The sequence below is a fragment of the Delphinus delphis genome, chromosome 6 (assembly GCF_949987515.2).
Source record: "Delphinus delphis chromosome 6, mDelDel1.2, whole genome shotgun sequence".
NCBI classification, from domain to species: Eukaryota; Metazoa; Chordata; class Mammalia; order Artiodactyla; family Delphinidae; genus Delphinus; species Delphinus delphis.
The window spans coordinates 62,162,632-62,234,720 of record NC_082688.1 but is presented as its reverse complement, the minus strand read 5'-3'; the positions used below and the strand labels follow the sequence as shown (position 1 = coordinate 62,234,720).

General features: G+C 37.0%; 1 protein-coding gene across 1 annotated transcript; it reads right to left on the bottom strand.

Moving 5' to 3' along the window:
• Window positions 1-23,850: 23,850 nt before the first annotated feature.
• On the bottom strand, window positions 23,851-69,393 carry LURAP1L (leucine rich adaptor protein 1 like). Its single transcript, XM_060014747.1, has 2 exons — window positions 68,214-69,393; window positions 23,851-24,947 (listed from the first exon to the last, which is right to left on the bottom strand). The coding sequence occupies exons 1-2, from the start codon at window positions 68,517-68,519 to the stop codon at window positions 24,573-24,575; spliced, it is 681 nt and encodes a 226-aa protein (XP_059870730.1). The 5' UTR covers window positions 68,520-69,393; the 3' UTR covers window positions 23,851-24,572.
• Window positions 69,394-72,089: the final 2,696 nt, after the last annotated feature.

Below are 72,089 nucleotides of genomic sequence, written 5' to 3'. Positions count from 1 at the left end.
TAATGGTAGCATTTAAAAATTATTACTATTATTTTATTTATAGAGAATGGGATTTAAAACTGATCCATGTCATATAGAGAAAGTGCAGAAAAAAATGTTAACAACAATGTATGTTGTAGCAAGTCTGTAGTTACTATATGTTAACTAAGTGTTCTTCAGATTTTATATATGTGTAATATATATATTTCATTCTGTGTATCCACAAGCCATGTTTTTAAAGCTGTGTTTCTTTTCAGAGGTAAACAATTTTGTTTTTATTCATTTATTTTTAAAGCTACATGCTAAAGCCTATTTTAAGGAAAAGTTAGTGAGAACAATATTCATCTCATTTCTTTTTTTAGCCCTAGCCATTTGTGGAATGGCTGTTTGTTTCATGGGAGAATGTTTGCAGCCCACTTTTGTTATAGTAAATCCAAAACTACCTTGAGAAATCCATACTTGTAATATCTCAGTAACGTTTAGTTTTATTTTTTAAAAGAGCAAAATTTCTTTCTAATAAATGGCAATTTATCTTCAGGCTCATTATTGATAGGTCCATTATGTTAGGGGTGCATTTTTTTCTCTGTGCTGGCTTAAAAATATAAACATGGATCATGAAGAAATAACCCGTTTTTACAAAAATTTACAAATTACTTTGGATATAAATTTCACTCTTTTTTATTGAGATATAATTGGCATACAACATATTAGTTTTAGCTATACAACATAGTGGTGTGATATTTGTATACATTGTGAAATGATCACCACAAGACTGTTTCTATTTTAGAAAAAATATATCACGTCATTTTTTCGGCTTCTTCAGATCTTCTCCCAATGAACTCTAGTTATTATTTGAGTAGCTTTCCCATTGCCTATGGGGATTCCTTTCTTTTCTATCTATAGGAAAAATTTCAAATACCTTAGCATATTACATGAAGCTCATCAAGGTTTGATATGAACCCATTTTATCGAATTCATCTTAAGCTACTTTGCAACATCCCCACCCACTAATCCATGTATTAGTAACTCTAGAATATGGAATGTATTATTATTTTTAGCACTAATATAATATTTGTAACAAATGAGAACTCTGTAATATTTTCTTTTCTTCCCACATCCTTTCTTCACCACTACAATGATATTTTCATTTATTATATTATCTTAGTTCTTCTAAAGTTATTCTTATACCTTTTAATATTCTTTTTTTTTAGAAGGACAGTACCATTTATAACAGCTCCAAGGAAATAAATACTTAGCTATAAATCTAACAAAACTTACACAGGATCTGCATGCTGAAACTACAAAATGCTGGTAAAAGAAACCAAAGATGTAAATAAATGGAGAAATATGTCATGTTCATGGATTAGCAAACTCACTATCATAAACATGTGAATTCTTTCCAAACTTATAATATATAGATTTAATGTAATTTCAGTCAAAATCTCAGCAGTGTTTTTGTATAGATAAGCTGATTCTAAAATTTATACAGAAAGGCAAAATTGATAGAAAAGCCAAAATAATTTTGAAAAGAATAAAGATGGAGAAATCACACTGCCAGATTTTTAAGACTTATACAAGCTACAGTAATTGTGACCATGTGGTATTGGTAAAAGGAAGAGACCATAGATCAACGAAAGACAATACGAAGTCTGGAAATAGACCCATACAAATATGGCTGATTGACTCTTATATCCTTGCCTCCTTTGTCATAAATTAGTTGACCATAGGCACATGGGTTTATCTCTGGGTTTTCTGTCCTGTTCCATTGATCTATATTTCCGTTTTTGTGCAGGTACCATATTTTCTTGATTACTGTTGCTTTGTAATATAGCCTGAAGTCAGGGAGTCTGATTCCTCCAGCTCAGTTTTTTTCCCTCAAGATTGCTTTGGCTATTTGGGATCTTTAGTGTCTCCATACAAATTTTAAGATTTTTTGTTCTAGTTCTGTAAAAAATGCCATTGGTAATTTGATAGGGATTGCATTGAATCTGTAGATTGCTTTGGGTAGTATAGTCATTTTCACAATATTGTTTCTTCCAATCGAAGAACACGGCATATCTCTCCATCTGTTTGTATCATCTTTGATTTCTTTTATAAGCGTCTCACAGTTTTCTGAGTACAGTCTTTTACCTCCTTAGGTGGTTTTATACCTAGGTATTTTATTCTTTTTGTTGCAGTGGTGAATGGGATTGTTTCCTTAATTTCTATCTCTGATCTTTCACTGTTAGTGTATAGGAATGCAAGAGTTTTCCGTGCATTAATTTTTGTATTCTGCAACATTACCAAATTCATTGATTAGCTCTAGTAATTTTCTGGTGGTGTCTTTAGGATTATCTATGTATAGTATCATGTCATCTGCAAACAGTGACAGTTTTACTTCTTTTCCAATTTGTGTTCATTTTATTTCTATTTCTTCTCTGATTGCTATAGCTAGGACTTCCAAAACTATGTTGAATAATAGTGGTGAGAGTGGACAACCTTGTCTTGTTCCTGATCTTAGAGGAAATTCTTTCAGTTTTTCACCATTGAGAATGATGTTTGCTGTGGGTTTGTTGTATATGGCCTTTATTATGTTGAGGTAGGTTCCCTCTAGGCCCACTTTCTGGAGAGTTTTTATCATAAATGGGTGTTGAATTTTGTCAAAAGCTTTTTCTGCATCTATTGAGATGATCATATGGTTTTTATCCTTCAATTTGTTAATATGGTGTGTCACAGTGATTGATTTGCGTATATTGAAGAATCCTTGCATCCTTGGGATAAATCCCACTTGATCATGGTGTATGATCCTTTTAATGTGTTGCTGTTTTCTGTTTACTCATATTTTGTGGAGGATTTTCGCATCTATATTCATCAGTGATATTGGTCTGTAATTTTCTTTTTTTGTAGTATCTCTGTCTGGTTTTGGTATCAGTGTGATGGTGGCTTTGTAGAATGAGTTTGGGAGTGTTTCTTCCTCTGCAATTTTTTGGAAGAGTTTGAGGAGAATGGTGTTAGCTCTTCTCAAAATGTTTGATAGAATTTGCCTGTGAAGCCAGCTGGTCCTGGACTTCTGTTTGCTGGAAGATTTTTAATCACAGTTTCAATTTCATTACTTGTGATTAGTCTGTTCATATTTTCTATTTCATCCTGTTTCAGTCTTAGAAGGTTATACCTTTTAAAGAATTTGTCCATTTCTTCCAGTTGTCCATTTTATTGGCAGAGAGTTGCTTGTAGTAGTCTCTATGATGCTTTGTATTTCTGCAGTGTCCATTGTAAGTTCTCCTTTTTCATTTCTGATTTTATTGATTTGAGTTCTTTCCCTACTTTTCTTGATGAGTCTGGCTAAGGGTTTATCAATTTTGTTTATCTTCTCAAAGAACCAGCTTTTAGTTTTATTGATCTTTGCTATTGTTTCTATTTCATTTATTTCTGCTCTGATTTTTATGATTTCTTTCCTTCTATTAACTTTGGGTTTTGTCTGTTCTTCTTTCTCTAGTTCTTTTGGGTGTAAGGTAAGATTGTTTATTTGAGATTTTTCTTATTTCTTGAGGTAGGATTGTATTGCTATAAACTTCTCTCTTAGAACTGCTTTTGCTGTGTCTCATAGGTTTTGGATCATCATGTTTTTGTTGTCATTTGTCTCTAGGTATTTTTTGATTGCCTTTTTGATTTCTTCAGTGATCTCTTGGTCATTTAGTAACATATTGTTTAGCCTCCATGTGTTTGTTTTTTACAGTGTTTTTTCCTTGTAATTTATTTCTAATCTCATAGAATTGTGGTTGGAAAAGATGCTTGATATGATTTCAGTTTTCTTAAATTTACTGAGGCTTGATTTGTGACCCAAGATGTGATCTATCCTGGAGAATGTTCCATGTGCACTTGAGAAGAAAGTATAATCTGCTGTTTTCAGATGGAATGTCCTATAAATATCAATTAAATTTATCTGGTCTGTTGTGTCATTTAAAGCTTGTGTTTCCTTATTAATTTTCTGTCTGGATGATCTGTCCATTGGTATAAGTGAGGTGTTAAAGTCCCCCACTATTACTGTGTTACTGTCGATTTCCTCTTTTATAGCTGTTAGCATTTACCTTATGTATTGCGGTGCTCCTGTGTTGGGGTGCATAAATATTTACAATTTTTATATCTTCTTGGATTGATCCCTTGATCATTATGTAGTGTCCTTCCTTGTCTCTTGTAACATTATTTATTTAAAAGTCTATTTTATCTAATATGAGTATTGCTACTCCAGTTTTCGTTTTATTTCCATTTGCATGAAATATCTTTTTCCATCCCCTCATTTTCTATCTGTATATGTCCCTAGGTCTGAAGTGGGTCTCTTATAGACAGCATATATATGGGTCTTGTTTTTGTATCCATTCAGCGAGCCTGTGTCTTTTGGCTGGAGCATTTAGTCCATTCACCTTTAAGGTAATTATCGTTATGTATATTCCTATTACCATTTTCTTAATTGTTTTTTTTTTTTTTTTTTGTAGGTCCTTTGCTTCTCTTGTATTTCCCACTTAGAGTGGTTCCTTTAGCATTTGTTGTAGAGCTGGTTTGCTGGTGCTGAATTCTCTTAGCTTTTACTTGTCTGTAAAGCTTTTTATTTCTCCGTCAAATCTGAATGAGATCCTTGCCGAGTACAGTAATCTTGGTTGTACGTTCTTCCCTTTCAACACTTTAAATATATCGTGCCACTCCCTTCTGGCTTGTAGAGTTTCTGCTAAGAAATCAACTGTTAACCTTATGGGAGTTCCCTTGTGTGTTATTTATCATTTTTCCCTTTTTGCTTTTAATAAGTTTTCTTTGTCCTTAATTTTTGTCAGTTTGATTACTATGGGTCTTGGCATGTTTCTCCTCGGGTTTATCCTGCCTGGGACTCTCTGTGCTTCCTGGACTTGGGTGGCTATTTCCTTTCCCATGTTAGGAAAGTTTTCGACTATAACCTCTTCAAATATTTTCTCGGGTCCTTTCTCTCTCTCTTCTCCTCCTGGGACCTCTATAATGTGAATGTTGTTGCATTTAATGCTGTCCCAGAGGTCTCTTAGGCTGTCTTCATTTCTTTTCATTCTTATTTTCTTTATTCCGTTCTGTGGCAGTGAATTCCACCATTCTGTCTTCAAGGTCACTTATCCGTTCTTCTTCTTCAGTCGTTCTGCTATTGATTCCTTCTAGTGTAGTTTTCATTTCATTTATTGTATTGTTCATCTCTGTTTGTTCTTTAATTCTTATAGGTGTTTGCTCTTTAATTCTTCTAAGTCTTTGTTAAACATTTCTTGCATCTTCTCGATCTTTGCCTCTATTTTTTTCCCGAGGTCCTGGATCATTTTCACTATCATTATTCTGAATTCTTTTTCTGGAAGGTTGCCTATCTCCACTTCGTTTAATTGTTTTTCTGGGGTTTTATCTTGTTCCTTCATCTGGTACATGGTCCTCTGCCTTTTCATCTTATCTATCTTTCTGTGAATGTGGATTTTGTTCCACAGGCTGCAGGATTGTAGTAGTTCTTGCTTCTGCTCTTCCCCTCTGGTGGAGGAGGCTGTCTAAGAGGCTTGTGCAAGCTTCCTGGTGGGAAGGACTCCTTTTAATATTCTTATAATCTCACTACTTGACTTCAGCCTTAAGTAATAATGTATGTGTGCATATGTGCGTGTGCATGCGCGTGTATGTCTATGTGTGTGTAGTATGCCTAGTAAAGCTCCAAGCAAATCCAGCTCTCCCATGGATAACAGCAATTAATGAATACATTTTTTTTTTTTTTTTTTTTTTTGCAGTACGCGGGCCTCTCACTGTTGTGGCCTCTCCCATTGCAGAGCACAGGCCCCGGACGTGCAGGCTCAGAGGCCATGGCTCATGGGCCCAGCCGCTCCATGGCATGTGGGGTCCTCCCACACCGGGGCACGAACCCGTGTCCTCTGCATCGGCAGGGGGACTCTCAACCTCTGCGCCACCAGGGAAGCCCATACATTTTTTTTTTTAAATGATGGGAAGCCCTGGACAGAAAATAAAAATAGGTAGATTTTAGAGTTAATTTGACCTTTGGAAGAAGGGAATGTCAACAAAGAGATATTTTTTCCATTTTAATGACTTTTAGCCTGAATACTGGCTGAAATTGATTATTTGTGAGGTGACTAATACTCTAATAAGAACCGTGAAGGCTTTGAGTACTGAAAAACCAGAATACAGAGTTCAATGCAACCAAAGTCACTAAAATTTGAGGGAGGATCCTATAAAGGAGAGAGTTGGCGAGGAGGATTCCCAAGTACCATGTAAAACTATGCCCATGTTTTTGTCTGGCGCAGGACAAAATCCAGCTAATGATAAAAGGCTGACATAAGATATGAGCAACTCAGAAAACAAAATTTACTTTTTGAATCCAAATAAATTGTGGTTACTAAAATTAACAAATGGATTATTCAGAAGACTATAACAGAATCTAGAATCTCTACAATTTAATGTTGACAAAGCCTAACATAAAATTCAAAATTATCTGACATACAAAGAATTAGAAAATGTGACCCATTCTCAAGAGAAATAAACCAAAATGGTGGAGACCAATCAACAGATAACCCAGATGTGGCACCTGTCAAACAAGAATTTTAAATCAGCAATTCCGTTGGTAATCAAAGATATAAAGAATCATATGTTCATAGTGAATGTGATGGTGCACAATATTAGCAGAGAAATACAAAATATTAAAAAAAAAAGAGGAAGTTCTGGAACTGTGATTCTAGAGAGTTAGAAAAGAGCAGAGAAACCTTTCTTCTACTATATTTACTTTATTTTTTACTTTTTATTATGAAAAATTTGAAAACTATATAAAAGGTAAAGAATATTTAATGAGCATCCATGTACCCATCACCTAATTTCAAAATTAGATCACAGTATCTAATTTTTAATCTATTTCTGCCTTCTACATTTTTTCTCCCAGTTTTATTGAGATATAATTGACATCAGCACTATATAACTTTGAGATATACAGCATAATGATTTGATTTACATGTATCACGAAGTAGTTAGCCTCCTACACTTTTAACTATTGTAAATGTAGTCACCATGCCATTTCATTCGTAAGTACTTCTGATGAAGAATTTTTAAAATATATTTGTTTACATCTAAAAGAATTATCATTAATTTTTCATATTCTCTCACATGCAAATTTCCTTAATTTTCTCAAATAAAACTTTTTTTCCCATTGGTTTGTATCAGCTTAGCTTTAACAAGGTCCATATATTGTATTTGACTCTTATTTTTCTTAAATCTTTTTTTTTTTTTCTTTGACAGTTCTCCCTCTTTCTTTCTTTTGTTTTAGAGAAGCCTGGCCTTTTGTTTTATAGACTGTCCATATCCTGGTTTTGGGTGACTTCACTTTCATGTGCCTTAACGTGCTCTTCATAGATTTCCTTTAATCTGGCTATTAAATCTAGAGATTCTTATCAGAATACAGTGGTTCCTGCTTTTTTAGGTACTGAAATTTAGATGATGTTATTTACTGCCTATTGCATGCCATCATTAGTCTTGTCATGTCTGACTTCCCAAATTTCACCCATTACATTTAAACTGGAAATTCATCAGCCTTCCTTTACACATGTTCTCCTTTTTTGACATCTTTAAGTTTTTGTTCAAAGACTACATTTATGAAGTCTTTTCCATACATCACTCATCTATTTTCAGAATAAGGCGGCTTTTTCTTCTCTTATCCCATAACTTCCAAGCAAATGCTGTAGGCCATCTTGAACTACTCAGCTAACCTTAGGTCCAATCTCAAATGTAGATGCTCCCGGAGAAGCACTCAAATCCTTCTAAAAAATCCTTCTAAAAAAGGATTGAAGAGTAACCTTCATTGTTATGGAAAGAGTTTTGATATCACAGAGGAGGAATTGTGTTACTGACAGAATGACAATTTCCTTGGTTCTTGCCCTCTCAAGGGAAAGAATTCAGTTGAGAGGCAGAGAGTAGTTTTAAGTAGCAAGAGTTTTATTAAGCAGAAGTGTAACTACACTCTGGAGAAAGGATGAGAGCAGGCTGTCTGGAAACCAGAAGCAGCCCTGCAATGGGGTAGGGTTGGGTTTTTTAGAGTGGCGGTCCCTCCCTGTGTCTTGCATCATTTGACTGACAAGTTGATGGACAGCTTAGGTTATGTAACGTTTCTTCTAGTGCACAGGTGCTAACACATAAGCAGCCAAGTGAAACCTGTAGGGATGGGTGTGGGGAAAGCAAAAGCCACAATGCTAATTTATTACAAATATGGCATAATGAACCCCAGGTTACCTTGAGTCACCTTGTAGGTCTTGGTGTGCCTGCATCAACCTGTGCTGGCAGTTTTGTCTTGCTCGGTCCTCATATGGCTGGAAATCTAGCAGTGGTCCTTGACCACAAGAGGGAGAATCTCTGGGTGTGTTCTGATCACGTGTCCAAGTGGGGGATAACCCATCCAGGGTGGGGCAGGACCTGCTCATGTCTGACTAGCTACGTAACAGCACCACATAGAACCCAGTAGTACTTCCTAAAATAGATTTCCTCTTTCTTTACCAATTAATGATCTACCCTTTATGACAGCTTCTTCCTTTCTTAGTTTTTCTCTAATTCTCTGTTGCATCGCAAGTTGACTGTTGTTCTCTAGTGTCTCCCTTCCATCATTGTCACCAGTCCTCCAGTCTTCTCACCAATTCTTAAATTTTTTTTCCCAGATACTTGTATCTTAACCTCAAAGGTAGTCAGTGCCTCCTTGGGCTCACCAGTGTTGCCGCTCCAGCCATGACTCTTCTTAGAAAAACAATAGCCATGTAATCAGGCCTTACTTACAAATGATAATCCTTAGAAGGTGGAGAGAAAGACAGATACCTGTGTTTTTTATTATTGTGATTTCTGTCACATTCTTACAGCACTCATCATACTTTATCATTGTTGTGTGACTGTGAACTGTTCAGAATCAAATTATACCTTTTCCTTGTTAGCTTAACCTCCAACATAGCACCCACCTCAGTTAGAGCACATCATAAATGTGTTTGTTGAGTGAATGACCACTTGAAAGATTAGATTTGTTTTCACAAAAACTGTTTCTCATCTTCCCACATTCTCTTGCTGTTCTTCCAAAGGTGTGAGTGTTGACCCAGTATAGATTAGTTGTATATCGTATGTTTTGTCAGAAATCTTAAAATAGGATAATATTTTAGTTCATAAAACCACACAGAAATCATCTTCCTATCGTTTCTTTTATTTGTGTATAAGCATATTTTTCTCTTCACAAGTTCAAGAAATTCTACTAGACTCTTGGGGTTAAAAGGAGGTTTTCAGTTCTTTTGTGAGAATTTGATTTAGACTAAAATGTCAGTTAACTTGGTAAGTTAAGAGAAGAAAAAAAGAAAGCAAGCATAAACAGCTGGACATAGACATTCTCTCCTGAGTGCAGTTTCAGTGAGAGCCACTTAACTTAGAGTTTAATTCTGAAACCAAGCAGAGCCACACATGAATAATGTACAAATCGAAATGGTAATTGTGCCAATCTAAGGAGTAAAAAAGCATTATTATTACAAATTACAAAGTCATATTATACAAAATCAAATTATAAACTTGTTTTTAAACTAACCAAACAACTTCAAAAGGCTTTCTGGAAAATGATTTGTAAGTGGGATATTTTTATGGTATAAATCATATAATATGTACTTATTGAGTATCTACAGTGTGTTTGGCACTAAGTTAAAAAGATTCAATCATTCTTAGTGCAGATAGAAAAATAATTCTTAGTGCTGATAGCTTTTGACTAGTGTTTTTAAAAGTCTTTTCATGGCTAGAGATAAGATACTCTTTTGTGACAATCTCAGAGCATGAAAGAAAGCATAAATCTTATGTTTCAATAATAACTGGTTATCTTATCTAGTTTTTCTGGAACTGTGGAATTTTCAATTAGTCTTGCTTTATAGAATAATTTCATTTGAAATAATTTCAAATGAATCATAAAGATCACAAGCACCAGACAATAATAAATAATTGATAAGAGCTTCCCAATAGAGCTACTTTCTGTAGTTATATTCTTTTTATTCTCTTTGCTGCAATTAGTTTTCTCAGTCTATCTTTTTTCTAAATTTCAGAGTTGTAACCTTTTACATATACATTTTAAATTTTTTTAATATCTGATTTTTATCCAATATGTTTGAAATTTAAAATGTTTTATTCTCTAGCTGTCTTATGGTTATTTAAAAAACTGACACTCTAATGCACATGGGATTAATTTGGTTTATACTATAAGTTGTAGCTCTAAAAGAGATTTTTGTCCTCAAATTCCTAACATGTTATCTCAGTGTTACTGACTAAATAAACTATTTTCCCATTATTTTCAGATGCTTCTTTTTGTAAATATTAAATCTTTATGTGTAATTTTATCTATTTTCCAGAATATATATATATTTTTGGTACCAGCAATACACTGTTTTAATTATTATAGATCCAAAGAGGTTTATTATCTGATAGGGAATTTCTTCCTGGCTGAATATATTCTCTCATATTTTTGCCTATTCTTCCCTACTTGATTTAATTCTTATCCTGTTTGTTTTTTTCTTCTACAGCAGTCTATATCACCTGCTTATTTAGTTCCATAAACACAAATTAATTGGAAAAAATTTACACATTCATAATATGTCTACATTCTTTCAACTTTTATATTGTCTTTCTGAAAGGTTCATAGTTTTTTCAGTAGGTCAAATAATTTCTCATTAGAATTACTGTTAATTACTTTATATGTTTTTATTGTGAAGGATATCTCCTTGCACATCTCTCAAATGACTCTGGCATATAACAAAATGATATATTTAAATATTATTGATCTAGTCATTTATTAACTTATTTATTAATTAAAAATTTTATTTGATAGTTTTGGCTTTTCTAATCACAATATTATATAACTTCCCATTGTTTCTTTCTTTTATACCTTTTATTTCTGTTTTCATAGTTCTTTCTTCCAGTTTTTTTTTGGATATAATTGACATAAATCACTGTATAAGTTTAACATGTACAGCATAATGACATACCAACATCATGAAATGGTTATCACAGTAACTTTAGTGAACATCCATCATCTCATATAGATACAAAATAAAAGAAATAGAAAAAATTTTTTTCTTGTGATGAGAACTCTTAGGATTTACTCTCTTAACAGCTTTCAGGTATAACATAAACCACATTTAATTATATTTGTCATATGGTACATTACACCCCAGTACTTGACTTATAACTGAAAGTTTGTACCTTTTGACTGCCTTCATCTGATTCCCCCTCCCCCAGCCCCTGACCCCTGGTAACCACAAATCTGATCTCTTTATCTGTTAGTTCATTTGCTTTTGAAATATAATTGACCTACAATACTGTGTTAGTTCCTGTTACAAAACAATGTGATTTTATATTTCTGTACATTTCAAAATGATCACTATGAAAAGTCTAGTTACTATATGTCACCATACAAAGATATGACATAGTTATTGACTATATTCTCCACACTGTACATTTCATACCCATGACTCATTTATTTTGCAACTTGGAAGTTTGTATTTCTTAATCTCCTTGACCTATTTCTTCCCTCCCCCTACCCCCTTCCCCTTTGGAACCACCTATTTGTTCTCTGTATCTATAACTCTGTTTCTGGTTTGTTACGTTGGTTCATTTGTTTTGTTTTTTAGATTCCATGTATAAGTAAAATCATACAGTATTTGTCTTTCTCTCACTTATTCACTTAGCATAATGCCCTCTAGGTCTGTCCATGTTGTCATAAGTGGTAAGATTTGATTCTTTTTATGGCTAATATTCCATCATATAAATATATGACATCTTCTTTATCCATTCATCTATTGATGGGCACTTGGGCTGCTTCCCTATCTTGGCTATTGTAAATAATGATGCAGTGAACATAGGGTGCGTATATCTTTTCTAGTTAGTGTTTTTGTTTTCTTCAATTAAATACCCAGGAGTAGAATTGCTAGACCATATGGTAGTTCTATTTTTAATTGTTTGAAGAATCTCCATATTATTTTCCATAGTGGCTGCACCAATTTACATTTCTAACAGTAGTTCAAGAGGCTGCTCTTTTCTCCACATCCTCACCAACACTTGTTATTTGCTGTCTTTTTGATAATAGTCATTCTGACAGATGTGAGGTGATATCTCATTGTGGTTTTGATTTGCATTTCCCTGATGATTAGTGATGTTGAATATCTTTTCATGTGCCTGTTGTCCATCTGTATGTCTTCTTTGGGAACATTTCTCTTCAGATCCTCTTCCATTTTTGTTTTGTTTTTTTTTTTTTTTTTTGTGGTACGCGGACCTCTCACTGTTGTGGCCTCTCCCGTTGTGGAGCACAGGCTCCGGACGCGCAGGCCCAGTGGCCATTGCTCACGGGCCTAGCTGCTCCGCGGCATGTGGGATCCTCCCGGACCAGGGCACGAACCCGTGTCCCCTGCATTGGCAGGCGGACTCTCAACCACTGTGCCACCAGGGAAGCCCCCTCTTCCACTTTTTAATAGCGTTTTTTTGATGTTGAGTTGTATGCATTCTTTGTGTATTTTGGATACTAACCCCTTAGCAGATATATAGTTTGCAAATATCTTCTCCCATCAGTAGGTGACCATTTGATTTTGCTGATAAGTTTTCTTTGCTGTGGAAAAGCTTTTTAGTTTGATATAGTCCAATATTTTTGCTTTTGTTTCCCTTGCCTGGTGAGATATAGGCAAAAAAGTATTACTAAGACAGATGTTAAAGAACTTACTCCCTATGTTTTCTTCTAGAAGTTTTATGGTTTCAGGTCTTAAATTTAAGTCTTTAATCCATTTTGATTTTGAATCTGTTCTGAATTTAAATTTAGCGTTTATAAAACTTACCATTGTTTCTTTCTTTGATACCTTTTATTTCTCTTCTCACGTTTTTTTTTTACCATTTATTGAAGAAAATTTAAATAACGGTAATATGTTGATGGTATGAATAATTTTTCTACTGATTTTAATGACTGAAATTTTATTTATTTGGTAGGGCTTACAAATAAAAATTCAACTAATTCTAGAAATATCTGTTGAACATATACTGAGAATGAATATTATGAAATATGTAACATAGGCAATGAGGAGCTAAAAATTTATGGTTCTACCATCAAATTACATATACATATATACGCTCATATACACATATACTCACATCATATTATAGCAAATTCTTAAGTTTCAAAGCATGTGGTACAGTCAGTAAATACTGCAGTAAAGCTGACTGCTACCTGGAGAAGGTAGATCTGCAAAGATGAATGGATTTGGATGGACAGAGAACAAAGAGAAAGGCATTCTTGAGCATGGGGAAGGAAAAGCAAAGACATGGATATAGTATTCTCAAGGTATACTCAGAGAATAGGCAGACCAGTGTTCAAGGTGAGAATAGTGGGTGTGGCCTTTCCCTGCTTCATTTATCTAGTTTGACTCACTCATGAGCCATGCTTTTACTGGTCTTTAGAACTGCCCAGTGTTTTGCATAGCGAATGAGAGTTTACTCCTTTTCCCCGTTTGAACTCTAACCTCTTTCCCTGGTTTCCTTTACCAAGATTTAACACTTTTAGCTTTGTATCCTGATTTGCTCTCTAACGTGGTTTTTTTGTGATTAACTCTCTGGTCCTTTGACTTCGGCTGTTGAGCATGATTTGTGGTTTTACAGATTTTTATTATTGGCTTTGATTATTAAGAAAATCTTCAGTGATGATGCTATTATCTGGTTTATCCCTTAGACCTTTATGATAGTTCTCGTCATTTTACTCCTCCCATTGGGAAGGAAGAGTGCTCTTACATTGCAAAGCTAACATGGGCAGATAAAACTGTAGGTATGAATGCTAAGGTAAGGGAATTATTCTGCAATAGAAAGCTCTTAGATGGAATATGTTAAGAGTATATAACTATAGAATAACTATGACTAAAGGGAAGTTATACATAAAAAGTGTTTTATAGTTACTTCTTCAAAGGGAATCTAAGTATAATGTGAAATAGGATAGACTTTCCTTCTTAGGAACACAAGCCTCCACAAAAATGTGAAAATCCACAAGAATTTTAATGTTCCAAAGTTCTATACATAGTAAACATGTGGAAGAATGTAGATTCATGATAGATTTTTAAAAAATAAATCATTGAACTCCCACTGAATTAAAATGTACTCTATGATAAGTAGTACATGTGACTCTAAATGGTATCACTAGCCATCATTTTGCCAACGATTGTTTTCTCATTGATTGATAGGACAAACCTAGTAGGAAAAGTGGGTCAGGTATAGTTACATTTTAAACTCTATTCGTATTTATATTGGCTTTGTTTTTCATTCTATAATAAATCTACCAAAGTAAATCATGAGTTTTCTGTTACTAAATCTGTAAGGGAGCTAAAAGAAAAAAAGTGACATATAAATATTCCTTTTCCAGTTTTTTAAACATAGCTCCAAGTGAAATTTGAGACAGCAAATTAACAATGTTTCAGAAAATATTGATGTCTAAATAATTCTCTGTGTACCTTGATTGGTTTCCAAAAACTAAATTTAAAAAAAAGCAGAATCTGAATTTAGCACCTTTCCATCATTCTGAAGACTTGACTCTTACTCTAAAGCATGTATTATAAAGGCAAAAGCTTGTTTTGCTTTAAAAGAAAAAAAAAAAAAAACAACAGAATTATTAGCTGTATTACTGTGACCCTGAGGACAAAAGAAAAACAACTGTGTTCAGTTTGTCTAATTCACTGCTGGCATTTTGTGTTAACAGTCCTAACATGCAAGTTGCACTTTTAATGCATTTTCTTGCAAGAGTTTTACAATTGCCATAGGAAATAAGGATATGAGAAGCTCAAAATGTTCTGAGTTCAGGAGTGGTTTATATAAACAACTGAAAGTCAGCAAAAGGGTTTCCAGAAACACTTGTCAGATTTCTGCTCACAACTTATTGGCCAAAATTTTGTCCCATGGCCATGCCTAGCTACAAGGGTGGTTATTTAACTTCTGCAGGAGGGGTCGTCATTAGAGAAGTTAGTTGGGAATGATTATTGGATTGGTCATACAACAGTATATGTACCTATATTATATGCCCATTAATAGGTCATCCTTAATTTCTTCTTTCTTCATTATAAACATATTCCTTTTCTTAACTAGTTATTGTAATGGTAATAACATAATTTATCAAGCATTTCTGTGCGCTAGGTCATATTTCAAGCCCTTTCCAAACAATTCTGAGGCAGATTTCATTATGCCCATTTTACAGATGAGAAAACTGAAGCACAGAGAAGTAAAGTTAGTTATTTCAAAGTTTATACATCTAGTAATTGGCAGAAGGAAAACACTCTGAAACCAGAGTCTTTACACTTTATACCACTCCTTAATTGTAGGTTACTGACTGTGCCATTTTGCTTCTTAAATGTCTTTCTTTTCCCCTTTTGTATTACATTATTCATGTTTTAAGTAGAATTCATTATTTTTATTTGTTTTGCCTCAAAAAACCTTAAGCCATTCATTCTTTGCAGCAAGTGTAGATCAGATCATTTTCTAAAACATAATTCAGAAAGACAACTTGGCCACACTGTCTGTCATGTGGTACAAGCTACCCAAGAATGCTTCATTTTTCTTATTTGCAAAATGATAGATTATTCTTCATGCCCTCTAGCAGCCCTTCAAGATCCATCATCATATAATCTCTGAATTAAAAAAAATATCAGATCTTTGAGGGTCCAGAAGAATATAGTCACCTCAGTTCGTTTTTTGTGAGGGACAAAATTTTCAGATGGTTTGAGAGTCATCACTAGTAAATTTGCAAACAATCTTCAATTAAAAAACACAAAGATAATGCTTTGAGGGGAGGGAAAGTGATAAGGAGCTGGAATGCATCAGCTATTAAGGAGTAGGAGGTCTCCTGACTTCTCACGTATATTCCTTTGCATGAGAGGGGAAAAATGCAGAGTTAATAGCTAAAACCATGTTTGATTTATAGGTGGATTTGGCTGATGTAAAAATAATTGTAGTAAATTACTCTGAGAATAATCTAAAAACATCAAGAATGAAGCATTTCTTTATTGGTACACGATCCCTCATTAGTAAAGAGTGAAATAACACAGGCTTTGACAATTCTTTCTCCCACGTCAGACAAACAGGCATGATGTTAATGACTTGAAGGAATGCCAACTTGAGGCAATGTTTGGAATTTAACTAGCACTCATAAATACAGGTGGATGTCATAGGATCCCAGCACTGGCTCTGGTTTGGCTTGGCCAGGCCTTAGGTTAAGCATGCTACACAATAATCCAGAATAATAGGTGACAAGATTTGAAAGAGTGTTGTTTAGCATTTATGGGAATGCTCTGCTAAACATTTAAGCAATGGTAACTGTGGTTGCCTAGAAATAGTGTGAGATGGATGTACCAGTCAGCCAAATCCAAACAGAAACTATATCCTGCTGTGCAAGGAATTAAAACCCTGTGCAAATCTAATTCTAATTCCTTTTCTCTCCTTGCTTCATACCACTATTATATTTCCATATTTACTCTGAGAAATCCTTCTTCTGCTTTGGAAAACATAGATAGCATGATATTGGACCATAACAATACATGTTAGCTATAAATATAACTATATGCAAACAAATCTTATTTTGGTACATCTCAGGCCAAGAAGAGGTACTTTGAGTTAAGCATAATATTTTTGTGCTATAATCTGCATGCTGTAAGTTTTGGAGTCTGTAATGCTTAAGTTAGAATCTTAGATCTGACCATTACTATTTGAATGAACTTCAGTAATTTATTTAGAGATTTAGCTGGGTTCGAAATAGCATGGATTTGCTACTGTACCCATGGTCATTAGACAGCCCTCAGCAGAAGAATATTCTCAATTCCATGAGATGCAGTTTCTGGTATTCAGCATCTGGTAGTAATCATGGAAATAGGTATTCTCATTCTCTTTAGTTTTTATTCTGATTCTGTTAAATAAACCTATCCCCTTGGAACAAGTAACAAATAGATGCTGTGTTAGCAAGGAATCTATTGACAAACTCCAAACCACCAATTTATTAGCATTATCTTAAATAGTTCTCTTGGAAAATGGTCCAAGATTAAACACGATTTAATAGTGGAAAGATTTATGCACAGATAATTGAATTATACTATGTCTCCCTTTGTAATGAGAAAACGAATAAAATAAATCTCCCTAAAATAATACTTTTGATATTTCCCAAGGATATATTTTACAGATTTTACATTAATTCAACAATACCACTTTCCACGTTAGAGCATGCTTCTTATTCAGCAACTGTCATACTGTATTGTAATTGTCTTCATTCCTCCTTAGATTATAAGCTCTTATATGAGCAAGACAAAAAGCTAAAAATATTTTAGAGATTTTTAAAATTTTTTGGCTGTGGTTCAGGTGGTGTTTAAAATATGGAGAAACGGAGGCAATATTATTGGCTACAAATGCATTTTATTGAAACTAATAATTATAAGTATTGTTATAATATCCATTTTGACAGTACAGAAAATGTATTTGAAACTCAACCACTCTTCAAACAAATGGCCATCTTATGACAAACACTTCAAGATGAAGGGTAGCTCTGAATGAGTCATAAGAGTCACTGAGGACATAAGCAAATGAGAATTATCTTGTTGAAATTAAAAACCCAGTTTTAAAAGATGGCTGATCTCCCGTTTACCAGTGTGGTAGGGAGATTACAGAGCACATGCTGACCGGTTCATGTAATATGGTTCAAGTCACCCCCCCCCCCTCAAAGTGTCCTAAGTGCTTCTTAGGAAGATCTGACATTTAGGGCTTCTTCCCAGAGTGGAGGTTTCAAGTGGTGTCACTTTAGCTGTTAGGAGCCCAAGCATATTTATTAGCACTCATCATATTTATTCATGAAGTCAAAAGGAATGGGAGTTTGGTCCCACATGAATTGTCTTAAGACATGGTTTGTGAAAATTCTGGGTAGCTGGCCAAATCCTATTGTACCCTCTCTTATAATTTAGCCCAGAACTTTCTTGTTGAGGTATCTACTTTCTTATTGGGTAATAAAAACAAGTGCAGAACTACAGCAGAGAAAGACTTAGGTAGAGGCATTGTATTAGTTAAGTAACATATTCACAGGTTTTGAAGATGAGGAGGTAGACAGCTTTGTTGGGGGTCATCACACTGCATAACAAAGTTTGCTCTGTGGCCCCCTGCAGTGTGTGTCCATCTCATATGTAAATTACATTCACTCCATCTCAACATTTCCAAATGCCTCAACTCAACACAGCATCTCATCACCTCAAAAGTCCCACATTTCTTCAGCTAAATCATCTAAATCAGATATGGGTGTGGCTTGGGTATCATCCATTCCCAAGGCACAATTCTCCATGTGCAAACCTGTGAAACTCAAGAAACAAATTACTTGCTCCCAAAATAGAGTGGTGGGGCAGGTATAGAATAACAGTCAGAGACATTTCAATTCAAAAGGGGGGAAAAAGAAGGGAAAGAAAAATAGGGGTCACCATTCTCAAGCAATTTTAAAATGCAGCTGAAACATGAGTGTTAGGTTTCAAGGCCTGAGAATATCCTCTGTGGTCGTCAGCTCTGTCCTCTGGGCTTGTGACTCCTCCCTCTGAGGTTGAGGTTCCGCCCTTGGAGCCATCCTCCCTTTTCCACCAAGGGTAACATGTATTTGCAGCTGAATAGCTTTATCAGCCTGTCTCCTCCCTATGGAATTTTGGGGTTCCTATAGCTCTTTCATTTTGACTTCTCTATCCCTTTCAGTCCAAGATGGCAATGGTTTTGCTGGTATAAAATTATCAAGGACGTTATGAGTCTCCTGTGTATGTCACAGGAATTCAATACCTTAGATAAGAAGCCCCTCCACAGGCCTTTCTTAGAGAATTTCATCTCTGTTTTTGGCTTCTGCTGGCATGGTTGAGGGGATCCATGAGTCACATGCCTGATCTCTTCAAAGAGTCCTCACTGTGACTGAATACTCTGACCTTTGGATTTTTTTGAGGCATTAGAAAAAGGTTGTCCAGACACACTCTTGGTTTTCCCACCAGAACACTCTTTCTCAACAGTGAATCTCCTAATTGTAGTGTCTTTTGCAATCTAGATAGCTAAGAATTTCCTATTTCATCAAGTCCCAGTTCCCTTTTGATTAAGCTCTTCCCCCCTTCCTTATCTAGGGACATCTTCCCGTCTCAAGATCCTACCTTAATCACATCTGTAAAGTCACTTTTGCCACGTAAGGCATTCACAGGTTACAGGAATTAGGATACAACATCTTTGGGAGATGGAGGGGGTGGGCCATTATTTTTTCCTACCAAAGAATGTGCTACACAAATGAGTTCCTGGAGAGCATGGTTGGTACCTTCTTCCATTTTTTATCACCTGATCCTAGCACAGTTATTGCCTGTACCTAGAAGGCACTCAGAAAACTAATAATTGCTTTAGTCAAAAAAAAATTTATTTTGTGTCTAGTGTAAGACACTTTAGAGGAAAATTAGAGGGTGTGGCTCTGTCATGGAGCGCTCAGTAGGAAAGTCCCAAATGACTTTCTTTGGAAGCATTCAGCATCCTGGATTAGGAAGCAGTCTCTAAGGATATGTCTGCCTGTTCATGCAGCCACTCAGTCACCCATTCCCTCATTCATTCATTCATTCGACAAATACTTGTTGAGTCCTCACTTTATCCAGGTGATTTCATAGGACTGGTCATACATACTGCAGCCCCGTGTGTGTGTGTGTGTGTGTGTGTGTGTGTGTGTGTGTGTGTGTGTGTGTGTGTGTGTGTGTATGCGCGCGCGCGCGCATGCACGTGTCTCGGGGAGTAATAGGAGTCTGGAAGCATATGGTGGTGGACAAAACACAGGTCTTGTTCTCAAAGACCTTACATTCTAGTGTGGGGAAGCAGAGAGTACATGCAAAAATTATGTATCAAGTGATGATATGAGGAGAAATAAACCAGGGTAAGGGCAGCATGTTCCAGGTGTGCTATGTAAGGAGTCCTCTTGCCATTTGGTTGGAGACCAAAAAGAACTGGGGAATCAAAACTTAAGAACATTCAGGAGATGAACATTTCAGAAAGAGGAAATGGGAAGTGCAAAGATTCTGAGGTAAGGACTTGCATAGACTTTGAGATCGGACGCGCAGGCTCAGCGGCCATGGCTCACGGGCCCAGCCGCTCCGCGGCATGTGGGATTTTCCTGGACTGGGGCACGAACCCGTGTCCCCTGCATCGGCAGGCGGACTCTCAACCACTGTGCCACCAGGGAAGCGCAGACTTTGAGATTTTTAAAGAATAGTAAAGATGTAAATGAGGCTCACAATGAGAGAGGGTGGAGAATGGTATGAGATGAAGTCAGACAGGTAGAAAGATTACAGATTGCATAGGATTTTGTAGTCTGTGCTAAAGAGTTAGTTTATGCTTAGAGATGGAAGTACATTAAAGGGTTGGTACAGAGGCTGGCAAAAAATCTGACTTGTTTCTTAAAAGATTACTGTTTGCTATGTTGAATATTAACTGTGGGAAAGTAAGGGTGGAAGCCAGGAAACAAGACAGGGCTATTGAAATAGTCCCAGGAAGAAGTGACACTGACTCGATTAGAGTGGTAACAGGGGTACTATGAAAATCTATAGCTCATTCTGGATATATTTCTAAGGTAGAACACATATGATTTACATGACAGATTGGATATGGTAGATATGGTGTGAGAGAGAGCACTTAAGAAATGACTTCAAGGATTTGGGCTGAGCATTTGATAATTAGAGCCATCCTTCACCGAACTGGGGAAGATTACAGAACAAGAGCAAAATTTCAATTTTGGTTATGTTTAGATTGAGATGCTTATCAGACATCAAGTAGAGATGCCGTGGGGTCAGATAGATGCAGGAGGCTAGAGTGCAGGGGAGAGACTGAGCCTAGAGATATACTTTGAGGAATCTCAGCCTGTAGATGACATTTAAAGCTGTGGAACTGGATGAAATGCCCAGGGGAATAATTTCAGAAAAGAAGTGGTACCAGAATTGAACCAAGAGACACTCTTGTGTGTGGAGGTCAGGAGTATGAAGAGAAGCCGCAACAGAGTTATGCTAACAAGCAGGCAGTGGGGAATGAGGGAATCCAAGAGAGAGGGATGCCTTGGAAGCCAAATGAGACAGTCTTTCAAGAAAGCAGTGATCGGGGCTTCCCTGGTGGCGCAGTGGTTAAGAATCTGCCTGCCAGTGCAGGGGACATGGGTTCGAGCCCTGGCCTGGGAGGATCCCACATGCCCACGGAGCAACCAAGCCCATGCGCCACAACTACTGAACCTGCGCTCTAGAGCCCGTGAGCCACAACTACTGAAACCTGTGCACCTAGAGCCCGTGCTCCGCAATAAGAGAAGCCACTGCAATGAGAAGCCCGCGCACTGCAACGAAGAGTAGCCATCTCTCGCCACAGCTAGAGAAGGCCCGCGTGCAGCAACAAAGACCCAACGCAGCCAAAAAATAAAGAAATAAAATAAGAAAAAAAAAAGAAAGAAAGCAGTGATCAAATGTGTCAACTGCTGCTGAGATATCAATGAGATGAGGACCTCAAAATAACCATTTATTTGGGCATCATGGTGGTGATTGTATTTTGATGGGATTGGGGATCAAAATGCCTGATTGACATTATTCGCGGAGCTCCAAGTGTCTTTACAATTCACCCGGCAGCAAAGGATCATATTGCATTTCTAAAGGTTGGCAAATACCTAGAACTTGATGCTATGCAATTTGGGGCTGACATAGTATAAATACTGAAGTTTCTTTGAAGTTAAGACTTCTAAGTTGGTTATTTTGAGTTCCTTTATTTTCAAAACTCCAAAAATGTAATAGCTTTAAATTGTCTAAATTCCTTACCTCCAATTATCTTATCCTCTCCCCAGTATAAAACAGACAAGTCCATAAAACGGAGAGGTTACTGCAGCTGAGGAAAATTCCATTTTTCTGGGAGAACACAACTCAGTGCAGGCAGAATAGTTTGAAGGCACTTCAACTTTTTACCCCATTTCCTCGTGGTACTGACAGAGATCAAATATCAAACGCTCCAGGTCATAGATTTGTTATGGGAATTTTTTAGTTGAAAATGCATTCATTCTCTTGAGACCAATGAATATGTCAATAATTAGTGTTTAGTTGCATATTCCCCTCCTCTTAGTAAAATCAACTATCAAAACATTGTTGGCTTATATGTTACTCCATATGTCTAAATTATAGACTCTATATTTGGTATCTTTTGCAAAAAAAAAATAGGAATAGCTGTAAAGCACATGCAACAGTGAAATTTATAGAGCCAAAAAAAAAGTTCTCAGGTGTTCTTCCAATGTTCATTATAGGTCCCTTAAAATAAGATGCATAAATGAAAACTATTCTACACATTTCATTCATGCTTGTTCATTTCCTTTGTATAGGGAAGAAATTTATAGCGGGCGTAGGCTGGACAGATAGCAGGGGAAGCTGATTGGTAAAAGGAGGGTGTGAAAGAAATTGGCCGGATTGAATTTACAATCTGAAACAGTGATCTGAGGACAGAAATCATCTTTCCTGTGCCTGGCTTGTTCTAGACAAATCTCAGGGTTTGAAGAGGTTAGAATTTAGCCTCGAAGCCTCGTGTAGTCTTGCTGTCTGCTCACTTCTCTCCTGTTGGAAATGTTCTCCTTGCAGTGCTATAGACATACAGTTACATATGTCATTACCCTCTGTTTGAAATTCTTCAGTCTTGGTTCTAAGGATGTTTTATCTACTAGATCATAATGCATGCTCTTGGATTTTAATATGGTAAAAAAAAAACCTGTGCTACAAATTGCTTGGCTTAATTCCAGATTAAAACTAAACAAATAAAATAGGCAACCCACCAGCCTTTACTAAGTTTAAAATGAAAGCAAGTAGAAAGGGGGAAATAGATGAGGAATAGCTGGCATGTGGCCAACTCCCTGATTTACCTATAAGCACATCACTGACTGGACATGTGATTTCAAGAAAGCGCTCAAAAAGCTCATATTCAAAAATGTAGGTCCTACTGATTTGGAAGAAAAATGATTGCTCACTTTATTTTTGTCAGGGGTTAAATTTGCATTCTCATCCATACGTTATTATTTTACTACTATAGGTACCAAGTTTTACTGTTAGAATAAGACAGGTTCATGTTTAAGTGCCAGCTTTGACACTTACTGGGAGATTTGACCCAGTTACCTACTTTCTACGTGTTTCATTTTCCTCAAACACAGAACGAAGACAATCCTGACATCATGAGGTTGTTGTTGATGAGGATTTTATCAGCAATTTATGAAAAAAGGACTACTGTAAAAAACCTACAGGGTCTATATTAATTGGAAATTGAATAATATATAACCTGGAAAGAACAAATTTGACAAGTATGCAATACGTATAATAAAGGAAATCTGGGGGAAATCATTTCTTGAGTATAGGCATTTTAAAGTTACAAGTAGAAAGACTTTTTGATTCATATTGTCAAGTGTTCAGTGCAGAAACCTATATCATTACAAAGAACAGCTTGAAATCTCAATAAGATTAACTCACTAGGAATCATCAAGGTAAAAGAAATGTAGAGGATTAATAATATTACATCAAAACTAAATGTTCAGTACGAGTGATATTTTCAGATGTCATTTCAGAAAATTAAGAGATTATTTACCCATCCCAGGATGAAAGGATCTATTAGACTATTAGACTTCTTAAGGGAATAGTGATTCTACTTCCCACTCTGTCCATCCATCCATCCATCCATCCATCCATCCATCCATCCATCCATCCATTCATCCATTGTGTGCATCTATGTCTTTATATATCCTAGAATTGTAAAATGCATGCAGTAAGCATCAACAAAATCTAAAATACAATTAAATTTAGGGCACCTTAACCTCTAATCACCTCCATACCTAATCTCAATTATTCTTTGAAATTTGGGAGAATCATATATATAATTACACGACTTAGTCTACAGCTTGAGTTAGAATCACTGATGACAAAATGCTGATCTATGAACAGCAAATTTAACTGAACAGATTGCACAGAGTTGGGGCTTCCAAGTGATTGTAATGAGAAGTGTGTGACTAACAGTATTGTTGACTTCACGCTAGGACATTGTGGCCGAGAAATAATGCCTAGCTTTGTCCCGAGCATTTTGTTCAACCTAAAATACAAACAGTAATAAACCTCAGCGTCTTCTGGAAAATGAATCTCTGAAACATTTAAGAATGCAAGCAACAAAATTAGTTACTATCAGACTTTGGTTTATTGTAAAATTTAGCAAAGTTTATCTTGTAATCCCTGACCCCTTGCCCTGAAAACAGAAGCAAAAACATAATTATTGCTTATTCTTTTCCCCCTACCTTATTTGTGCCACTGTGAAAGAAGGGAGAAAAATCACTGTAATAAATAAAAATAGAGACGTAAGAGAGACAAAGATTAATCAGTCCAGGTGAGAAATACTAGGAGCAACAGAAATACCATCAAGCCGTCCAAAATAAGCTTCTTTTTAAAAGGTTGTCATATTTTTAAAAAATCACACCAAAAATATAGCAGCGGAGAAGAAGGATAAATACAAGTTAATTGCACACCAATCCCATGCAAAAAACTGGGTCATTAGCCAAAGCAGTAGTATTCAGAATCCAATTTGGGACGCTTGTGCAGTGCATGTGAGTCCCCTATGACTGAGTTGTCACTGAACTGGTCCAAGTCTGACGGGGTCTGATGGCCTGGGACATCGTCTGCCAAAGTGTCCAGGTAGCTCCCCACGGAGATGCCATCGAGCCCGTCGCTGCCATCATGGAGGCTGTTGTAGCTGCCATATAAGGAAGTGCTCTGACTCTCCAGTAAGCTGCACAGGCTGCCACTGAGACTGCTGCCTCGGCTGGTGATGGTGGCTTTCTCTTCAATCATCCACTTGATGGACTCAATGCTCTCGTTAATGAGGAGCAACTGGCGCATGAGCCTGCCGTCTGTGGCTCTGAGGTTAACCTACGGAGGACAAGGAGAGAGGAGAGACCTGCCAGTTACTCTGTGTTCTTGAAAGACCCAAAAGGCATTTAAATTCTGTCTTCTGCAGTCCATGATTTTAAATCCATAGAATAAAATACAAATTCACTTGAGTGCAGGATCTTTTTGAAAACTGCTGACAAATGGTAGACGTCTTAATCAAAGAATTCACTTCCTGTCAGCCCCATCAGGCGCCAAAAGCACGTAAAACTCCAACTGCATCCCTGACCCTGACCAAGCTGCCTGGAAGTAACCTATTGAATGGCAGATTCTGTCAAGAATCTTGTTCTCTCTCTGGCCAGATTAATAGTTTATCCATGTTAATTGAGAACATGTGTGTGGACATTGAGAGGTGGGGAGAAGAGGAATGTATAAATTAAGGAATCATCATCGTCATTGCAGCAGCTCCTATTTTTTGAGTGATGATGTGGCAAGCACCATTACAAAACCTAACACTCATTACATTATAACAGTAACCCTGTGCCGTAGGTATTATTATTTTTATCCCCATTTTTTAGATGAAGAAACTGAAATCTAGAAAAAAGAAGTTCAGAGTACAGAAAAGGTCTGCACTTTTTATTTATTTATTTATTTTTGCGGTACGCGGGCCTCTCACTGCCGTGGCCTCTCCCGTTGCGGAGCACAGGCTCTGGACGCGCAGGCTCAGTGGCCATGGCTCACGGGCCCAGCCGCTCCACAGCATGTGGGATCTTCCCAGACCGGTGCACGAACCCGTGTCCCCTGCACCGGCAGGCGGACTCTCAACCACTGTGCCACCAGGGAAGCCCCAAGGTCTGCACTTTTTATGATTACATTGACAAATATATAATGCTGAATAATGCTTTTATTTTTAAGAACCAAAGTGTTTTAATATTCCCTGAATCCAGAAGTGTGCTGATAAACGAGGCCAATCCACTCTACACAATGAATGTACAGATGTTTTCCGTAGATCTGATTATTTCCTTCAAATTTGTCTAGGGAAGTCCCAATCAAAATTGGATATGAGACTCTGGGGAGGTTCTAGAACTCCCCATAGTGCTTTCTAGGTGTATAGTGTTTTTGATGGTCTTAAGTTACTTCAGAGAAATCTGTCTTCTCAGCCACAAAGCAGAATTTCTTTGTAGGCCCTACAGTTCAATGGGAATATATGTTAACATCAAGGGTGTGGTTCTGGGGAAGGTGGGGAAAGGGAGGCTGCAAGAAGTCTCATGATAGCCCTTGTTCTTGTTGGAACTGCAGAAATAAGGCTCCTACAAAAATGCCAGGGCCTGGACAGGGAGGCAGAGACAAATTTGGCCACCAGAGGTCCTAGTCACACTCATTATGGTTTGAAAGGGATTCCAGTTTCTTCTGTTGGGGTCTTTAACCCAAGAGGCTGGACTTTGCTAATTCTCTCTTTAAGACCCAGGACTAATTCAGATTTGTGGGTTTCTAGAATTCTCAAAGGCACTCAGTCGTGAGTGACTCAAGCCATAAGGGAGAAAGAAGCCTATTGTCTTCAGATGTATGCATTCATATTGTAAAAATATTTCCTGGGTAGGAGTTAATCTGTAACTGAAGGGGAACTTTGGATTGAGTGAATATGATAAACAGATATTGGGACAGATGGAATTTCTACAGTGACTTCAAAGATGTAAGATTATAGGTTGAAATGTGTGTGCATGTGTATGCACACACATACGTATGTATAAATATAAAAAACATGACATACAATTTAAGAACCCTTAATTTTGCAAGGATATTAAATAAAGTAACTTGGGTGACTGCCTTGTCTTCTCTGAGAAATGCACCAAAAATGCATAGGCGGTCAGCAATGACAATCATTTCTCTCTGAGGTATTCATGAGCAGAACTTAGTAAGTCTTGAGATGCTTTTCTATTTGTGGTGGTGTCTCAATGACCTTGCAGTAATGTTGTGTGGGGGCAGGATGTTTTTTTGGCAATCTTCATATTCAAATACTCCCCATACTCCATGAGTCATCAAGATACTGTTCAAATTACAAGCAATACAACCCATATGTACAAATCATCCACAATTTGCTTACATCCACTAAGGAGCCTAGAAAATAAATTGGAGCCGTAGTCTTACAAAATTCTTCAGTTAGTCATCTGTAGCTGATAAAACTTGCTGTGCCCATTGTAGGCGTGGTGCAACAGAGGTGTGACCATTTCCCGACAGCTCCGCAAACGAAACACAGCTGCATTTGTTCACATCCCCACCCTGTCCTGTGAAATTGTTCCCACACGTGCCCAGCTCTGGGCGTGTTCCTTGTTACTCCCCTCACTTGAAATACTTGACTCTCTTGCTGTCCAGATCCTCCCCTTTCTTGAGGTCCTACTTCTCCCATCAAGCACCACTTGCTGATTCTAGCCTCTTCTGCTGGCCCGCTTAACCTCTCAGTCCTTTTAGTTTGTATCTAACAGTATACCTTAATTTTGTACACTTATGTTGCTACCTATGATTGTGTCTTCTCACTGGTTCTTCAGGTAAGCTTTCAGTTCCTTAAAGAAGCTGTGTCTTACATTTTGTACATCTCTTAAGGTCTGTCTTAAGCATGGATTGCTTTTTTTTTTTTGGAAATAGTCATAATTTTAGGATCTGAGAAAGTTCAGCTCTTGAGACAACAATAATACACATTCCCAGCAACTGTATCAACTGGGGGTTAAAACATACTTAGGATAGTTTTTTTCCAGCAGTTTTTGTCTGAGCTAAACAGCGGCTGCATCACATAAAAATTGTTCAGTTTTGTTGAGCAATATGAATGAGAGGGGAGTAGACGCTGAAGTAACAAAAGCTTCCTTTGACCATGAATGATTTATTGAAATTAAAAAAATTATTTTCTTCTGAAAGCAAACATTCACAGGCCATTGAACCACTGTTAGGGGAAAAATGACAAAAGCAAGTCACTTAGAACGTGTTGATCTGGCTGGTAATGATTACAGACTTAACTGTGTCTAACCCTGTGTCCTCCTGGGGAGAGAGTAAACAGCTTCCCACCGTGGGAGCCCACGGCTGGCTTCCTGCCCATTACCTGGCGCTCCAGGCCACTTCACACTGCTTTCTCCTGGAACTAACGTGCGATTATGCTACTGCGGATGAACCTTCAAAGTAGGAACAGTTCACCACAGGACTAAATCACAGTGTGGCTTCTGTCTCCAGTAGCTGCCCTGCCTTTCCTCACTGTTAGTATGTCAGTCCTTAGGAAGTCTGGCCATCCATTAAAAAGACGGTAGACTTGCCTCTTGGGCAGAAATATGTGTGGTTTTCTCACTTGAGGTCATATAAGATCCCAGGGCTTTACTCTGAAGATATTGGGAGTTGGGAGGCCCTCCTCATTGTCTGAGGTTAAGTGACTCCTCCTTGGAGAGCGCCTGTCTGATCAATCATGGTATCCAGTCTCCACGCTTAGTTGTACACAACATTTCTATGTTTTTATGTTCTCTCATAATACTTATGACTAGTGGAAATCATCTTGCTTATTATTGTTTATTATTTTCTGTATCCCACATGAGCTTGTAAGCATCACAGTGAAGGGGACTTGGTCTGTCCTGTTCACCACTCTGTGCCCAAGACCTACAAGAGTGCTTGACACATAGTAGGTATACAATTCGTATTTGTCCAAGGGCTGAATGATTGCTTCAGGTTGAACCATCTGTCAGGAATGCCCCTCCCTTGGGTTTTGCTGTGATATGATACTTGAAGGGAAAGAATAAGGTAACTTCAGGAAAGAGCTTTGCAGTATTGAAGCAAATCCAGCATGAAATCCCATTCCCATTCATTCACAGAATTCAAACACTGAATAACTGGGGCAAGGTTATTCCTAGCTTAAATGTACAGATCACAAGATAGTATCTCTGAAAGGAAGTGGACTTCATGGGGTGAATCACACTCCAAACATTACTCTGTTTGTTCCGAGGTAATAACTGATACTAGCACAGCACAGTTGTTCTGTGAACACTTGGTGAAAAAAGTTAAAGGGAACAAACAAATAGAACATTACCAAAAAAATTTGTTTGGAAGGTTTTCATTCATTGATCCAAAGAAATGTCAATGTCCTTTCCTGTTTTCCTCTTCACTTGTCCACTTTGGCCATTACAGTTATTGCAATGCAATCCATCTTTGTACTTCATAAGTCTCTCATGCTTTAGGACTGTATCCTAACAGGTCTCTCAACTCTAGACTGAATGAAGCCTGAAGTTTCATACCATTTTTGAACAAGCAATGAACTGGGTCTAGGGTAGAAATTGAAATGGGGGGTCTTGCAAGAGCAAATATTCTTTTTTTTTTTAATTGGAGTAAAATCGCTTTACAATGTTGTTAGTCTCTGCTGTACAGTGAAATGAATCAGCTATATGTATACCTGTATCCCCGTCCTCTTGGACCTCCCTCCCGAGCTGAGCTCCCTGTGCTATATAGCAGGTTCCCACTGCTATCTATATTACACATGGTAGTGTACTTATGTCAAACCTAATCTCCCAATTCGTCCCACCCTCCCCTTACCCCTCTGTGTCCACATGTCCGTTCTCTACATCTGTGTCTCTATTCCTACCCTACAAATAGGTTCATCTGTACCATTTTTCTAGATTCCACATATATGCGTTAGTATACGATATTTGTTTTTCTCTTTCTGGCTTACTTCACTTTGTATGACAGACTCAGGGTCCATCCACATCTCTACAAATGACCCAATTTCATTCCTTTTTATGGCTGAGTAATATTCCATTGTATATATGTACCACCTCTTCTTTATCCATTCATCTATCATTGGACATTTAGGTTGTTTCCATGTCCCGGCTATTGTAAATAGTGCTGCAATGAACATTGGGTTACATGTGTCCTTTTGAGTTATGGTTTTCTCAGGGTATATGCCCAGTACTTTGGGATTGCTGGGTCATATGGTAGTTCTATGTTTAGTTTTTTAAGGAACCTCCATACTGTTCTCCATAGTGGCTGCATCAATTTACATTTCCACCAACAGTGCAAAAGGGTTCCCTTTTCTCCACACCCTCTCCGGCATTTATTGTTTGTAGATTTTGTGATGATGGCCATTCTGACTGGTGTAAGGTGATACTCATTGTAGTTTTGATTTGCATTTCTCTAATAATTAGTGATGTTGAGCATCTTTTCATGGGCCTCTTGGCCATCTGTATGTCTTCTTTGGTGAAATGTCTATTTAGGTCTTCTGCCCAATTTTTAATTGGATTGTTTTTTTGATATTGAGCTCTGTGAGCTGTTTGTATATTTTGGAGATTAATCCTTTGCTGCTTTGTTTGCAAATATTTTCTCCCATTCTGAGTGTTGTTTTTTCATCTTGTTTATGGTTTCCTTTGCTCTGCAAAAGCTTTGAAGTTTCATTAGGACCCGTTTGTTTATTTCTGTTTTTATTTTCATTACTCTAGGAGGTGGGTCAGAAAAGATCTTGCAAATATTCTTAATAATAAACTTTTCCAGATCTATGTTTTTGTCCAGACTATCATTTTAATACTGCAAGAATACAAAGGTTATGAATTGGCTCAGTGGAATCCAAGAAAGAGAGAAGGTGGTCACATTTTCATTTAATCAGGGAGTTGCCAACTAAGTTGACTTCTTTGGTGATGGTGTGAGGAACACAGGACAGGGCTCTGGCCTGCCACTGCCACCGTCTACCTGTTGACCTTTGGGCAAGGTGGCTTGGTATATACAACTTTTGTATACATGAAGAAGAATCCTGGGGGTTTATTCTGAGCTCCAGTGAGCCACAGGATCCAGTGAACGTAGGAAAGCAGTCTGTGAACAAAGACTAATTTCTGCCCACTAATGAAGATTTAATTCAACTGAGGAGTCCACCTGTCACTTTTGTTTGCCTTTTATATTGAGGTTTCATTGAAAATGTTATTTGCTAAGAAGATTCTGTAGATCAGATTGTCTCAGGATTACTCTTCATTCTAACATAGTCTCTGATTGTCATTCCTGTGGCCATTTGATTACAAAATTGTTTCTACGACTAGAGAACCATGCAAGCTCTACAGGAGACAGACCAGTCAATTTGCTGCTCCATCTCTGGCAAATTACTTAGCTAGTAAAAAACTCACGGCTAAAGTTTGAGCTCTCCATGTGAATTTTAATCACCTTATCAGAAATTGTGTGGTAACAGTAATTTTAGCTTTTGCCATTTGAGTTTCACTAAAAATCGTATTTGTGTCTGCTCCAGGATAAACATACATATCATCTTCAATAGGTCTGTATATTAACGGAAATGTGCACATGAGCTGCTGGATGTATCTGCCAAATAGGGATGTTGCTCCCTCCACCTTGTCATCGTGCAGGCTTGCACAGCGCCGTGTGTTCATCTCTCTCACAAAGCTCTCCTGCGCCATTTTTATCCTTTTATTTATGGGAATTGACTAATCAGATGAAAGCAAGCCATCTCCCAGTTATAAATCCCTACTCTAAAATCCACAGTATCCATGACCCAAATCCCAAATGTCCAGAAAGCTGTTACATGAATTAGAAGAAAGACTACTTTGCAAGCAAGTTCATAATCATGCACATGAAGAAAGGAAAATAAATAAGATTTACCTTGTAATGTGATGCTCTAATCCTAGTGTGCAAGTAGAAGAAACCAATCGGCATTTTTTTTCAAATTTGTAGTTAGGGGGAAGCCTCTTTTCTAGCCATATTTATTTCTAAATATACAAAAAAAAAAATTCAAAAGCATCTATGTGTACTCATTTAAAGAGCTTTTGTAAAGGTGCTTAGAATATTGTTTTTCCAGCAGTTTATCCCAGTTTATCTGGATATTCCCTTTATATAACCTCCTCATGTCTAAATTTGCTCCCTCTTCACATTTGCCAAATTCTCATCCTCAGTTTGATGAATACAGAAGATTTTCTGCCTACTCATCCTTAAAATTTCCAGCAGTTTTATTAATAGCTGTAATTCTAAAGCACTCCTCTAACTGTTCTCTCAGAGGACCCATAAGGATATCACTGTCTCTTTACAGTCTGAGAAGACACTCTACAGTATTTGCACCCACTGCTTTTGGTTTAGAATGCTTTAGGAGAAGAGCCTGTAGCATTTACAAGTCAGTGTTATTCTGCCAAAGCTTTCCTCTGCCTTCTTAGCCAGTTCAAAATTTACAACAGAATTTGTTTTGAACTGGGCAACAAAGGATTCCATTTTTATATCAGTCGGCTTCGTCTTCCTCCATTTGAGTTGTTTTTATGTGGAGTTGAACATTAACTAAAACAGTTCACTTTTTTCTTTAAAACCTCACAGAAGAGTAATTTCCCCAAAGACTAAATTACTACATAAAAACACTATCATCAGCACAGCTGACCGGTTGATGTTGTTTTGATAAATTAGAAAGTTGCATCTGGTTTATTTGAAAGGGGCACGTGTGACTCCCCTGAATCTTGAACATAAATTCCTGCCACCAGGCCTGCTCATGAGATCTGTATAGTGTCTGCTGGCGAGTCCTCTGATTACCAAAGTAAGACAGAGAGCTTTTCAGCCTTATTCGGTCAGGTTTTAGGTCCAGTTGATACTTAGATGCCTATGACGTCATTTCCTTTTCCATATCCTAGTACAGTGAAAATTGTTTTCCTGAGAGCTTTTAATATGTATACGCAAAGTGTAATTTTGGCTAATGTAAGAGACTGTAAATCACCTGAGCTGAAATGCATTTGGAATGATGTCACTAAAACATGGACTCCCCACATTTGTAGCAGAACACAGACCAGCCAAGAAGTGTTTCCACTAACTTATAATAAATGTTCTCTCTGCATGTGCATTTTTTTAATTTAGAACTTAAAATGATATTTTTACATGGAAGACTAGGATATGGTAATGTACCCCTCTGTGATTTGTAGTGGCCATGTTTCCCTTGGGAGGGAAGGAGACAGGGTGGTGTGCTGGTAGATGTTGAATAATTGGCTCCCTGGCAAAACTATGCACACACGTACACACACACAAACATGCATACATGCATGTAGTAGAAACTGTTCTGATACAAAAGATGTGTAGCACACTCTTCACAAATAACACTAAAATATACAGTACCTTTTATTATAAATTCCATATACTGTAACTAATTGATTCTCAGACTGTTTTTGTTCATTTTTGTTGAATTCTTGTATGTACAGCAACTTGTGGTTTCAGTTTCAACCGTAATTTAACAAATAGAATTGATCCCAATCCACCTACTCTTTTCTAAATAGTTTTCATCCTTAAATCTGATACGTGATCTGTTGTTAAAGTATTTTTCACCCTAGTACAAATTATATTCATTAAACTGAAGCCTGTTTCAGCCTTAGCACGAGTTACGTCTGAACTTTACTGGTTTGTCAGTGATGGGAGCAATTTTGCTGAACCGGATAATAGTTTTTGACTGCATGAAGAGTATTTACCAATTTTTTTTGTGTTATTGATAATGTAATAGCTAAGGACATGACACACTTTTAAGCTGAATCTGTAGTATTAACATTTCCCTGTCTTGAGGACAATCAGCAAAATTAAGTCAAGTTCTGATTTATAGCATTTTCCAATTTCTGTGCTGTAAATACTCCTACCATGGCCAGTTTCAAGCTACCAATGTGATGTCACCAAACAGGGTTCGTAAGAGATGCTCGGTAGTACAGCATTATGTAGTGTGAAAACCCTGTAGATACAACAGATGTTTTAAATAACCTAAAAAAAAGATTAAACGTAAAGTGTAGAAAATAATTACAAAGTGATGATTTTGAGTATCTGTTACCTTTGTTTTTTCATATAAATTATTAATTTGTAGGTTTATATACATACTTTAAGTTTTAATTGTGACTGTGGTTAAAAACTAGTATGTAAAACTACTAAAAATTTAACAAACATCTCCCACACCCAAGTAGGAGTCGGCTCCAGTCTACCAGTGAAGGTATAGAATAGAGGCTTTCCCTAATCTACTATGTTTGTGATAAGTAGATTTAGAGATTTTTCATTTTTCCCCTTAGGCCATTTTTTAATGGAGGATTACAAGCTCAATGGAATTTTATCTTTTCCCCTAAGAAGAATTTGAGGGAGATATAAAATATTTATACCAAAGTTATTAGTGTTTTTTTATGGAAAGGTTTCAAATACTGAATGTAGATTATTCTTTAAGCATCATTGAGATATAAAATGTATTTGGAAAGGGAATAATCAAGATGCCTAAAACTCACTTAAGTATTTGCATTTCTATATTATAATTTTTGATAGTTTATTTCTAAAATATGCTGTGAACTTCTCTATCTTGGTAAACAGGAGGAAGTAGACCCAAGCAGAATCAAGTAGTAAGAGGCCACCACCATAAACAGAGTATTTCTAATTCAGAATTATTCAGCAGTGCACTTAAGGGCTGTTGAGGGAATAGGGCATTAGTCCTTTTTCCCCATGGTCCTGAACATCCCTACGCGTACAAATGCTCAATCTTCTCTTTCAGTAATTACTGGATATTGATATTAGATCTGTTTGTCACAGTCCTTTTGCTCCCTTTTTCTTCCTCAGTCCCTCAACTCTTTCTGATCTGCTATCTGCAGCCCAGTAGTCCTTCAGGAACCCTACATTTTTTTCCTTTTTCTTGAGTATGAGAGAACTGAGTTGCAAGGAAAATTAATCTTTGCAATTGTTAGAAAGTAACATTCACCAGTGAGTAAAATTAAGTGAGGAAGCAGCCTCTGCAACAGAATAAAGCGCCTGGCCCTTGCTCCTTAGAGCAGTGCTTCTTGACATATGGATCACCTTGGAATCCTGTTAAAATTCAGATTCTCTTCACTAGTTCTGTGATCCTGCGTTTCTAACAAGTTCCCAGTGGATGCCAGTACAGGTGGGCAGCCTCTAAGATATCTCCCAATAAACCCCCTCTCTCCTGGGATCTACACCCTTGTGTAGTTCCCTGCCCTTGAGTGCAGACTGGACCTACTGACTAGTTTCTCAGGAATAGAATATGGCAAAGATGATGGGATGTCACTTCTGAGAAAAGGTTACAAAAATACTGTGCTTTCTGTCTTGGGTATACTCTCCCACTTGCTCTGAGGAGAGCCATCTGCCAGGCTGTGAACTGTCCTATTGTGAGATCTCCATGGTAAGGAACTGATATCTCAGGACAACAGCTAGCAAGGCGCTAGGGCTGCCATGTGCTACTGGCTATGTGAGTGAGCTTGGAAGCAGATGCTCCCTGAATAGGGCCTTGATGTGACAGCAGCCCCAACTGACGTGCTGATTGCAGACTTGGAAGAGACCCTAATCCAGAGTCACTCAGTTTATCTGTGCCCAGACTTCTGACTCATAGAAACTGTGAGATAACACGTTTGTTGTTTACCTTGTTAAGTTTTGGAGTATTTGTTATGCAGTGGGGATAACTAATACACCAATGCTGTTGGTATATGGGTTACACTATGAGTAGCAAGGATCTAGATATCTTTCTACTTGTGGATAATTTTGAATGATAGATGCTGGACCACCATGTCTGTGGAATGCTACACTATTGATACATTGTTTTATATTTTGAAAAAGGTAAAAAATTGAGTAACTAGTTAAATGTTTATTGATGAAGACAAGAAATGTTCAAGGGACTCAAGGTCTTCATTGAGGCACCATCTGTATCTCCCATAGGACCACCTTTCTTCTCCCTAAGAAAAGATGGCTTATTACCCTCAAGGAGAAATGACAAATGATATCTCTGGTATTTAGTGACACAGATGATGCTTTCAATAGATACCACTTATAAATAATACTCCTTATAATTTGATGGTCATAAAATGGAGGGTATAAGATAATAAATGTAAATAATAACATTCAGATATAGTTTAAGAAATTAGAATACACTAAGATTATACTAATATCTTTGAATTTCCAATATTGACAAATTGACTAAATTACACTCTTGCTTTTCAAAATTCTTCATTTAATTCGAAGAATTCACTTTAATTTGGCCTCACTAGGAGAAAGGAAGGAGGAGATTAGGTTAAGGATAAAACCTGTATTTACTGAGTGCCTCCTACGAGCCAGACTTGTATTTCCTATATTAACCCATTTTCTTTAGAAAGGGCCTTCTGTAGAATGGTCCTTTTGCATAGGAAGTGTAACTGAGGCGCTGGCATTTTTTTAGAACCATTCATTTTTTTACGTAATGTTGATAATTTGGTAATATTTGGAATATTTCACTTTGTGATGAAGATTAGTTTTCTTTTCTTTTTCATATGATGCCTAAACACTGACTAAATATTTTCATTTGGGAAAATTTGGGTGGGGCTCTCCAGATGACACAAGTTGGAGCAGTGATCTCACACCCTGAAGAGCGGCCAGTGAGAAACACCTGCCATATTCCAACATCCGTTGATCATACGCTGACTTTTTTTTATCGAGTGATTTTGTCTCATTTAAAAAAAAAAAAGAACAGCTTTAGGGATATTAGTAAACATATCTGTCATTGATTAACTGCTACTTATATACCATACCTTAAATATTAACTTATCTAATACATTTAATGTCATTCACAACAAATCTGGGAAGCTGATGATTATTCTCATTGTGGTTCCAATCTGATACATAAAGAGCTTGCAAGTTACCACTCCTATCTTCCCAACAAGAAAGAAACTTAAACTGAAAATCAACAACTTTTCTTAGATCCCTCAGAGACTTGATGTCACAGGGTAAACTGCTGTCCCCAGGAGACAAAGAGGTGGCTACAGAGGATCATAGCTAACCGAAAACAGATGCCCAGAAGCAGGAGGCCCATCTGGAGCCAGTTATCAGTAGGAAGACTTAAAGTTGTTAATTGATGAGTGCTGGAGATTCAGTGTGGACTACCTTGAGAGTTAAAAACTTCAGGGAGAGCCCCACACTTTCATGAGTTTTTCCTCCTGCAACCCCACCAGGTTCTCACTAACCCCGATGCTGCTGGCACAGACAGGGGGAAAGTGAGCCCTCTCAAATATGCCCAGAGCTCTCCGTTCTCCTGCACAAGGCCTGCTGTCAAGGGAAACGGTTTTACCAGAGCCTCACTGATTGGGGTTTTACCAAAGCCTAACTAACCTGGGGGAAGGGAAATGCCCAACTCAGGCTCCGGAAAAGACTGAGACCTAATCATGGACTACAGAATGCCTCTCCTTCCCTACACCTAACATCACATCGAAAGGGCTTCTGCATAAGAAAAGGGATTACAGCTAAAAGTACTACAGGCCTCAGGCTCTATTTAAGGAGTCTCTAGGAAAACCCAAAGACAACAGAATAGACATAAAAAAGATCCTAGAGGAAATATTATTCTCTGATAACTACAGCTACAGCATACAGTAAACACAATCTAACTCTTAGTCAGATAAATATAAAACCTCACATCAAAGACCTATTTATCCCAGTTCCTTTTATATCATATACAGCTTTCAGCCAGGAATTATAAGACATGCTAAAACGCAAAAAAGTCTGAAGAGATAGAGCAAGCATCAGAACCAGACTCAGATATGGCACACATTTTGGAATTCTTAGACTGGGAATTTAAAATAACTATGATTAATACGCTAAGGGATCTAATGAAGAAAGGCAACATGCAAGGACAGGTGGGTAATGTGAGCAGAGAGATAATTTGCAGAAAGGATCAAAAGGAAATGCTATAAGTCAAAAACACTAAAATATAAGTGAAGAATGCTTTTGATGAATGTATCAGTAGACTGGACACAGCCAAGGAAAGGATCAGTGAGCTCAAGTTTAAATGTCTCTTCAGTGATGTGCTGGGGCATAACCTAAGAGGCCTCCCAAAGCATAATTTAACTATCTATGGGGAGATACCTTTGTGTGACCCATAATTTACTAATTTGGCCCAGATTTATGAAGTTGTAAGTTGACTTGTAGATTTGTGTTTGGAAGACATGAAAATGATTTCTGTCCAGTGAAAAAAAATAAATCTCAAAGTTATGGTTTTACTGTCCCACTCCACATTAAACAGTTTTGTCTCTAACCAAATAATTTCATATGTCTTTCCTGAGAAAATATATAAACTTTTCCTCTCTTTTGGACCAGCTATATCATCTTGATGCTTCTCTCATTAAATGAGCTAAATAAATCTTCAACACGTGCTCCCTCTGTTTGTACGAGAGCCATATTTCCAACTACTTAATAATTACACTTTGATAGGGTTGGAGGTTGCCGTCAAGATGCCTAGTGTGCTCACCTGCTGGAACTAGTTAAACAGAGTTGCCCAGGAAGTGGCCTCTGGAGTGAAATCACAAATAGCAATTGAACTTTATCTTCTCTGACTCAGTTTTCTTCTGACTTGGTGCTTTTTATTCTGGTTTGTTTGCTTCGTTGTTGTTGTTCTGGATTTTTGGCTAATCGTTTTGCTTAACTTACTGTTTAGGTAATATCCACTTCCACAACTGGGTACTGAACTCTCCTGTATAAAAAATATGTGTGAAATAGCCAATTCCAAGGGCTTGGGTACTGAACCCCTAGGCCACTCAAGGTCATATAATCTATAAATTATTCCCTATTTGGGGTAGCTCTAATTGGCAATCTGGTTTCATGATGTGTTCACTTGGGGATCTCTATTAGGATGATGGGAATCTATTCTCTGTTGGGTGAGAGATGGCAAGGAATATGGTTAGTCGTTCTATACTGTTTGTTTGTCTTTTGGTGTGCTCAAATCCATGTATAAAATATTATTTCCCTTGATTAGTAGAGTAACTCTTTGAGAATGTGTGCTTTGCATTTTCTAGTGCCCTGTGTCTGGGGTGGTAGAACTAAAGTTTCAAGTCCTGTTGGTGGCTGTTTAATTGAGAAAAACCTTTTACTGCTCACCGATAAGAAAATGAAATATTTCCCTACTTCTAGAGTATACTAATAAATTATAAAGTCTCTTAGGCAAAAAGAGAATTTTCTAATTAGAGACATAATAAATACTTGCAAAATTTTAATATTCCCAGAATTTCAAGAAAATAAAAAAAATCGAACTGTAGTATATTGAATGCACTGACATGTTAAGGAAAAAAAAATCCTCACAGTGTTATCGCAGAAGCATCAAAGTGAATCTTCAGACATGAATTGGTTTGGTAATTTTAGGTTATAATCACAGAATACCTTTTCCTTTTTTCAGCTTTTTTCAGTATGGAGACTAAACATACAATTTTATTTTATTTTTTAAGATTTGGATTTATTTTCTAATGAAGAGACCAGTTAATACTAAATTCCTAAATTTCTTATACTGGTTTACTGTGAGATAAGCTAATGTTTCTTCCATATACTGAGATTAAAAAAACGTGCAATTACGTATTCAACTATATTGCATTATAACTCAATCTTTTTGATTCAACTGTAATTATGTTCTGTACTGTGTCAGTTTAAACATAATTTGCAAGATATTTATTAATTTTAGAACTTTAATATAAATCAAGTTAATAACCAAAAATCTATGGATATCTAATTTCTAAGGAAAATAGAATATTGAAACATGGGACACCAATTTGTTATGTATATCTTTGCTTTTAATTTTAACAGTAATAACGTGACTATATCTTTGGGTCATTTTAATGAACATATTTTTCCATCTACAAAAGTGTTAAAGGTATGCCTTTGGCTGTGGAGATCTTACAGTGTAGTGGTGTAAGCTTTGCTGGTCTCCTAAAATGCTTATGTATGACAGACAGTGATTACTTTCCATTTTTTCTCCGAACGAATAGTAAGTTTGATTAAAAATTATGGCTTATATGTGTTGTTGAGATTAAACTAGAAATAAACATGGCAAAGAACTATAACTAAATGTTTTTGCTTATCAAAGAGGAGAGTATTTGTGTTCTCAGTTAATACGGTTTGTTCCAGAATGTGAAAGGAGATAGTAAAGAACAGAGCTTGAATTGAAATAGAAACTCAGTAAATATGCCAACAAATCCAAACTATATTTGCCTTGAATGATCATATCTACAAAGAATGATTCTGGAAGAAAAGCAATAAAATGTGTCAAAATGTTGGTAAAATTTGCTCAGTTTTGATGGATTAATTAGGAGATAAATTTTTTAAAATCTAAATCTTTATTAGAAGAAAAAAACATAGGTTTAAAACAATGAATAACAACAAATTTCATTAAATATTAAACAGTTTAGTTATCAAAGATATTTAGACAATATGTTAGGAGACAATTTTATAAAGGAGTTTGTGGATAAATTACTACTATTATTAATGCAAAGCTAGAACTTGTTTTTTTTTTTCCCTCTGTTGGAATGAAAAACTGGTGTAGAAGAATTTAGTTTGCTCTTAACAAGAGGAAGTAAAAGGTTATTCTTCTGTGTAATCTGCCCAGATAGCAGAGATTCCTTATCTAACCTGAAAAGTTTCCATTCTTTGTGTTGACTTTGGCATGTCCTTGATTAAAAAAAAAAAAAAAAAAGTTGCTTAAAGAGTTATTGAGTGACTTAAAAATTGTGTTGTATTCTTAACTCCAAACTATGACCATTCATTATTTCCAGGCACATATGCTTGTGTTTTAATCAAACAACTAAATCTATTCTAATAATACTTTAACCCTTTTAATTTTACCTTCTCAAGATAAGACCCCAAATTCAGGGGTGAATTTTTTATATATCTTTTACACCCAAGCTAGTCTTTAGGGTCTCTGCAAAGGCACCCATTTGCTAGACAGCAGCCACAGCAAATGACTGGACACGCCTGTGTTCTTTATTTCCAATGGCTTTCTCTCTCTGATTATCTGTGATTCAGCATATATCTAGTACTGTGATGATCCAGTGCTCATAATCTTATTGAGCCCTTTCCATTTTCTGCAGATAGCTTAATGATGCCTCTGGCACTGAAGATTATCAATAACTAAACTTATATGCTTCTATCTTTAGTCTTCTAGAAATTAAAGTGTTTAAACTGCCCCTTTGCATGATACCATCTTAAAAAATTACTGTGTTTGATTTATTTTAAATGAACTTATTTAGCCCTTTAAATGACATTGCCTCAAAAACTATATTTATTTTTCCAATTTAGTATTCTCCTAGAATTTTACTCTAATTAGATGATTTCACCTGGATGTGTAAGAGTTTGCTCTTCTTTGAATGTGATGTAGTTTGTCATGTTTATATCTACACTGATCTATTTCTGTGTAGATGTATTCTCTATTTCTATTTCTGTATGTTTAAAAACATACAATGCTTTTAAAACAGAGGTGATGGCTGACTTATTATTTATTTATATCAATGATGTCCTGTGACTCAGTTACCCACTGATGGGGTAGTTTGTTGAGAACAACAAGGAAACCTAAAACCTTGATTCTAGTTTTGGTTCCATTAGTAACTTAACCTATGACTTGTAATAAGTCACCTAATCTTCCAATGCCTACATTTTCCTGTTGTTAGGTAAGAATATTGGAGATTATCTTTAAGATTCCTTCCAGGCCTAAAATGTCTTGATTCTCCAAAATATCACATTACTAGTATATGATCAATATACAGTTTGCAAAGAAAAGTGAAATTTCCCCCATGTGTCCAATAGAACACTGTTGGAATGATCCCAGAGTTTGATTCTGGGACATGACTGCATTGGTAGAAAGAGTTTACACATGATTAAGGGATCTTATAAGGCAGAGAATTTTTCAAAACATGGCAGAAACAGATATAGTGATAACAATCAAAGGCAAAGACAAATGACAAAGAAGTGGTAAGCAGGGACTCCTCCAGTGCAATGGGTCTATCCTATCCATTAATCCTAGTTTCTGACTGGGATTATTAGTATTCAATCCATGGCAAATCAACAAAGGTATGTTGAATGAAGAAACGGGTGCGGGAGAAGAATAACTGATCCATATGTATATGGTAATGTAGCAGAGAATAAGTATGGATTAATTTTCTTTGGGAAAAGACCTATGTCAGTTGCATAATGATGAACAAGATGAATTTGGATAGAGAGAGATGAATATGGGTGGCTTATGTCAAGAACGACATTGTAATTTGAGCCTGTAATGAAGAAAATAGGCAAAGACTAGAGATGTAAAAGTTCACTTCCTGATCAGGGAAGTGGCAAGCCAACCAGAGGTGCCGAGGATCAAGAATGTTTTTGGAGGTGAAGGTGAGAATGTAATTTGGAGGCATGTCATGGAGAGTGTGGAGTGCTGAGCAAGGGTAAGAAATGCTGTGAGAGTCCATGCTGTAGAAAAGCTCACCGTATTGTCTTAAACAGAAGCTCTTGATTAGGATATCACCACACTGCTATGCTGCGGGTTACTGACTCTAAGCTGCCCTCAGAAGAGCTTCACGGGGCTTCATTAGTATCTCAGGCCTATTTTCAGTGTGGACAAAATTTTGCTAATTGCAACAACAAAAGATATTAAAGAAAACAATTTGGCTGTGTAGAGACTTTAGCTAAGGACTAGAGCTTAGACTGACACCAGGCCACCTTTATCTTGTGCATCTTTTTCTAGAGTTTTGCCAAACTGTAAATAACCTACTACTTCACGCTCCTGAATCCAAAGTGATAGATTCTTTCTTAGGAGGAATCGGGCTGAGCATTCAGAAAACGTCTATTTGTATATGGGAAGCAAGGCTGTTTTCCATTTTTTAATCCGGAGCAAAGATGTGGGTAAAATGCTTTTCAAGCATATGACACAGAAAGGCCCAGAGGTCTTGACTCCAAATTCTTATTCTGATCTCCCATTTCCTCCCCATAAACGCAGTCTTACTGTTCTTAAAATTCTCATGACAAATATGTTCTTCCTCTTGAGTTTTGGCTTCCTATTTAGGGACATACTTAAATTTCTCTGAAGTCTATGTTTATGCTGCCTTTTTTTTTTTTTTAATGAACACAAAGGAGGTTTGTTACATGCCTTGCAACTTAATTGCTAAACACACTTTATGTTTTAAATGAGTGCATTTAAAAAAGTTCTTAAGGCAAGATTTCCTTTTTAAATTGTATCCTTATAGCAGTTTAAGAAGTTAATGTAGTAATAATTTCTTTAAATGAATGATGATTTGAGAATCTCGTTTTCCTTAAGAAAAACAAATAGCCTGGTGCTCCATTCTGTGGAACAAGGATATAGATTCCTAAGATATATGGTGATTCCTGATTCATTTCACTCTGAGCAACTTGCTTGACAGCTTTAGCCATCTTTAATATACTTAACCACTTTCAAAATAATATCTCATGCTACTTCAGAGAGATGCAGCTAGACTCAGTTCATTATGGTTTGTGGAGTGGTTAGATGTTCTTGGATAAAAGGTACTATGTGGAATTGCAGTATGATTATCATAATTAGGAGATCTCATTCTCAGCTTTTGCAACTCATGGGAAAATATTTTTGTACCAAGGCTAAGAATTTGTTCTGTATCATTATGTAAAAGGCCTAAATATTTTCAGTTGCTTTTGCACCTTAACTTTATGCTTAGTCAAAATTAAGAGGTATCAGTTTCTGTTTAAGCTTGTCAAGAAAAGACTACCATCCAGACACTATTTCTTTTTCACTGTGAAAACTACAAAGTTATTCGACGTTCAGATAATCTTAACAGAATCTTTCTCATACATTGGTAATATCACTTTACAGAAACACTTTACCTAACCGTTTTCTCTAAATAAACTAAGGAACAATAGATTTTTTTTTGTTTTATTTTGTTTTTTCCTTTTTGATTCAGTATATTTGGGCATTTCTTTGCTACATCTTTATGAAGTTCCAGACTTAAACAGTGTAGGAAAATGGTGTCCCAGGCAGACTGGTATCCTAGAAAGAACTTGGGTTTGGATCTTGAAAGATCAGGGATAAAATACAATTATTCCACTAATTAGCTCTTAGATTTTGGTCAATGAGACATGTTACTTAGTATTTTCTCTATACCAATGTTTTCACCCAGAAGATGGCATATGTTACCTACTGGATTACTATATTAGTATGGTTGGAAGAACTGCATGGAATAATGTATACACATAGCATAGAGCCTGGCCCAGTGGTGTTCAATAAAACTTAGTTAACTCCTGGACTTTATAGCAGTAAATGCCTACATTGGGAAAAGAAAAAAAAAAAAAAATCACAAATCAACAATATGACTTTACACTTAAAGGAACTATAAAAAGGAGAACAAACTACACTCAAAATTAGCAGAAAGAAGGAAATTAAAAAAAATTAGAACAGAAGTAAACAGAATAGAAAATAGAAAAGTGATAAAAAATAAATAAGTGAAACTGAGTTGCTTTTTAAAAAGATTAACAAAATTGACAAACCCTTAGCTAAACTAAGGAAAAAAGAGAGCAGGTTTAAATAACAAACATCAGAAATAAAATAGGAAGCATTAAAACTGATGCCACAGAAGAAATAAAAAGGGTTATAAGAGACTACTGTGAACAATTATACACCAACAAATTGGATAACCTTGTTGAAATGGATACATTTCTAGAAACATAAAACCTACCAAGACTGAATCATATATAAATAAAACCTAAACAGGCCTATGATGACATTCATGACAGGCTACCTCCAAAAAAGGAACCTTGGTATACTGAATATCTTAAGCTGAAGGAGCTTGAGAAGACAGCAGAAGCAGGAAGGTCACTCTGACCACCTTTCCCCACTCTTCTCCTGAAACAGGTCCCGAAACTCTCAGGTGAGAGGGGCCTTCCCTATCTTCAGAGGAAAGAAGCATCCTTATCTTCAAAGGCCCTTGCCTTTGCTCTTGCCCTCGCTGAAAAGAATCTGAACCAACAGGCCTTGCTAAGTTTCCTGCAGTTTATTATACTGAGCTCATACTCTTCGACCTATGATATTTCTCCATGATTGTCCACTTTTCAGCAAACCTAACATAAAAGTACTCAGTTTTAATCATTTCTTCATGTCTTCATTTCCTTATGCAGGCTCCCATGTCACATAAACTTTATATTAAATAAACAAATTTGTATGCTTTTTTCCTGTTACTATGCCTTTGTCGGTTTAATTTTCAGACCCAGCTGCGGGCCTAAGAGGGTCAAGGAAAACTTTTTTCTCCCCTATACCTATAATTAGTAGGAAGGTTGAATCATCAGTCAAAAACCTCCCTACAAGGAAAAGACCAGAAACAGAAAGCTTCACTGGAGAATTCTACCAAACATTTAAAGAAGAATTAAGAACAGTCCCTCTCAAACTCTTCCAAAGACTTGAAGAGGAGGGAGTACTTCCTAAGTCATTTTATGAGGCAGCATTACCCTGACACCAAAATCAAAGATACCATACAATAAGAAAACTGTAAACAGATAGCCCTGATTAACACTGATGCAAAAATCCTCAACAAAATACTAGCAGATAGAATTAAAAAAAAAAATTTAAAGGATTATATGCTATGACCAAGTAGGACTTATTCTTGGAATGCAAAGATGATTCAACATAGGAAAATCAACCAAATATACCACACTAACAGACTGAAGGACAAAAAAACACATGATCATCTCAATTGATGCAGAAAAAGCATTTGACAAAATTTGGCATCCTTCCCTGATAAGAACACTCAACAAACTAGGAATAGAAGGAAATTACCTCAACAAAATAAAAGATATGTATTAAAAGCCCACATCTGATATGATACCCAATGGTGAAAAGCTGAAAGCTTTACCTTTCAGGTCAAGGACAAGGCAAGAATGCCCTCTCTCACCACTTCTATTCAACAATACTGGAAGTACTAGACAGAACAGTTAGGTAAGAGAAATAAATAAAAGGCATTCAAATCAGAAATGAAGAAGTAAAATATCTCTGGTCATAGATGAATTCATCTTATATCTAGAAAACCCTAAATCATACACACACACACACACAGACAAAACTGTTAGAACAAACAAATTCAGCAAAGTTGCAGGATATAAAATCAGCGTGCAAAAACCAGTTGCATTTCTATACAGTAACAATGAACAATCTGAAAAGGAAATTAAGAAAATAATTCCATTATAAAAGCATCAAAAAGAATAAAATGGAATAAACTTAACCAGAGAGTGAAAGACTTGTATGCTGAAAAGTACAAAATGCTGCTGAAATAAATTAAAGAGGAAACAAATAAATGGGAAGACATTCTGTATTTATGAATTGGAAGGTTTAATAGTGTTAAAATGTTCATACTACCCTAAGTGATCTGCAGATTCAATGCAATCCCTATAAAAATCCCAGTGGCATTGTTTGCAGAAATAGAAAAAAATCCTGAGATTCATATGGAATCTCAGAGGACCCTAAAGAGCCAAAACAATCTTCAGAAAGAAAAAAAAAAAACTGGAAACCTCACTTTTCCTGAAGTGAAAACATGTTACAAAGCTACAGTAATCAAAATAGTATGGTACTGGCACAAAGACAGGCATAGAGGCAAACGGAACAGAATAGAGAGCCAGAAATAAAACCTTCTGTATGTGGTCACATTATCTTTAACAAGGGTGCCAAGGCTACACAATGCAGGAAGGATAGGCTCTTCAACAAATGGTGTTGGAAAAACTGGATATATGCATACAAAAGAATGAAGTTGAATTCTTACCTTAAACTATTTACAAAAATAAACTCAAAACTGATTAAACACTTAAACATGAGACTCAAAAGTATAAAAATCCTAGAAGAAAACCTGAGGGAAAGGCTTCATGGCATTGGATTGGCAATGTTTTGTTTTTTTGGATATGACACCAAAAGATCAGACAACAAAAGCAAAAAATACACAAATGGGACTACATCGAACTTTAAAACTTCTGTGGAGCAAAGGAAACAATCAACAGAATGAAAAGGAAACCTATGGAATGGGAGTATATTTGTAAACCACATATCTGAAAAGGGGTTAATATCCAGAGCACACAAAGAACTCCTGCAGCATAAAAACAAAAAAACAAATAATGGGATTTAAAATAGGTAAAGGACTTGAACAGACATTTCTCCAAAGAAGATATACAAATGGCAAATAATCATATGAAAAGATGCCCAGTATCACTAATCCTCAGGGAAATGTTAATCAAAACCACAATGAAGTATCATTTCAGACTTGTTAGGATGGCCACTATCCAAAAAAATCATTCAATAAGAAGTGTGGGTGAGGATGTGGAGAACTGGAACCCTTGGCACTATTGGTAGGAATGTAAAACGGTGGTTATTATGGAAAACAGTACGGCGGGTCCTCAAAAAAATTAAAAACAGGATTACCGTGTGATCCAGCAATCCCACTTCTGGGTATATATCCAATAGAATTGAAAATAGAATCTCAAAGAATGACTTATGTTCATTGCAGCATTACAGCTTTCCTCAGCTATCCAAAAGTAGAACATTCCTATGAAACCTTTTCTAAGCTGAAATGTCATAAATGGTAGAAGCAATTGCCTTTTTTTGTGGAAGGAAAAACACTTTCCATATGTCTTTGGTTAGCAAAAACAGGTACAGTACTAGTGTAGGTCTTTTGTAAAAGCGAAGTGGCATAAAGCAAACTTTTGAAAAATGTGGGATACCTGTATTCACAGTAGCCAAGAGGTGGAATCAGCCTAAATGTCCAACAAGAGATGAATGGATAAAAAAAATGTGATGTGTGAAATGTGTGTATGTGATACACATACAGTGTAATATTATTCAGCCATTAAAAAAAAAGGAAATTTTGTCATTGGCTACAACATGGATAAATCTTGAGGACATTATGCTAAGTGAAACAAGCAAGGCAGAAAAACACAAATACAGTTGTCCCTCTATATCCCCTGGGGATCGGTTCCATGACCCACTAAGGATACCAAAATCAGAGGGTGCTCAAGTCCCATAGTTGACCCTCTTTATCCATGGTTCTGTATCTGCAGATTCAACCAACTGCAGATGGCATAGTACTCTGGTATTTATTGAAAAAAACCCATGTATAAGTGGACCTGTGCAGTTCAAACCCCCTGTTGATCAAGGGTCAACCGTACTGCAAAATTTTAACTTACATGAGGTATTTAAAGTAGTCAAACTCTTAGAAGCAAAAAGTAAAATGGTAGTTGCTAGGGGCTGGGGGAAGGGGGAAGAGGGGAGTTGTTCAATGAGTATAGAGTTTCTGTTTTCCAAGATGAAAATGTTCTAGAGATCTGTAGTACAACAAGGTACATGAACTTAACACCTCTGTACTTTATACTTAAGACGGCAAATTTTATGTTACGTGTTTTTTACCACAATAAAAAATTTCAGTTACCTCCTTTACTTTTAACATGACCTGAATTTTTATTTATTTATTTTTTTTCGGTACGCGGGCCTCTCACTGCTGTGGCCTCTCCCGTTGCGGAGCACAGGCTCCGGACGCGCAGGCTCAGTGGCCATGGCTCACGGGCCCAGCCGCTCCGCGGCATTTGGGATCTTCCCAGACCGGGGCACAAACCCGTGTCCCCTACATCGGCAGGCGGACTCTCAACCACTGCGCCACCAGGGAAGCCCAAAATGACCTGAATTTTTAAAATAACGTCTGCCACATTTGAGGATGCTGAAATTCAAGGTAATTAAGCAGGTCAATGAAGCTGACTGAATATGTTTCCAATAAAAATCTGGTTGTTCCCTTGCTCAAAAAGATTATTTATACATTGGCTTCAGGATAGAAAATCTGCATAATACACATTATTTAAGACATTTTAATTTTCATTTTTTTTTCCCCCCACCCACTTTCCCCCTTAATTTTCATTTTTAAAGTCAGTGCTATTTCAATCTAAATATCTAATATCATTGATATCTATTGTACTTCAGAATTACATGTATACATTGAAAAATTAGATTAATTGATAAATGCATACATGATTAATTCCATGCAACCAAAAAGTATATACCTTAAAGACAGGCATAAGAACCTCAGATTGCTAGTGGTAAAAGAAACCACAGTTAATAATCAAGTCAGGTTACCATATGCTATGAGACTTATACGTGGACTCAAGATTGATGACTCGCCCCAAATTGTATCACCACTTAGTGGCAGAAATAGTACTGAGACTTCTATCTTCTGGTTCCAATTCATTGATATTTCCACAGTACTAAAAAGTTGAGAAATATTACATTATGTTCTGATCAGAGTAGTATTAGCCTTTAATAGTCCATCAACACTTTCTGATGATAGTTTAGGATTGGATAAAAATGAATCATCTTTTCAAAAAAGAAACAATTCTACTACTTGGATTAAACTGGCACTCACCTGAATAAGCATTCATGAATGAACAGTTCGACCCTATTACATTTAATGTCATATTTCCTTTGATCTAAATTCAACAGATATTTTACAAGCAAGAATCACTTCTCACATTTTGCTCTTGAAGAATGGAGCCACGCAGTTATTACAATTACCTAAAAGTTGTACACCTATTCAAAAAGGTAGCTGAGAATAAAAATACATTGCTGATTTCTATTCTTATCCTCTTATATTCTCTTACACCTGAAAATCACTGCTGCCAGCTTAAATGGTTTGCAAATAGCTGTTCTCTTGCAGTAAAAATTAGCATAAATTCAATGTTAATTCATCATTTTTAGCTTTGAAGGACCACAAATGAGGGTGATAAAAACAGATGCCTGGCATATGGCAACAGATGGGTCACCACATTTAAAAAGAGCTACTGGGAATAGGATGGTTCACTTTTCTTAATTCTTATCACATAAGGTGAGAAGGATGGAAAAGAAAAAAAAAAATCAAGGTAATGCAGTCTTAATTGGGTCCTAATTTTCCTATAGTTTTAAAATGTCCTATTAACATATAGGACTTTTATGTCATAGTATAAATGTATGTCATAGTATGGAGTATATTTTTCTCCATAACCATGTAGAAAAATCCATAATAGAGTCAAACAAATATAGGTAGAAACCTACAATAGCTACTGGCCAAAAAAAAATGGTTGCTGGTGGCAAGAAATATTGGAACAGATGGCACATGATGAATTCATCAGGACATGTCCAGACACCCAGCTTCGTAGTAATACCAAATTGTACTATTTTTACTCAGATGATGCCTTATCCTAACATTACACTGAAAGTTTCATCTATGAAGTATTTATAGTTTTATAATTATATGTGCCGTTTTTTATAAATTTGAAATAAGAATGATGCTTATGATAAAACTTTGACTTAATACCTATAAAACAATACAGAGATACCCCAGGATGGGATGCTTGCTTCTAAACTACTGTTCATTTTTAAGAAATAGTCCATCATCTATGGAGTTGGCTCCATAAATACCATTCGTCAACTCAGATGATAAAAAAACCCAAAGTATTTATATTCACACATGTTATAGTAAATAATAGCTGGATTTTATACAAGTGTTTGCCATATAATTGGCAAAGATGATGCCAAATCATGTATTTTTCCTTGGGTGTGAATTTTCTAAATAAGGCTCTATTTGGGTTGATTTCATCTCTCTCTATTAAAGAAAATATATAAGTCTAACTGAAATAAAATCCTTGAAGAATTTTCTGAATTTAAAACTTGAAAGCTTATCTTATAATACAGAATAAAAGACAAAACTACCATAATAACAGCTCAGACTTTCACTCAGATATCACTAGAGTTTGAGATTATTGTCTGCTAATTAAAATCCTGGTGGATGCAATTTAAAACATAATCAGTGATGTGCCTAGGTTCCTCTAAAAGTAGAAAAAAGCCTATTTTCTTTTCCCACTGTCTATCTCCTGATTCAGAAATGTAATTCTTGTAATCAACTAAAACTTGACATGGCTCCCTCCTAACAGTCTGTATGTACGGCTTTTATAAACTAATCACAGTGATTCTCATTGCCACTCTTCAATAGTAATAATAGCATCTTTCTAGGCTGGTTTTGCAATGATCAGAATTTACTGCTCAGATAAAGAGCAGCTGGAGGTTGTATATTGAATTCTGGGAAATAAGCATAGGTACCTTAAATAAAGCCCTGTGATTGATGTCAGAAATAGGAGGAATCCTGGTAGCAATGCATTTTAAAGGTAGTGGAGGTTTTTGTTTTGATAAAGTATTCGCTGTTTTGATTTTTGTCTTATTGTTTTTGTAATCCCACACAGAAATTTTTAATTAACTAAAGGTAACTTCCATAGTGACAACAAAGAATTCCAACAATAATAATAGCATACAAAATAATGGCTACTCTTTAATAAAGCACTAGTTCCAAGCACTATGATGAGTATCACCTAATCTTCACAAAACTTTAAATGATAGATATTACTGTCTTCAAACTGTACCTCAAAAAGGATCTGTAACTTGTCAGCTTCACACAATAAGTGATGGAGTTGGGATTCAGACTGAGATCTATCAGGCTCTGAAGCCCTTGTGCTTACCTGCTTCTTTTCTCCTTTGCAAGAGATAAGAAAACAGGATTCATGCACCCTTTAAAAAAACAAACTACTCAATATTCAGTCTGACAAAAGAAAAAGGAATCAAGAGTTGGAAAATCATGTTACAAAAGGAATGACATTTATTCTCCCTGCCTAGGAATTATTAGGGAAATAATCTGAAATGTTACATCATCAACAAAAATACAAGAAGCAAGTTAACTATCCAATATTAGAGAAATGCACAGAAAATTGAATATTTTTCAGGTAATACAAATTAAGTTTAGAAAAATCATATAGGAAAAGGTTTATGATATGATGTTGAACAAAAAACCAGGATCTACAAAAAGTAAGATATAAGATATATATTATAACTTCAACAACGCAAAGGAAAAAGTACAGAAGAAAAATACTTTAGTAAGATAAAAATGTTACAACAGTGGCTTCAGGGTAATGTAATCATGTTTTTTTGGTCCCTCCCTCCTTTCCTTATATTTTATGTACTCCCTGAAATATATATCAGGAAAGTATATTACATTTTAATCAGAAAAACCCTTAATTTCAAAATAAATCAAACAATCCTAAGCATAGAGAATTGTATAAATAGATGTTCATAGGTAAATGTCATTTGGATGATTAAAACATACTTATTTTTTTGTTGTTGTTTAGAAAGTGTCAACATAACTAATAAAGGCAACTTAAATTTATTGAGGACATATAATCAAAATCTGTGTACTTATGAAATTATATCTAGTAGGAAGAAAACAAACAATTTTGACATATTTGTATCTTGAATGAATATAACCTTTTCTCTTTCCTTGTTCCAAAAATATTTTTGTCATTTTTTATTCTGTTGCGTACTTTCATTCCTCAGTAATAAACAGTATGCTTTCTTGTTAATGAGTATTTCAAAAGGACAGCATACTTTAAGGTTCCCATAATATAAAACACATGGAACCATTTAGTTCTCAAGAAGACAACTATAAGAAAAAATTAGAGTATTAAAAAATATAACACAGCTTTCATTATATAAATTCTCTAAAATAACAACTACTGTTGGTCCTTATTGCCTATCTAATTGTATTCAAACTTCTTAGAATAGTATTTTCTATTCATTGGGAATATTTTACCATTCCAATCTTCTTTTCATTAGCTCCAACATAACCTTCCCATCTACTTCAATCACTCTCACAATCATTACTGTTGCCTGGGCAGTCAATGCTTATAACCCCAAACTTGTTACTCTTACTTCTACCTACTGTTACCCTCCTCTGTAATAACTTTTTAGAGAGCTTTATTCATTTATTCCTCCAATACTGAGCTCTTACAGTCTGCTAAATTCTAGAAATGAAATAATTGAACAAGGTTCTAGCTATGAGAGAACTTACAGTCTCATGAGGGACATAAAAAACAAAACAAAATACAATATTATCAATGGTATGACTTGAAGGATAAAAAGTCAGAGTTAACTGGATGAGGTGTGAGGGATAAGGGTGGGAGAGGAAGAAAGAGCCAGGCAAAAGGAATGGCACGTACAAATGTCCAGAGACAAGAGTATATACACAGCACATTTCAGGAGCTGAGGTGGGGTCATACATTATGATGTAAAAGACAAGCACTTAGGCACAGCATTAGATGGTTATGGTATAATTTGTTTCAAATAAAAATTGCATTTTATTATGGACCATGAACCTTTGGTATTAGATCAGAATTTTCAATACTATGGAAGTTAAATATTGCTATTGTTTTAGTAGTAACCTCATGCCTTACTTACCTGATTGATTTGCAAGTTCCGTGAAATTCATGTCTTCAAATTCATTTGTATTTCTTCTGGGGTTTATACAAGAGTGGGATATAGTTGATGCTTTAAAATGTGTTGTATTTACTTGCTTTCTATTATAGAAACATTTCTATAAGCAGCGATGGGGAACAGTGTCCAGGGTGGACATTTACATAGTTAAATGGTGTGCAACTGAGAGTTTCCATCTGTCTTTAAGGCCCAACAAAGAGTGAGGATTTGGAAATATGTATATTTACTATAGATATGCATCATCAGTGTTTAATTGGAACAACTAAGATTTTTGGCTGGGGCAAAATTAATATCATGTGTAAGGTCAAGAGATGGAAAATAGATTCCTGTTAGACTCATTTCCAAGTGCGTGAATCAATTTGACATTCTTAGTGTGTACTTAACTTACTTTATTTGTTCTCAGAAGTGTTAGTGCCTTTGAGTAGCACCAAATTTTGCTTACAAAAAGGCACTGGTTTTCATGTAGATAAAATTTTCAAGTTATTTGATCCTGTCGACACAAAATCAAATCAAAGATGTAAAAAAAAAAAGGAACAGTGCATTTCTCCTTAAAGAATATTGGGTGAAATCCAAATAGAATCAGTTTGTCTTAAGACTGAAAGCAAACAAAAATAACGCAACATTTAATGTTAGGAAATTACTGAGCAGTCCCAGTAATGATGTCTGGACTTTTGGAATTAAAGTGTAAATGGAAATGCGTCTCCTCTATTTGTATTGGCTGTTCCACGCATCCTGAACAATCAGTTTGGAAAGTGGGAAATCTGGGCTTGTCTTAATCTACTGTAAATCACTCTGTCTCCGTATCTCCACGTCCAACTCAGCAATGTGATCATTTGATAGTGCTCCTAGGAGACTTAATTAATGGTTAGTGGTTTTAAATAAAAGTATTACAGACTCTAACAATAATCATTTTAACCCACTTGCTTATTAATGCCAATAAGATAATATGGTTGTGCTGTGATTATTTAAAAGTCTCCAGCACAAAAAGTAGTATGCATTTGTGACTTTAGCCTTGTTTTTTTATTTATTGACTGCTAATGACAATATTCTGAACTCATTTCGTTTATTAATTAAATCAAAATGTTTGGGGAATTCCATTTTGTGCTGCCACCATCCTTCAAATCATGTTGATTTTCCACATCTAGTGCCAAGTAAAGTTATGGTTCACTAAAAAGATTGCTTTGTTTGTGCCTGGGAGGAATACTGTTGAAAGAAATGTTTTCACTGTGTCTTCTTAACTTCCCTTTAAAGTTATAGTACACATTAATATAATACATGACAACCATTAAGATCTCAAAATTCCTGATCTTATCATGTATGAATCCATATGAGACTTCAACTGCAACAGTGTAGAAGTAGTCAGTTGCTTCACTGAACAAGTTTCCCATCTTCTATGACATTGGTCTCTTTTAATCCCACTTATAAATGTAAATCGTTACATGGTTGGAAAGGAGGGCAATTAAAAATTACTGCCAGTGAGTAACTGAACAAGTCCAAAAAATGCTTAGCAGGGCGCACAGGATGTTCATCAAACTCCACTCCAAAGTACAGATCAAGGTCATGGACAATACTGTGCTGATAAAAATCAACTCAAATGATAAGCCAAAGAAATCATACCAATATGGACATCTAAGAAAATAGTTTCATTTTACATTAAGCATACTGATAAGGAGAATCCAGATTGCATTTCCCTATGGTACCAAATTATCTTGAAGTAGGATGCATGTTGGTAGACATGGCAGATACTGGTATAATTTCCCAGGCTACTGAAGGATGGTGGTTGGAGGGAGGGGAACTGGACTGAGTGGGGGAAATTTCAAGATCCATTTCTAAGTCCTTATGTAAGTTTGAGCCCCATAAAAACCACGTGGGCTCATCATCATGAGTCCAATATTCACCAAAAGAATCCTTGTCATATTCTAGTTCATTTTTCCCCACTGACAGAAACACACATAGAGAGAAGACCCTAAACCTCATCTCTTCGTTATCCTGACTTTCTTCTCGCATATTTATTCTGGCGTTCCCAAACTAACTTTTAAAAACTTTCAAATAAGGAATAATTGGAACAAGTATTACTTTATAAAGCAAACACAAAACCAATTTAGAAATTGAACTAATAAACTCAAAATTAAGAAGCACAATATAAAAGTTAAAATTCTGTTTCATTTCATCAGGCTTGTCGGGGCCATAGTTCCTGGCAAACTCTGAACGTAGCCAGATTAAAGGAAAAACAAGCGGATAATTTTCAAGAGTTAATTCAACAAATGGATTTTACTATTCAATATAATCCCCAAAAAGAGTTTGTCTGAATTTTAAGAACTGAATTGAATGTAGCACATAGTGACGGTCATAGCATAGCTTGATTTATTACTTCCTTGGCCAAGCAAGTATAATATCAGGCAGAAGCCTATTATTATTGGTCACATTTACTGGGCAAATACTATATTCTAGCAAATACATGCTGTAAACATGGTATAACAGCATATGCTGCAAATGTTATATTCATTGCCTAATTGTTGTAACCTCATAACCCCAGGACTGAGGAAAGAAGGTAGCATATGAGAAAATGCTTTGTAAACTATTGTGTACAGTGCGAAATACTGACTCCTAGGAGAAATCTTTTCTTAGACAAAAATGCTAAAAGATATTTCCTTTTCCTATGTCCTCTTCTCTCTTCTTCCTCACTTAACAAAACTGGCTCCCAGCATCCTTGCCCCCATACAGCTTACATGGTAGAAGGTGATAGTGTTGTTAGTGTAGCCAACGTTCAAAGTGCATTTACTGAATACCACCCACGGTCCAAAATCTTCCAGTTACTCTTTCATTTTTTCATATGGATCACAAGCTCTGGCTCAAAAGATGATTTTGTGAGAACAGGATTTCTGACATTAAGTCAATAGGAAGGTGGGAAATTGAGGGCATGCTCTTCTAATTGCCCCTTCTATGCTTCAGGTAGGCCCACTTGTTTTATTTAACTGAATGCTGGCCTGAGGTAGGCTTCTGATTGATGCAAGGTGGCCACCTGTAGTGCTCTGTTGAAAAATATTCTTAGGACAGGTCTAAACTCAGCAGGAAAAAATGATGTAAGTCATTAATTATGACTGTACTGTATATAGGAGAGAGGAAGGACAACATTTATGACTGTTCTTGTTTTTGAGAAATGCTCACTGAAGTATTTATCTAGAGGTAAAGTAATATCATGTCTGCAGCTTTTAATTTGAAGCATGTTTAAGGAAAAGTGTGTGTGTTTGCGGGGGGGAAAAAAGAAGAGAGAGAGAGAGGAGGGGGAGGGAAGAGAATGAGAAGGTAAAGGTAACATGTGGGAGAGTCTGGGTGGGGTATATAGTGAGTTTGGTACTGTTTTTGTTATGTAAAGTCCAAAATTATTTTAAAATACAGGTTTTAAAAAATATTTCTCCACATATTTGTAAATTTTTCCTGCAGATAATATAAATAAGAAATATGAAGATTAAAAGCAGCAAAAGTCCATGTAGTATAGCTTCTTGCAAGGTGGTAAAACCAGTGCCTTTGGGAAAGTGAATGGTATGTAAAAGCTCATGTAAGGACAAAAAAATTCAGAAGGAAACCCATGCAGTTGCTGCTTTAGTAGCAATACTAGAGTATTTGATAGCCATTTTTCATCTTTCAAATCTAGTTACTAATTAAAAACAGAAAAATAGGTTGATTCCTTGCAACTGTCTCCACTTCTGGAATCTTATGAATACTCAAGAAACCTAGCTTTTTTCATTCTGTCAATCTAACTTACCATCTGGTCATCACTGATGAGGTTCACTACAAGTTTGCTAACTGTCTCAAACACGTCAGATACAATGTGCCCAAGTGACGTCGTAGTCCTAAGTTCCGAAGTCTATACTGAGGATGTGCTAAGGATAGTGAGAGAAGGAATGCCCAAACAATCAATGCTATCTGGGTACTAACGTAGGCTGCCAAAATAGACTATTATTTCTTTTCAACCCAAACCACATAGACTGTACCATATATCAATACATACACAATTATAAATGATGTCTTTTTTCTTGTAAGTTCTTTCTTTTCACTCTGGAACTTCAAAACCTCATTCCTGAGTAGGAAGAGAGGATGGCAAGAACTATCAATAAAATGTGCCTTTTCTTTGTGCACCTAACAGAGTAGCAAAACAACTCTTCCATTTCTATGTGTTGCCAGTACCCCTGACAGCAATGGTTTCTGCAGCTGACCATATCTGAGGATAGAGTAGGTCCTGCAACCAAGAAGAAATTCTGTTGTATCACTTCACAGCGGAAGAAAGGTTCCTTTCTCTTCTCTTCTCTTCTCTTTTCTCTTCTCCTTCCTCCCTTCCTCCCTCACCTCCCCCCCGCCCCCTGCTTCTTCTTTTTCTCTCCCTCTCTCTTTCTAAGTCAAATGTCACAGTAACAGGTAATAGGAAGAAACATGTTTTAGTCTTTCTTAACCAAGAACCTAAATTCCAGGTGAGTGGAATTGGCCAGTGGGAAGCAGAGGACGGATTGGGGTTCTGTGTTCCTGTCCAAAAAAGTAATATTGCTAATGCATTCCAAACCCAAAAATTAGAATTAGGACTAAGGTGTACTTTAATTTACACATTAAACAAATGCTGAGTCCCTAAATGATTGGGTGTTAGAGAAACACAAGCATTGATTAATCATAGCTTCTGCCCTCAGGGTGATTATAGGGAGGGAGAAAAAGACAGCAGTTTTATTAACCAAGTTGAAATATACAGCTGAACATTTGGCCCAATAATAAAGTGACAAATGAAGTCAGGTACACAGGATTTTGTCAGACTTTCACCTTGTGGAAATCTGTAGCTCCAGAGACTTATAAGTATAACTTAAATAATCATGTGCTTTTACTGCAGAAAGATTGTGTCAATGAACAATATTTAAAATACCATGAAATCATTAAGTTTTATAGTGTGACTATAAAATCACTGATCTAAGTGATTACATTGGTGGCTCTGTGTATTATTTTTTGCACTACTGTGTTATCATCACCTTGTAAGATGGTAGAAGGCTGGACTATGGTTTCAGATTCTTGCCCATGAAATCCAAAAAAGGGCTTTGTCTGTAATCAACTATTTCTTATCCTTTTCTGTATTCTGAGCAGTGACTACTTTTCTCTCTTAAAACCTATGTGAACATCTATCAGAGTCTTAATATTTTCTACCCATCTGTTTCTGGCAGGAGGCATAAGGCCCATAGGAGGAGACTGTGGAATGCTTGGTAAATGTTTCTGAGCGCAGTCGTCCATTCCATTACCTTCTTGTGGTGGTCTTGCCCGTGATTAGCATCAGCCACTCCAAGATCCTGATGGGTCAGTTGGTTTTTGTTTGTTTGTTTTGCGGTACGCAGGCCTCTCACTGTTGTGGCCTCTCCCGTTGCGGAGCACAGGCTCCGGGCCCAGCTGTTCCGTGGCATTTGGGATCCTGCCGGACCGGGACACGAACCCGTGTCCCCTGCATCGGCACGCGGACTCTCAACCACTGCGCCACCAGGGAAGCCCTGTCAGTTGGTTTTTAATTCACCTTTTTCAACAGAAAGGACTTGCCAGAGTTGAAGTGGTCATTTCTTACTTGGGCACTAATCATTCCTGGTGTTGCTTTTGTGCTCAATGCCAAATTTAGCAACCCAGATGTAGTTTGTGCAGGACAAGAAGTTATTTTACATGTAGCCATGCCCCTCCCCCTTCTTCTATGAAATACAATAAAAGGACAGAAGAGAAAGATAATAGGACAACTTCTAATCTCATCTTTTCCTATAAGTATGAAATAGTTAAGCCATTAATCAAATGAGAAAGACAAAAAAAACTAATGCTTAATGAGTGCTTACTATTTAGTAGGCAGACTCCCAGCTACTTTATGTATATTAAACTCATTATGTGCTTAAAGACACATAGCTGGTAAAAGGCAGGGCTGTGATGCCTTGAATTCACCTTTACCTATTCTAAAGCCCATACTCTTTTATTTTCTAAAATTCTGCCTATTTATACTTTTTCTTATCAAAATACAATGTATACTTAGTGCAGATAAAGTAAATAGAACAACAGAGCACAACAGAAAAAATTTAAAATGTCATTCATAACCCCACCATCCAATGATACCCTATAATGTTAACAGTAGTATTTGATTCCAGCCTTTTGTTCTAAGCATGTAAATATCTATAACCATTTTCTCTCTTCCATAAATAATCTTACAGTATAATTTTAATAGCTACACAAATTTCTATCATATGCAGATAAATAGCCTACCTACCATTATTGGTCATTTAGATTATTCCATTTTTTTTTCAATCATACATAATACCAAAGGTACACACAAACTATATTTTTGTACAAATTCATTATTATTTTCTTAGAGTAAATTTTTATATTTATCTTAAATATTACTGATACCAGAATTGCTGTGTTGAATATCTTCTTTTTCCCCTTTTTTATTTTTATTTATATATTTTTGGCCGAGCTGTGGCGTGCAGGATCCTAGTTCCCTGACCAGGGATTGAACCCCATCCCCCTACAGTGGAAGCACGGAGTCTTAACCACTGGGCCGCCAGGGAAGTCCCCCCTCTTTTAAATACAGTGTCAGGTTTACCACTTAAAAAGGTGCTTGGAACATACACTTCCGGCAGCAGTGCAGGAGAGTGCCCAGTTCTCCCCATCCTTGCCAATACCTGACATTGCCGTTCTTTTTTTCATTTTGCAAGGAAGTCAAGAAAGGCTTTTATTTTAGTCATGTACATATCGAACTAGGAGAAGCTCACTGAGCTTTCATTGTATTTTACACCTGATAGAGCATCCATCTTAAGTTATAAACTCATGGCTTGTAGGCAACAGGCTGGAACATTTTTTTTTTTTTTAACCTTTTGATGAACGGTTATAGTTTTGTCTTTTTGATGAACAACTGGAATTGCCAGTTAACAAGTATAATGAATAGAAGTGTCTGAAAATGGCATGGTCTGCTTTGGGAGCCAGTGAAGTCCCCATCACTGAAGAAATTCATCAAAGGATGGATGATCAATGGGTGAGGATGCCAGTGGGGAATTGGTCTAAAGGCACCAAGGAACCTCTTAAGTTCTTTCCCACCCTAGGGTTCTACAGTGGTCTTTTCTATTTCTAGAGTTTATTGACTCTGTCTTTTTGCCTCACCAACTGCAGTATGTTTTTATACAAATAGACTCTAACTGCTGTCCTTTGCCAGTAACCCATCCAAAGTGGGAGCACTGTAAGTTGTGTTTTGAAGCTATAGATATATATTCAATACCAGAGTATTTACTGAATCTAGAAAACTAGCTGCAACATGAGCTTCTGAGAGTCTCAATTTTAAAATTATACACACACATATGCCTCCACAAATATATGTCTATAATTATAGCTAAAGGTATATAAGAAACTATAGGTATACTTACATATATTCAGAAAATTTCTAGGAGGATACATAGAATATTATTCATAGTAGTTGTCTCTAGGGATTGGAAATTGGGAAGGGGGATGTGGGGAACCTTCATTTTCTACTTTAGATCCTTTTGTACTATTTGCATGTTTTAATAACAGCATGTATCATTTCAATTATAATAATTTAAACATTTTATGAAATTAAGGGAAAACCTGGAAACAAAATTAACATCACACCAATAAAGAGCTAGTAGTAGCTCTTTATGATTAAATTCTCAGCAAAAGAACTACAGGTAGTTCTGTGACTTGCACAGCCGTGAAAGTTGGACTTTATCACCATGAGGAAGGACTTTCCTTCTCAGTTTTGGTCTCAAGCTTCGTTTGGTCGGCACCAAAACAACAAAATCAACGTAAATTTAGTTAAATGTCTTTTGCAAAAACTAAATAAATAAATAATCAGAGAAACTATTATAATCATATCCTGGGCTATCAATCCCTGAGTTGTGACATATATCTCACTGTTTGGGGTGCTGGTGTTAAAACCTTTCTATGTGTTTCCTGAGGTGGGTACTAATATAGCAACAATTTTGTTCTGCTCCCAAATATATGGAAAGTTGAAGACTTACATCTGGCTCACTGCAGGCATCCTAATTTAAAATACAGGGAAAAAAAGAACATTCCGTAATTTTAATTACAAATGGATAATCTGATCATTTTTTACATAAAAATAAGCCATGTTATCCAGAATGTTTTTTAAAAATTAAAAATTATTCTACAACAGCAATGTGATGCTGATAGTAGAGGGGAAATACATGGGAATGTGATGTGCCCCCTAGCACTTAGAAATGAGGGAAATTGATTATCCTCTGAAAATCTGAAATCAATAATAAGACATCAGAGATCAAGATTAAAAACTCACCCTAAAGACGTCCAATATGACCAACTCCTGATTGATGGGATTAACATTTTGAATAATAAGATGTGTCAGTTAGAATACAGGCTGAACAGCAGTGGACATGCTGGCAGACCCAACCAAGACAATTAAGGGAAATGGCTGTCCTGGAGATGCCAAATGCAGCGCTGGGTCCGGTAGTGCCAGGATACCATCAAATTTCTATCTCACTATTGTGCTGATCCTCTGCTTCACCAGTCTTCCAACTGTCCATAAAATGGGCCTTCAGGGAGAGGGCGAGTTAGTAATATATTATAGTTCCAGTTTTTTGGGTTTTTTAGATAAATTTATTTATTTATTTATTTTGGCCGTGTTGGGTCTTCATTGCTACATGCGGGCTTTCTCTAGTTGCGGTAAGCAGGGGCTACTCTTTGCTGCAGTGCGTGGGCTTCTCATTGCGGTGGCTTCTCTTGTTGGGGAGCATGGGCTCTAGGCACGCGGGCTTCAGTAGTTGCGGCACTTGGGCTCAGTATTTCTGGCTCGAGGGCTGTAGAGTGCAGGCTCAGTAGTTGTGGCACACGGGCTTAGTTGCTCCGTGGCATGTGGGATCTTCCCGGACCAGGGATCAAACCTGTGTCCCCTGCACTGGCAGGCAGATTCTTAACCACTGCGCCACCAGGGAAGTCCCTAGTTCCAGTGTTATACATCACTTTGTTATGAGTTGATTTGAAGGATATTAATTATATCTTCAACTAAAGAATCCAGTGTTCTGATTATGCCAGATCTCTAGGAGCAGAATCTGTTTGGTCATCATGGGCCTTCTAAAGTCTGAACAAACCTAAGATGGTTTTGAGCCATAGTTTCTTGGTGGCCATTCTGCCTTCTCCATGTGGTAGGGATCATCTCGTGCCATGTTAGCATTCTGATCCAACTTTTAGAGGTTTTACTGATATTATTATTATCAAAAAAGAAAACAAAAACTCAACAAAAAGGTTATGTTAAAATGGTATGTGATGGAGGAGAAGTGCATTCCAATTTGAAGACTTGGTTATTTCTTCAATAGAGGAATGAAGTGTTCTGATTAAGTCAGATTTCTGTGGATGGAATTTGATTCTAGAAGAACTATTGAATATTTGGATAATCATTTATTATAAAAAGCAAAGTAATGATATTTTCATTTTAATTAGTAACTAGCTGAGGTTCATATAAGAGAATTGACAGAATAAATATTAACTAAACATTTCTTAAATTCTATCAGGAATCTGTTTATATTACCTAGCAACCCACAGTGCTTACCTCACAAGTGGGTGAGGAGTGAGAATGAAATGACATAATACATGAAAACTGTTTACAGTGCCAACTGACATATTGTAATCATCCAATAAATGTCAGGTGACATAATAAAATATTATTATGTAAAATAAGAAAAGTGAAATACAGACATTTTAAAATTATGTAAATGTGTATGTGCCTATATATGCAGGCAAAGACGTAGAAAAAGACCTGAGAGGATTCACACCAAACTGTCAGCAGTGGTTTCTTTTGGGGTAAAGAGTAATATGGGGAAGATGTATTGGGAGTAGGTAAAAAGGGACTTTTGTTTCTCTTTATATCATATTTCTGGAAGTTTTATAATGAGAGCATATATTTAATTTTGAAAAGGAAACAATAACAGTTTTAAAAGAATACCAAAAGATCCACTGGTAGTTGTGGGATGAAATCACTGTAGAAATATTCAGTCACAATACATAGGCACACTTCATGGTGCTGAGATATAGTATGGTTTGGGAGTAATTTGGATCCAGCGGATTGCCAGTGGTTCTTGTTTGAATGAATGGCTGGGAAACCACTTACGGTGACCTACTCAAATTATTTAACCCCTGTAAGCCATAGTTTCCTTATCTGTAAAATGAACATAATAGCTATATATAAACATCCAGCACGGTGTTTAGCCCCTTCTTAAAAAGGAGAGTTATTCGGGTTTTATTTATTTATTTATTTATTTTCTATTTATCTATTTTATTTTATTTTTGCGGTACGCGGGTCTCTCACTGTTGTGGCCTCTCCCGTTGCGGAGCACAGGCTCTGGACGCGCAGGCCCAGCGGCCATGGCTCACAGGCCCAGCCGCTCCGTGGCATGTGGGATCTTCCCGGAAAGGGGCACGAACCCATGTCCCCTGCATCGGCAGGCGGACTCTCAACCACTGCGCCACCAGGGAAGCCCTATCAGCACTTTTAATTCCTTGTTCAAGGCACATTCGCCATGACAGATCTCCTCAGCTTTATCTTTTAATCTCAACACTTATGTCTGATTTCCACTATGGCATCTTGTACATGCTGACGTGCTGGTTTGTAATCTTTCTCTGGCAAAATTATATCCCCATTTTATCTTTTCAGCTATCTTGTGAACTCATCAAGGAAGACGCCTTCCTTAAGGGTTTTCCTTAAAGTTTTGTTCAATTAAAAAAAAAACCTAAATGATAAAATAGTGAAGATACTATTGAAAGTATTATGGAACAAATGATAGAAAGCTCCTAGCCTACTCTGAATCTTTTCCAAAGCAGTTGTGAAGTTAATGTAATGAAATTATGATCTCTTTTTGAGGAAATATAAAGTATATTTTTTATTACAAAATAGGCAAGCCATTTATTATGGGGGTGCGGGGACATGAAAAAGATCAATAAGAGAAAATATTGATAAAAACCAAGTACAATTGTATCCTTCTCAAAAATTTTGACATTTTGATTCATGTTCTTCTGGTATCATTTATGTGTGTTTGTGTCTAGCCCTGTGTATTGCCTAGAAAACTTTATTAAAGCAAGAGTTGAGGAATCAGGTGGGGTATTTGAATGCTTTAATAGTAAGACAAGTAACTAGCTTGAAATTGTTTCTCTCTCACTGTTACATGGCTGCTGTGCCAATATGTACTTGCTAAAAATATGGGATCAGGACACAATATCTTCAAATTAGTTATTCATAATGGTACCACATTAACCATTCCAGCGTGACACAGAATTGACTAAAATCTGGAATACGGCATCAATAGGTAGTATATACTTCATTTCAAACTATACTTTGATGACTGAACAGTAATTATCTAGGAAGGCAAACTTGGGAGCATCCATTAGATCCCTTCTAATTCCAGGCTCTGATTCATTAGTGATTGCCTTTATAAACTTATGCATTTCAAATTTTTTCCAGAGTAAATCGATGAAAATAATTTTCAGTCTTAAACTGGAGGTATGATATGGACATTATTGAGATAGCACTAAAATCCTTTGAACATCTTGTAAAAGAAAAGTGCAGTATAAAATGTATTACTAAGTGGTAAACATTGACTTCGACAGAGATTATTTACATTTACTGGAAAAATATTTCAGATGTTATGAGGCGTTCTAAAACTTAGAGCAGCAGTTGATAAGTAATGCTTAAAGTCTTAAGAAAATTTTGCAAAAGGAGTCTGCATAGACAGTGGAATGAAAAGTCCAATCATAGGACAGGACCTCTTCCGAAGACTGACTTTTTAAAGTAGCCATTTTGTACTATATTCCCAAGGTCTCCAGGCTGGCCTGGCACATTGTTGGCACTCAATAAATATTTGCTGATTATTGAATGAACCTATATCTGAAACAGCCCTTGACATGCATCCTGATGGCTTCTGTTTGTTGGTCCCTTAGTACTCTAGGGATTGCTGACTTACCACAGATTTATAAAAACTATTTTGAAGAGAAATTATTAGGATGCAGACGAGAATGGGGGAAAAGCACAGTACATGGAGTCAGATGATATGAGTTCAAATTGTGATTCTGTTGACCGATTAGCTATGTGACCTTGGCCTGATTTCTCAACCATCTCTAAGCCACAGTGATCTCATGTGCAAAATGTGGATGAAGATACTTCTTTCCCAGTATGACCTTATGCTCAAATAATATGACAGATCGTAAAACACTGTGAATTGAAAAGTAGTGAACAAATATAATTGGGCAGACTTCGTACCAGAAGTCTGACATCTATTTCTGATTTCATTATAAACTTCCTATGTGTATCCCTGCATTTGCTTATTGTCAAATTTCCTTATCTTTAAATTAAAAATAAAAAATATTTTACACATTGGGAAAATGTGCTCTCTCTCCAGAACCTCCTGAATTGGCCTACTGTATCAAATATATGCCTGCAAGTTTTCTTTTCCAATATTTTCCTTCCCACACCCTTTTTTATGTATTGTGCTATTTATGTTGTTAATAAGGGTTTCAAGGTGAAGAAGTCTGGCCACAGAAACAGTCCCCCGCCCACCCCCAACTTCCATCTCTTTCATCTTGCTTCCTTTCCACCTGTATCTCACAGACTTCAAGAGCATTGATTGTAATATTTACAGAGAAGAGTTAAGGAAATGATTCATCTCATAAAAGGAGATGAGAGAGACAATGAGAAGATCAGGTGCATGTAAATAAGTTTAAGTTTTGAGACTCCGTCCCTGCAAGTCTAAGGTGCCTTGTGTCAGTGGTAAGTACATCCATCCTAATAGGAAAAGAAGGAAGGCTTAATTCCTGAAAGTCTCTAGAAAATCCTGTACATGGCTAAGGTGTTTCTTACGAAGGAGTTCTGAGGGCAGGACTGAACGAAGCCTGATAATTCCAGACCATCCAGAAGAAAAATCTGTGAACAACTCGAAGTAAGGAGCATGAAATGTGTGGTCAAGCGTTAGACCAAGGAGGCTGACTCAGTGCTCGTAGAAGAGAGCAGAAAAGAACATAAAACTCACAGGGGCATCGCCCAACTTCTCGACATGGGGATGCCAGGAGACAGGAAGAACTGCACAACTGCATCTGTTCCATGTTTATAACTAAACTGCCAAGTCTGCATAAAAACAAATCTGTTGCTTTGCAATTATGCTGAAGCTGGGGTTTTTAGTACCCGTAAGAGTTATGTTAAAATAGGGGAAAACTGTCTCATTGGCAGGGGAATATACCTGTTTTCAATCCTTTCCCTCTCAACTCCCATAGCCAATGTTATCATTTGCTCAATAAAGGAGACCTTTATTAGAGTACAGAGTTGAACACAAAACATCTGTTCTGACATAAATTCTCCTAGGTTCATAGATAACTATGCTTCACGTAGAAAACATAATGAATAGTCAGTTTAATAATCTACCCCACCTGTTGTTGTTTCTGCTTGCTTTTTTAAAATGTATTTATGTATATACCATAATCGTTATGCATAACAAGATCTGGCTTGGGGAAACAGATTTTTATTAACTCTGTGACATTTTCATTAAGAAAAATAGACAAGGCTGGAAAATGTCTTTTGTTGAAAATAACCAGATTTTTTTTACCCTACAAAATTCTTCAGCACACTAGGCTTTATATACTACAAATAATAAATGGCAAATGAGTGCAAGAGATTTGAGAGCCCTAAATAGGCTCCTTGAACTTTTTGTTTTGTATTTTGAGCACCCAGTTAATTACCAGGTATAGTCAATGCTTAGTCAATACTTGTTGAATAACTAACATGTATAACCTGTGGTGTGTGTGTGTATTTAGTGAAACGTGAATAGAGTAATAAAATCATTTGCATTACACATGTTGTATGAATACACACACACATATATATACACACACATACATAGACCTATATATGTATGTCTCTATATATTTGCATTCAAACTGGGAGGAAAATGGATTCTTGAGACATAAAAACTAAAGTTCTTAAGTAAACCAGCTTAAAAGATCTTGAGAGAGGTTTTTAGAGCCCTTGTGTTGATAGTGTGGTAAAAATTCTGAGCATAGGACATGATGTCTGAAGAATGGCTTTTTGCACTAGTATATTTGCCAAGATTACTTTATGCTTGGAATTTATTCCCTCCCAGTGTTCCAACTGCAAAAAGAGAGGAGCTAAAGTAACACCACCGGTTACTTCTTTTTCATGCAAAGCCCCAGTAGATCGGTCATTTATGTAGAAGTGGCAGAGGCCCCTGTTGTAACTTTCCTCCTTTCCAAGCTGGTGGAAAATGCTGTTGTTTTGTGGTCATCTTCTTAAAAGGATTAAGGAAGGAATCATTTCCTCCAAGCAGTTCATTGTACGAATAAACCGAGGTCCACAGAGGTTAAGTGACTTGCCTGAGTTCATGGTAAGTAAATAAGTGTCTCCCTCTAAGTACATCCGGAATAACAAGTATTCTCGGACCCTTTCTAGTCCCATTGTCCTATTCTTAGGCTAACATTTGCAAACAGCACGGAAAACAATTGCAGATTGAGGACTGACGGGGGAGGGTAGGAAGTGGTCATTAGCAAATCCCTGGGCCTGGGGATCACCTGCTCTTTTGGATCAACCATGAGACAAGCTATTCATAAGGACATCAAGGACGAGTGGGCCATTGTTTTCAGAACCAGCAGTGAAGAATCAGCTCCACAGTGGCCTAGGAACTGCTCGGCTGCTGCACCAAGGGGCGGGGCGGTGGTGGTGGAAGAGGAGTGAGCCAGGAAGAAGGGCTGCAGGGACCCCGCCGCGCCACCTTTCGGCAAACCAGGAAGTATTTTTACAGTAAGTGCAAGGGACCGAGCCACCTTTTGAACTGAAAGTGTGAACGGCGCACAGCAGGCCCCAGATGCGTGCAATAACTGCAGACCCCCTCGGCGGGCTTATGCCTGGGAGGCTGCAGACTGGCATCTCAATGGTCAGAGCCAGGAAAAGGGAGTTGACGTCAGAAAGTACACAGAGCAGGGCAGGCTCTGCTGTCTTAGCAAACCGTGACCTAGGAAAGTCTCGGGTAAACAAGCTTCCCGGCTGCTGCCTCCAGATGCGCACCCGCTGCGCGCTCCCCTCCCCGTGTTTCCCACGCACCCATGGCTCAGCTCGGCCGCCCCGGCCGCCCTCTCTGCCCCCGACCGCATCTTCCGATCTCCCGGTGCTTCTGCGCGGGCCCCCACTCCCACAGCTGGAGAGCCACACTCACCATGTCTTGCCTGAGGAGGTGAAGCTTGGTTTCCAGCCTCTCCAGGGCGCTACTGGAATGGCTAGGTTGTGGGGAGCCAGAGGTTGGGGAGGGCGAAGAGGAGGATGACAGGGAGAGAGGGAAACTGCAGCTGCTGCTGCTGCTACTGCAGACTCCGCCACCGCCGCTGCTCCCCCCGGCGGGGTCTCTGTCCCTTTCCTGGGGCACCGGCTCCTCCCCACGGAGCGAGCGCACTAGGCTCTCGGGCACTTTGCGCCCTAGCTTCAGCTCGATGTCTCGGAGGTCGGGCAGCGGGCCGTCGTCCATGACTTTTGAAGAACGATGAAAATGGTTATAAAACGCTACGGACGAGAGGCAGCAGGGGCCTCCACGTCTGCCTGAAGATCAGCACACCCCTACCGAGCCCAGGTCTCTATCCTCGGCGGATCAAACGGTCCGGTCCATAACCGCCCGCGCGGTATCAGCCCTGAAATCCGCACAGGATGGGCGGGTCGCCGCCGCGGTTCCCGGGGCGCAGTGACTCCCTCGACACTTGTTAAGATTATAGAGCCCCCTTCATCCTCTTTCTTTTTGGCTACCCCACTGCAAAGTTGAGTTAATTGATATTGCAGAGAGGGGGAAATTCCAAGTACTAGAGACCGAAAGACAAGAGGGAAATGAAGTCTGTCTGAGCTCTATGGGGGAAAAAATTCACATTGTTAAACTGTCCGTTCACATCCCAGCGCCATTCACCACCTGCCCATCTGGTACCATGCGACACAAAATAATGATGTGGCCACACTCCAGGGTAGTTTCATTTTCCAGCCATATGTCTCCAAGCTTTCGGAATATCCTGGATTGTCAGAAATTATTTCTAGTCAGTGATAGAGGAGGTCGGTCGTGTGCATAGATGCATAAAAAAGAGAGTTCGCTTATCAGGAGTTTAACGGCTTCCTCGAGGCAGCACAAATTCCCTTCTTCTCATTTAGGCTGTTAGATCCAAGTCATTGTGTTCCCCCAAGCCTCGGAAACTTTAAGCTCCGCTGGCAGGTGGACCAAACCAGGGCCAACCCCTGTACCGTAAAACACAGGCAAGAAGAGCAACAGAAAATTTCCTACCCCTGCTGCCAGTAGTAGTTTCAACATCCTGTTTTAGTTGGGAGTGCCTAATACGGGGATTAGATTTTCAGTTTTCCCAACGAAATTGCCGGGTAGCTACAACTTTTAGGCCTGGTAACAATAGAGGCAGAAGAATGACTTTAAATGTAGTGTCATTCCCTACCCCCCCATCTTCCTAAATGACAAAACTTTAGCTTTAGAAGCCTTTCCTAATAATTTTGTACTAATATACAGTGTAATAAATTCACCAAAAGTTCAGTGAGAATGTGCAACCAAAGCTAATTGTCTTACCAAATGCTACATTGTCACCGCAAGCAGATGTGAAAAATAGCCAGAATAATCTCTATGACTACTGAGGATAGTGGTGGATTTTAAAAGGAGAAGGTTGCTGAGATACTTATACTCAATATTCTTTCTCCATAATTAAGGTAAAACTAGTCTTTGATAATTTATCTGTATTTTTCAACTATTTGAAAGAAACCCAAAGCCTGCCATCTATTGATCTGAGATTCTTCTACCAAGTAAGTTATTATGAGCTATATGGATTATAGGTTTGATTCAACATTGAATTCGTGTTAAGAATCTTCAAGTAGAGGGTACTATTTTCAACCTAGTAAGCTCTATTTGGGGTTCCATTACGATATTTCAAAATAGGGACCCCTCTCTTTCTGGGACAAGTAAGTATTTGTGTTCTTGGTCCTTCCCAGAGACATCACTCAGGTTTTACACTTATAAGCACATGGGCAAATACATCTCAGAGTACTTTCTTAGCTGAGCCTCATCCAGGAAGCCTAAGGATAGATAGGAAACAAGCCTTCTGAGTGAAATATTTCATGTCAGGGAGAAAGTTGCTAAAGTTCTCTTGTCAACATGTCAGAAATTGTATGTTATTTCTTCTCTTAAAAAAGAAATGAAGAGGGCTTCCCTGATGGCGCAGTGGTTGAGAATCTGCCTGCTAATGCAGGGGACACGGGTTCGAGCCCTGGTCTGGGAGGATCCCACATGCCGCGGAGCAGCTAGGTCCGTGAGCCACAACTACTGAGCCTGCGCGTCTGGAGCCTGTGCTCCGCAACAAGAGAGGCCGCGATAGTGAGAGGCCCGCGCACCGCAATGAAGAGTGGCCCCCGCTTGCCACAACTAGAAAAAGCCCTCGCATAGAAACGAAGACCCAACACAGCAAAAATAAGTTAATTAATTTATAAACTCCTACCCCCAACCTCTTCTTAAAAAAAAAAAAAAGGCTTATTGTGGGTGAAAAACCTGTAAAGAAAAAAAAAAGAAATGAAGAAAATAGTTGTAAATTAAGTGGCCCATTTTAGAGTTGGAACAACCATTTATGGAAGCAAAGGAGAACAAAACTAAATCTCAAATCACTGATAAAACTACATGCTCTGTCCTAAATTTGGAAAACCACAAGCTCATTGGATAAGAATTACACTGTAACATGTAATTATGGAAAGCCTGAATTTCAGTAAAGAAGAGGTTTTTACTTTGCTTTTCTTTGTTTGTTTGTTTTGTTTTTTGTCATAAAGCCCTTACAAAGTTCAGCATAGGGCTGGCTGAGAAGAGTAGCGTGTAAACACAGTATCTAACTTGAACTTGGTCCATAAAAGTAGTTTATTGTCAAATTATCATCAGTGTAACTGTACAAAAAAGGAACACCTCCTTTGCTGTGAGTCACAGACAGTAAAATTGTATTTGATACCGAAGATATTCAGAAATAGAAAACTATTTTTTTCATTTTAGATTTCTGCAGAGAAACCATCTCTGAAGGTAAAAACATGATCTGTATGTAAATCAGTATTTTGTGCTGGTGCAATATAAAACAAATGTGAGCTTTTTAAGAAAAGCTTAGTTATGATAAGCCTTTTAAAATTTCTCAACTTAATGCTTTATGACATTTTAGTTTAAAATAGAGATGTTTTGAATGCCAAAATGATAATTTTCAAAACATATTAGAATCACAGTAATCTTATTAGGCCTCTAATTGACTGTGTTAACCCTGTCAGTTACTGCTTTATGTTGTCTGATGTGAGAAAATTCCTTGCCCAAAACGTTCAAAAATAAGGATCTTTTTTACTTTTGGGTCTTGAGAATATTTTGTTTGTCTTCAAGATTTTTCTATGATGAAAAAGAATGTGTGAGAGGTTTAACTAATTGCTAACTGTTAGCCCTATATTATACGTTGATTTGAGGGTTTAGTTGACAAGAACTGCAGTAGCAGGCCTGGGGAGGAAGTGAGGTCATCAGCAAAAAAGAGGGCCCATGGAGAGAACAGAGAAGAAATAGGAGGGAAAAACTCTGCAGAGCAATTCTTTATATTTATCTGGTCCCCCTCTCTCAGCAGTGCTCCCTTCCTGCTCCTGCTTTTCTTGTCCCTCTCCAGCCACCTCTTGTTTCCTTAATTGATAGCATCTTCCAGCAACAACCTAAACTCAGGATGTTTCCCCAAGACTAATATACTGAAAAGTAAAATCATAAAAGTAGTTACTCTGTTATTTGTGTTTGTGATATAATTTTCCAGACCCAGACTACCTTATTATATGCGTCCTTTTCTGACTGCCTTATTGTATGAGCTGGATTTGCCTTTGTTCCATTTAGAATGCCTAAGGAATCTAAGAATGGGTATTAAACTATGGAGAACTTTTAAGAGACTGGGTTTCTTCCCCAGTTGGATTGTGTTCACAAAGAAGGAAAGAGAGACTCTTATTTATCATTAAAAAAAAAAAAAAATCTGGTAGCTAATGAAGTGGGAACATTGTTGGATCCAGATGACAG

Coding starts and splice junctions, on each gene's coding strand:
- LURAP1L (XM_060014747.1), bottom strand. CDS start 68,519: ATGGACGACGGCCCGCTGCCCGACCTCCGAGACATCGAGCTGAAGCTA. Junction 24,948..68,213: donor ACCTCCTCAGGCAAGACATG/GTGAGTGTGGCT, acceptor TGTCCTCCGTAG/GTTAACCTCAGAGCCACAGA.